The sequence below is a fragment of the Triticum dicoccoides genome, chromosome 1B (genome assembly GCF_002162155.2).
Source record: "Triticum dicoccoides isolate Atlit2015 ecotype Zavitan chromosome 1B, WEW_v2.0, whole genome shotgun sequence".
Classification (NCBI taxonomy): Eukaryota; Viridiplantae; Streptophyta; class Magnoliopsida; order Poales; family Poaceae; genus Triticum; species Triticum dicoccoides.
The window spans coordinates 374507088-374579176 of record NC_041381.1 but is presented as its reverse complement, the minus strand read 5'-3'; the positions used below and the strand labels follow the sequence as shown (position 1 = coordinate 374579176).

The window sequence follows — 72089 nt, the reverse complement described above, 5'->3', positions numbered from 1 at the left end:
GTGCTGCGTTCCATGGGTTCGGCTCGAGTCGGTTGTCCGATGCGTTTCGCAGACGGTACGTTCCACCAGTCAGTACTTGATCGATTATGAAGGGACCCTCCCATTTGGGCTTTAGTTTGTCCTTTTTCTTGTCCGGCAGGCGTAGAACTAGTTCGCCAACGTTATAAGTTTTGGCCCGTACTTCTTTGCTTTGATATCGTCGAGCCTGTTGTTGATAGAATGCGGAACGGGCTTTGGCCATGTCGCGCTCCTCCTCCAATATGTCCAAGTTGTCCTGCCGATCGAGCTCGGCTTCTCTTTCTTCGTACATGCGCACGCGAGGTGAGTCATGAATTATGTCACAGGGCAGGACTGCCTCTGCGCCGTATACCATAAAAAATGGTGTGAATCCGATAGTGCGATTCGGAGTGGTCCGCAGCCCCCAGAGTACAGAGTCGAGCTCCTCTACCCAGTGCGTGTTAGATTCCTTGAGGGATCGCACTAGTCTGGGTTTGATGCCACTCATGATGAGACCGTTGGCTCGCTTGACTTGACCGTTAGTTTGTGGGTGATAGACTGAAGCGTAGTCGAGCTTGATGCCCATGTTTTTGCACCAGAGTTTAACTTCGTCGGCCGTGAAGTTTGTGCCGTTGTCAGTTATGATGCTGTGGGGGACGCTGTAACGGTGTACAACCCCGGATATGAAGTCTATCACCGGTCCGGATTCGGCTGTCTTTACAGGCTTGGCCTCTATCCATTTGGTGAATTTGTCCACCATGACCAGTAGATATTTTTTCTTGTGGGTTCCTCCTTTAAGGGGTCCAACCATGTCAAGCCCCCAGACCGCAAAAGGCCAGGTGATGGGTATGGTTTGTAGGGCGGTAGGCAGGATGTGGCTTTGATTAGCGAATAACTGGCAACCGACGCATCGCTGCACTAAGTCCTGAGCGTCTGTCCGGGCCGTCGGCCAATAAAATCCGGTACGAAAGGCCTTGCTTACGAGGGGCCGGGCTACGGCGTGGTGCCCGCCTAGTCCGGCATGAATTTCAGCCAGAAGATTTCGCCCTTCTTCTTCGGAGATACACCTTTGAAGGACTCCAGTTGTGCTCTTCTTATAAAGCTCTCCCTCGTGGACTTTGTAGGCTTTAGATCGCCGCACTATGCAGCGAGCCTTGTTTTGGTCCTCGGGAAGTTCCTGCCTAGTTAGGTAGGCTAGGAATGGTTCTGTCCACTGGGCAATGACTACCATTATTGTGTGGGTTGACGGTGTTGCTTCGTTGGCAGAGCCACCAACTGTGTCAGAATGTTCGGTGAGGGGTAGTGTGGCTGTGTCTGAGCTGTTGTTTCCGGACTCTCCCTCCCATGTTACGGATGGCTTGAAAAGCCTCTCTAGGAAGGTGTTGGGAGGGACGGCATCGCGCTTTGCGCCGATGCGTGCCAATACGTCTGCTGCCTGGTTGTTCTCCCGAGCTATATGATGAAATTCGAGCCCCTCAAACCGGGCTGACATCTTTAAGACGGCGTTGCGATAAGCTGCCATTTTCGGATCCTTGGCGTCAAAGTCTCCATTTATTTGGGATACCGCGAGGTTTGAATCCCCATGGACCTCTAGGCGCTGAATGCCCATGGAGACTGCCATCCGGAGACCATGTAGAAGGGCCTCGTATTCGGCTGCGTTGTTGCAGTCCGTGTACATTATCTGGAGTACGTATTGGACAGTATCTCCTGTAGGGGACGTCAGCACGACGCCAGCCCCCAGGCCAGCCAACATTTTCGAGCCGTCGAAGTGCATGATCCAGTTGGAATATGTGCCGTACTCTTTAGGGAGCTCGGCTTCGGTCCATTCGGCGATGAAGTCAGCCAAAACCTGCGATTTGATAGCTCGCCGTGGCTTGTAAGTTATATCGAACGGGAGGAGCTCAATAGCCCATTTTGCAATCCGGCCTGTTGCGTTGCGGTTGTTTATAATATCATTAAGAGGTACTTCGGATGCCACTGTTATTGAACACTCTTGGAAATAGTGTCGCAGCTTCCGGGATGCCATGAACACCGCGTATGCTATCTTTTGATAATGCGGGTACCGTGACTTGCATGGTGTTAGGACAGTGGACACGTAGTAAACTGGTTTTTGGAGAGGAAACTTGTGTCCGTCCGTTTCTCGTTCGACGACGAGCACCGCGCTTACAACTTGATGGGTTGCCGCGATGTATAATAGCATTGGTTCGCCCGTATTGGGCGCGGCCAGGACCAGATTTGTTGCCAGTATGGCTTTGATTTCTTCGAGTCCGGCCGTGGCGGCATCCGTCCACTCGAAGTGTTCGGTGCGCCGCAGGAGGCGATAAAGGGGTAATGCCTTTTCTCCTAAGTGGGAGATAAAGCAGCTTAGAGCCGCCACGCATCCGGTCAATTTTTGTATTTGCTTGAGGTCTTTTGGGATATCCAATTGCGACAATACTCGGATCTTGGCTGGGTTTGCCTCAATTCCTCTACCGGATACAATGAAGCCCGAGAGCTTTCCGGCTGGCACGCTGAAAACGCATTTTTCTGGGTTGAGCTTAATGTCATATGCTCGAAGATTGTCGAATGTGAGCCTCAAGTCGTCTACTAAAGTTTCGACATGTTTGGATTTGATGACCACGTCATCTACGTATGCTTCAACTGTTTTGCCGATCTGGTTGGCTAGACATGTCTGAATCATGCGCTGATATGTTGCGCCGGCGTTTTTGAGCCCGAAGGGCATCGTGTTGAAGCAGAATGGGTCGTATGGGGTGATGAATGCTGTTGCGGCTTGGTCTGACTCTGCCATCTTGATTTGGTGGTAGCCAGAGTATGCATCGAGGAAACACAATGAATCGTGTCCTGCAGTGGCGCCAATGATTTGATCAATTCGGGGGAGGGGGAAGGGATCCTTTGGGCAGGCTTTATTTAGGTCTTTGAAATCAACACATAGGCGCCAGGATTTGTCCTTCTTTGGTACCATCACCAGGTTTGCTAGCCAGTCCAGATGTTTTATATCTCTGATGAATCCGGCTTCCAGTAATTTTGCTAGCTCCTCTCCCATGGCTTGTCTCTTGGGTTCGGAGAAATGCCAAAGAGTCTGTTTAACGGGCTTGAACCCTTTTAGGATGTTCAGGCTGTGCTCGGCCAGCCTGCGTGGGATTCCTGGCATGTCTGAAGGGTGCCAGGAAAAAATGTCCCAATTTTCCCGTAGGAATTCTCTGAGTGCAGCGTCTACATCGGGTTTTAGCTGTGCCCCGATGGAGGCCGTTTTCGTGGCATCCGTTGGATGGACTTGGAACTTGACTATTTCGTCTGCTGGCTTGAAGGAGGTGGACTTGGATCTTTTGTCGAGTATCACATCGTCCCTGTCCACCGTGGAGCGCAACACAGTTAGTTCTTCAGCCGCCAGGGCTTCGGATAATGCCTCAAGGGCCAGTGCGGCCGTCTTGTTTTCGGCACGGAGCGCTGTGTCCGGATCACTAGCAAGAGTGATGATTCCGTTGGGTCCGGGCATTTTGAGCTTCATGTACTCGTAATGGGGTATAGCTTGAAAAATTGTGAATGCTTCTCGCTCTAACAGAGCGTGGTATCCGCTGCTGAACGGGGCCACTTGAAATGTGACCTCCTCGGGTCTGTAATTATCCGGCGTGCCGAACACCACGTCCAGTGTGATTTTCCCTGTACAACATGCTTCCCGACTGGGCATTATTCCTCTAAAGTTTGTGTTGCTTCGCTCAATGCGACTCCGGTCTATTTCCATTTTTCGTAGTGTTTCCTCATAGATGAGGTTCAATCCGCTGCCGCCGTCCATGAGTACCTTTGTAAGCCGGAAGCCGTCCACTATCGGACTGAGGACCAATGCAGCTGGTGCTCGGGCTGACCGCAATTTAGGTTCGTCACTGGCATTGAAAGTAATATCTGTGTCACTCCATGGATTTATTGTTGCTACCTGGTAGACTTCAGCAAGGCTGCAGAGCATTCGCTTCCTTGCATTGTTCGATGCGAAGGTCTCGAAGACTGTTGACACCGTACTGGCGTTTCTGGGGTGGTGCTCTGTGGATTCTGGAGTTAGAAGCTCCTCGCCGCTCCTGGCCACCTGCCGGAGTATCCAACATGCTCTAAGGCTGTGAGTTGGTGCGACTTCCCCTGAACTATGAATTTTACAGGGTCCATTGAGCCATCCCTCCAGCACGGTCCCATACCCTATAGAGGGTTTTTGTTTTTTGCTGTTTGGCTTAGATGCCTGGCGATAATGTGCCCTTTTGTTTCGGACTGGGATTGTATTCAGGGTAGGATTGTCCCAAAATTTTGTTTCGGTTTTCCGAACGTTTTCTGTCGCACAGTACTTTTGTACTATGGGTGTCAAGTCGGTGAAGCGTGTAATTTCGTGACGACTTATGGCGTTGAGGATTCCAATGTCCATACAGTTGTTACAGAAGAATGAAATTGCATCCTTCTCACGGCAGTCCTTTATCCTGTTAATAACCAGGAGGAATCTGGCCCAGTAGTGGTGTACTGTTTCCCCGTGCTCTTGCCGTATTTGGGATAAATCCCTTATAGTTGGGTGGGCGGGTGGATTTAAACCCGAAACCTCGCCCGATCTAATACTCGGGGGCCAAGAAATTTCCAAATCCGGAAGCTTGTTTTCTTGGACATTGTTCGATGAATCGAGCCTGCTGCCTGACTTCAGGTTCAGGGCTTGGGTGACATCCTCCCCTCCGCAGATATCCGGCTTGGAGGGGTCGGGAATCCGGACACATTTGGTCCTTAGGATGGGCGAAGATTCGCCGCGTTGTTCTTCACCACTTCAACATGGTGGGTGACCTGGGGAGAGTCAATCTCTCTCTGATCGGGTTTAAGCCCCATCTGGCTGTAATCTGTAGTGACTCCCAGGGCGGTGATGCGATCCAAGAGCTCGTTTAGAGAAGAGAGCTCCATCGGAACTAACTGCTCGGCGAGTTCCGAGCTGATCTGGAGATTGCTTTCGATGACCCGAGAGGTCATCGCCGGCGCGGCGGCCGAACAGGCGGTCATCAAAAACCTGCCTAGCCGGATAGTTTGGCCGACAGCCAAAGCTTCTTTAGCAACAACACCGTCTTTAAAGACGGGGTGCGGCATCCTTCCTGTTGGTGACGACACAGAGGAACTCTCAATGAAAGCACCAATGTCGGTGTCAAAACCAGCGGATCTCAGGTAGGGGGTCCCGAACTGTGCGTCTAGGCGGATGGTAACAGGAGACAAGGGACACGATGTTTTTACCCAGGTTCGGGCCCTCTCGGTGGAGGTAAAACCCTACTCCTGCTTGATTGATATTGATGATATGGGTATTACAAGAGTTGATCTACCACGAGATCAGAGAGGCTAAACCCTAGAATCTAGCCTATGGTATGATTGTTATCTGTCCTACGGACTAAAACCCTCTGGTTTATATAGACACCGGAGAGGGCTAGGGTTACACAGAGTCGGTTACAATGGGAGGAGATCTTCATATCGTATCGCCAAGCTTGCCTTCCACGCCAAGGAAAGTCCCTATCTGGACATGGGACGAAGTCTTCAATCTTGTATCTTCATAGTCCGGGAGTCCGGCCAAAGGTCATAGTCCGGCCATCCGGACACCCCCTAATCCAGGACTCCCTCAGCCGCGCTCAGTGTTGCCACCTTCTCCTTGTGCCAACTAGCCTGGGTCCAGGAGGTGGCTAATTCCTACGCGACCGACACCACCGCCCAAGACCTACTGTCCCACCTCGCCATCCACAGCCCGGACAAGGAGGGCTTAGAGCTGCACAAGGGGCTGATCCGCCGTGGCGACCGACTCTAGATTGGCAGCAACACCGCCCTCCACACCAAGCTCATCAGTGCGTTCCATGGCAGTGCCGTGGGAGGGCGCTCTGGCATCATCGCCGTGCACCAGCGCGTCAAGAAGCTATTCCTCTGGCCCGGGCAAAAGCGCAATGTGGATGATACGTTAAGCAATGCCTTGTGTGCCAGCAAGCAAAGCACGAGCACTGCCGGCCGGCCGGAATGTTGGCACCGATGCCCACACCAACGGAGCCATGGCAAGATTTTACGATGGATTTCGTCGAAGGCTTGCCCAAGTCTGAGGGGTACAACTCCATCATGGTGGTGGTGAAAGTGCAACTATCCCTAGGTGGTTTTGGTAATTCATAACAACATATAGCTCACTGAGCTAATGCTATTCCAAGACTATTATTTCAGGAAAGCTCAATGAATGGCATGGCATGGATGATGAAAGTGGATCCCTCAAAATACTAATGACAAAGGATTGGCTCAAGCTCAAAAGCTCAAGACTCTTCATTTTACATTTTAGTGGTCCAAGATCACATTGAGTCTATAGGAAAAGCCAATACTATCAAGGAGGGATGAGGTGTTGCTTAATGAGCCTCTTGCTTCATGTGCTTAGTGATATGCTCCAAAACCCTCAGCTACTTTCTCACATCCACAAATGACCTAAACCTAAAGCCAAGATCGGTCACACAGATTCTTCCTATCCGGCGCCACTGAGTTCTAATGTCATAGCCACTGCCATAAACCCTAGGCAAATCGGTTCTACCGATAGGGATCTCGGTCTCACTGAGATGGGATTGTAATCTCTCTGTTTCCCTTCGTAACATTTCGGTCTAACCGAAGTGAGTGATTGGTCCCACCGAGATTGCAATGTAAACTCTCTATTTCCCTTTTGTAACATTTCGGTCTCACCGAAAAGAGCAAATCGGTCCCACCGAGTTTACCTGACCAACTCTCTGGAAAGCTTATTACCAAAATTGGTCTCACCGAGTTTGTGTAATTGGTCTTACCGAGATTATGTTATGCCCTAACCCTAACCGAATCGGTCTTACCGAGTTGCTTGTCAGTCCCACCGAAAATCCTAACGGTCACTAGGTTTGCTAAATCGGTCTGACCGAGTCTGTTGAATCGGTCCCACCGAGTTTGATAAATTGTGTGTAACGGTTAGATTTCGTGTGGAGGCTATATATACCCCTCCACCTCCTCTTCATTCGTGGGGAGAGCCATCAGAACAAACCTACACTTCCAACTTACCATTTCTGAGAGAGAACCACCTACTCATGTGTTGAGGCCAAGATATTCCATTCCTACCATATGAATCTTGATCTCTAGCCTTCCCCAAGTTGCTTTCCACTCAAATCTTCTTTCCACCAGATCAAAACCTATGAGAGAGAGTTGAGTGTTGGGGAGACTATCATTTGAAGCACAAGAGCAAGGAGTTCATCATCAACGCACCATTTGTTACTTCTTGGAGAGTGGTGTCTCCTAGATTGGCTAGGTGTCACTCGGGAGCCTTGTCGGGGAAACTGATCCACGAACACCTATGGGACCAGCGGACCGAGCCCCTTTCGGTTCGGCGGGGGGCGGAGATCGCACGAAGAGCGGATAGAGGCGAAGCACACGAGCAGTTTACCTAGCTTCAGAGCTCTTCGGAGAGATAACACTCCTACTGCTGCATGTCTGAGTGTATTAAGTTCTTGCTCGGGAGCGCTGAGTGCTACAGTACACACTAGCTGCTAACGAGACCGAGCGTGAGTGTTTTTCTGCCTTCCAACCCCCCTCTACGTTGCGCATGGGCCTCCTTTTATATGCTAAAGGGGTCTCCGACAGGTGGCAACGTAGACAAGGGTAAAAATGCAAAAGGAATTGCGGTTGGTACAACTACCTGTACAGTGTATCATACCTAACCCTGACGGCAGGGGACAAAGGCATTAAATGCCCATCTACGTCACCCAAATAGTGCAAAAAGGGACCGTCAGGGACGCCACCGCTTGCCACGATGGCAATCTTGTCAGCGTCGCTTGCCACCGCGCACCGCTGGCCGCACAGCCTCTTGCCACGCGTGCCTGGAAAGGTCCCAGGGCGACACGTTGGTGGATGTGCTGGAGCGCGGGTACAGAGTGGTGGTTTGCCGCGGCAAGCGCCTTGCCGCGGTCGTTGTCTTGTCGCGTCCAGAAGCTTGTCGCTCACCGGGCCTCGCCGGGACGCGTGGCGCGTCGCGGCAAGTTCCTTGAGATGCCTTGGTTGGCCTTCCCGGCAAGCTCCTCTTGCCGGGGCCTTGTCTCCTTGGCTTGAATACTTTGTTCTTGAATGGCTCCAAAGGAACCACGGAGGACCTTGGCGGTCACCCCGCAAGCCTTGCCGCGGGGTGCTGCAACTGCCTGTGCACAAGTTCGGGATACTAGGGTACCCCTACTCTAGTACACCGACAGGAGCCCCCGGGCTTGGGCCACACACGGTGCCGAGCGCTATTGGGCCAGGCCCAAAACAGGGCACGGGCACGCGCGGCCTGGGTTACGCCGTATCTCACTCTGTATCCACCGTGCCCTCCTCGAATGGCACGCATCGAATGCGGCGTCGTGGGAGAGATCGTGGGTGGTTTCTTTATTCAGAAAGACGGAACATCCGCCCCCTCCCTCTTTATAAGCAGGGGAAACAGGGGCAGTTCGCCCATCTCGCCGGTTGCTATTCCAATCTCAAAAACCTCCGCCGCTCCCCCCTTCTTCCCAAAGCTGAAAGAGAGCAGCGCTCCGCCCCCCATAGCCACCGGCACCACCAACGTCGTCGATCTCTCTCACCACCTCCGCCATGGCTCCGAAAGCCGGGAAGGTTGTGAAGTCGGCCGAGGCGCAGCGGCTCGCGGCGCTGCGAAAGGAGCGGGCAACCTTCCCCCCTCAGCTCGCTGCGAAGGAGATGAGCGAGTATTACTACCTCTTCTGGTCGACGGAGACGCGAGCGCATCCGCGCACGAAGGTACTCTCAGCTGCCGCTTCGGAACTGGCTCCGAATGGATATCCCTTCTTCGCGTTGTTCTTCTACTGCAGGCTCTGCCCGCCTTTCTCTGAGTTTTTCTGTGACATTATGAACACCTACGGGTTCTGCCTCCTTGACTTCACCCCCAACGTCGTTCTGACCATGGCAGTTTTCGCACATCTCTGCGAAAACTTTGTCGGAGTCTATCCAAATGTAGCTCTTTTTCGCCACTTCTTTATGCCCCGAGTTGAGAGAGGGGAGCCTTTATCCGGCGGAATCGCCTGGATCTCGAGAACTGGCAAGAAGAAAGCTTATCTGGAGGGAGAGCTCCGCAGCAAGTGGGATGAATGGAGAGCAGACTGGTGCTGGATTGTCGAGGAGAACCCGCAGCCATTTACCACCTAGCGCCAAGCACCAGTAGCGCGCGGCAACGATTGGAGCAACGTGGCCCCGGAAGACGATAGGCTGAAGATTGCCATCACCCGGATCCTACGCCTCAGGCTTGCCGGGCTCACCGTAGGCGCCGTTGGCGCAGATTTTCTTCGCCGCCGCATCGCCCCCCTGCAGGAGAGGAGGAGACCCGCCTGGGAGTTCCAGAATGCGGCGGATATCAAGGCTGCGCCCGGGCCTCAACTTCAACTTCACTATCCTGGAACTGGACGCGATGCTCCTGGAACTATTCAAGCACGATCCTCAACATCCCGAAGTGTTCAGGTTGCCGAGGGGTGTCGTTCCGCTGTGCAACAACTCCTCGCTCGACCGCATCCGTGCAATGATGCCGCTGTGTGATTCGCATGGAATTGTCCCAACTTGGCAAGAGCCTACAGACGATGTCGTGCAGGAGTTCTTTGACGGCTTGATAGAAGTGCCGGTCCGCTCTGATGAACAGAAGAGCCTTACTCGCGAGACCACCGATGCGGAGATGCAGCGCATCGCCACTAGGCTGGAAGAGGTGGCGGCAGCCGCTGCTGCGGGCGAGTTTGGATTCACCGTGGAGGAGGCAGAGGGAGCAGAGGCGGCAAGCCTTGCCGAGCGAGAGGAGCTTGCCGGCGAGGGAGAGCTTGTCGGGCCTGAAGCTGAGTCGAGCGAGCCCGCCGAGGGCGCGAGCGACTCGTTGAAGATCGACTCCTCCTCCTTCTCACTTTCAGACAGCTCACCGCAAGCGGAGCCCCCAGCTCCACCAAGAAGGCGTCTCCGCAAGGCCGGGGACGTAGCGGGGCGGCAGACGGGTCAACAGCCGCCGCGCCGCGCGACACGCTCCACCGTGGCAAGCACTATTGTCGCGGGAGCACCTCACGCCGCTGCGGCAACTAGAGCGGGGCCCTCCCGGACCACCGCTTCTGCTCCCGCCAAGCGGCTAAGGGAACCTACTCCTCCGCCTTGTCGCGCCGAAGGTGGGCCGGACTTCGACCTTTCCGCGCTCAGCTCCGACGAGGAAGAGGAAGAGTAAGATTCTTTGCTGTACTTGTAGTTCTTCAATTCTTGTTGTTTTGTCTTGTATCTGATTTGCTTTACTCCGAACCCATTCCTTTTCAGGACCTCTGGCCCAGAGAGCGGCGAAGAGAGCCAAGGTCCCGGTGATTGTCATCGAGGACGAACCCACCGCGATAGCAGGGGGTGTGTCCGAGACCACCTTGCCGGACCCGGCAACTATTCCCCAAAGCAGCCCCCAGCGCAGCCCCCAGCGTAAGTATATGGTTTACTTCCTGCTGTTAGGCACGCATGGGTGCTCTTTCTTTGCTGACATCTGACTATTGGTTTGCGTAGGAGCAGAGCAGTCTCACCAGGAGTGCCCGGAAGCCGCTCCCGACATGCCATCTGCTTCGACTACACCGCCAAGGGAGGATTCCCCGGCAAGGGAGCGTTCTTCGGCAAGAGAGAATTTTCCGGTAAGGGAGAAGTCTCCGGCAAGGGACAGTTCTCCCGCAAGGGACAGCACCAGCGACCCCCCGGTGGCGGAGACCACGACTGTAGATCCTAGTACAAGTAATCCTCTTGCTTGAAAACTTCCCTTGGGTTCTTCTTCTTCTGATTTTCTTTTTGAATATTTGCTTGACTTTTCTCCCTTTCCGGTCGTCAGGTCCATCTGCCACGGAGCCGATGGAAACTGAGGTTGCCGGCAAGGAGAACGCGCGCGGCAATACCGACGACGCCGCTGTCACCGAAGAAGAAGCCGGCGCTGATGATCCCGCCGGCGGAGAGGCCGCCAAAGCTGCCGCCGCAGAAGCTGGAGAGGGGTCCGGCGATCGCACTGATGGCCCCGAGGCCGCAGGAGCGTCAGGCGCTACGCCGACCGTCGATCCCTCCGCCGCTGCTGCAGCGTCAGGCTCCGAAGAGCCCCAGCCCGACACCTATTTGAAGGTCGGCGATGGCGTCTTCATCAAGCTCCCCTGGGCGTCGAGCTCTAGGGCGCCGATCGAAGGAGAAATCTTTGATGAAGAGTTGCTCGTCTCCGCTGGGTTGACGCTGGTCGACGCGCCGAGCAGGAGCAGTAGCGAGCCTGAGGAGGAGCAGTTGCTGCGGAAGCTGTTATCGCTCTACCGCGCCCGACAGGCCAAGCTGGTATCCCGAGAAGCGCTTGTCGCGAATGCGGGAGTGGACATCGAGAAGCGCGTGGAGGAGCTCCGGGGCCTCAACCAGGAAGCTCTCCGGTCCCTGGCAGAGGAGCGGGAGCAACTCACCGATGAGCGGAAAGCCTTCCTCCTCGAGAAGGCTGAAGTTGAAGAGCAACAGCGGCTTGCTGCCGAGAAGCTGTCTGCGCAGGAAGGCGAGTTGGTGCAGCAGAAGGTTAACCTTGACAGCCACGAGGAGGAGCTTGCCGCGCGCGAGCAAACATTCGGCGGGGCTCTCAAGGAAGCAGAGGATGCTGCCGCAGCTGCTGAGGCCGCCAAGAAGGAGCTGGAGACGAAGGTGGCGCAGCTGGAGGCCGATCTCAAGGTGAGCGGCGAGGAGCTTGCTGCGCTCAAGCGTGAGCGCGAGAAGGACGCCTACATCCTTGGCGAGCTGCAGGGTCGTCTCGCCGAGAGGAGCAAGGAGCTTAGCGCCGCCAAGGACTCCAACGCAGATCTTGAGTTGAAGCTGACTACTTTGACCAAGACGCTGGACGGTGCCAGGGAGCAGGAGGTGGCCTTGAAGGAGAAGATCAAGGCCGACGAGGCGCTGCTGGCGAGTGCTGCTGCCGCCCAGAACACTTTTAGGGAGAATGTGGAGGACTGGACCGAGGGTCTCGTGGATGTTGCCACAGCCATCGACAGGGAGCTGGCGCAGCTGGGGATGGAGGATCTCGGGTATTCCTCCGATGAGCACCTCCAACCCAGCGCCAAGCTCAGCTTGTTCTTCAAAGGCATGGCGACGGCCCTCCAGCGACTCCGGGAGAAGATCCCAAAGCAGTTGGCCGACGAGTCACGCAAGATCTGCGCGGGAGCTCTTCAAAAGGTGCTGGTGAAGGTGGCCTTCCGCAACCCAGACCTCAACCTCACCAATGTCCTCAGGACCTTGCCGCCGGATGCTGATCTGGAAGCGCTCAAGACCCTTGTCGCACCCATTGTGGACAAGGTGAGCGGGATCAAGAGGGTTGAGGGCGATCGCGTAGATTAGGCCGCCCGTTTTCTCTTTTTCTTGTCGCTGCTGGTCATGTTATGAGAACAATCTGTTAGAGCTGCGACAAGCTATCTTGTAATATGACTCTATTTTGGGTAGCGATTGCTATGTTATTTCCTTTACTTGATTCCTTCCTTTGTATGTTTTTGCCCTACGCTTTTAGGGAACTTGTCGGCGCAGGCACCTTAGCCGCGAGCGCTGAGTGCGGGACGTCAGCAGCCTGCTGGCGGTGCCGCTACCGACAAGAAACCTTGTCGCAACTAGTCGCAGCTCACTTAAGTTGTTGAGCGGACTCGAAACAAAGTAAGGGCGCAACTAGCTACGAGTTGGTTCCTCCGCGCACAGGTTTTCCATACAAAGCACGGTCGTTCAAGGAAGATAACTTAAAAATTTTAAAACTGATTGCTCAAACTTTAGCAACTTAGCTTTTCTGTCGTTTGCTTCCCGGTAAGGCGAAACTTCCTCGAACGACGCTTGGTCCAAAGATGTCAGGGAAACTGATCCACGAACACTTATGGGACCGGTGGACCGAGCCCCTTTCGGTTCAGCGGGGGGCGGAGATCGCACGAAGAGCGGATCGAGGCGAAGCACATGAGCAGTTTACCCAGCTTTGGAGCTCTCCGGAGAGATAACACTCCTACTGCTGCTTGTCTGAGTGTATTGAGTTCTTGCTTGGGAGCGCTGAGTGCTACAGTACACACTAGCTGCTAACGAGACCGAGCGAGAGTGTTTTTCTGCCTTCCACCCCCCCTCTACGTTGCGCATGGGCCTCCTTTTATATGCTAAAGGGGTCTCCGACAGGTGGCAACGTAGACAAGGGTAAAAATGGAAAAGGAATTGCGGTTGGTACAACTACCTGTACAGTGTATCATACCTAACCCTGACGGCAGGGGACAAAGGCATTAAATGCCCGTCTATGTCGCCCAAATAGTGCAAAAAGGGACCGTCAGGGACGCCACCGCTTGCCATGATGGCAATCTTGTCAGCGTCGCTTGCCACCGCGCACCGCTGGCCGCATAGCCTCTTGCCACGCGTGCATGGAAAGGTCCCAGGGCAACACGTTGGTGGATGTGCTGGAGCGCGGGTACAGAGTGGTAGTTTGCCGCGGCAAGCGCCTTGCCGCGGTCGTTGTCTTGTCGCATCCGAAAGCTTGTCGCTCACCGGGCCTCGCCGGGACGCGTGGCGCGTCGCGGCAAGTTCCTTGAGATGCCTTGGTTGGCCTTCCCGGCAAGCTCCTCTTGCCGGGGCCTTGTCTCCTTGGCTTGAATACTTTGTTCTTGAATGGCTCCAAAGGAACCACGGAGGACCTTGGCGGTCACCCGGCAAGCCTTGCCACGGGGTGCTGCAACTGCCCGTGCACAAGTTCGGGATACTAGGGTACCCCTACTCTAGTACACCGACAAGCCTCCGACAAGATTGTGGAGTTGAACCAAGGAGTTTGTAAGGGCAAGGAGATCGCCTACTTCGTGAAGATCTACCGCTAGTGAGGCAAGTCCTTCATGGACGACGACCATGGTGGGATAGACAAGGTTGCTTCTTCGTGGACCCTTCGTGGGTTGAGCCCTCCGTGGACTCGCGCAACCGTTACCCTTCGTGGGTTGAAGTCTCCATCAACGTGGATGTACGACAGCACCACCTATCGGAACCACGCCAAAAACATCCGTGTCTCCAATTGCGTTTAAATCCTCCAAACCCTTCCCTTTACTTTCCTGCAAGTTGCATGCTTTAATTTCCGCTGCATATATACTCTTTGCATGCTTGCTTGAATTGCGTGATGATTTCTTGACTTGTCCTAAGATAGCTAAAATCTGCCTAACTCTAAAATTGGGAAAAGGTTAAGTTTTTAATTGGTCAAGTAGTCTAATCAGCCCCCCTCTAGACATACTTCAAGGTCCTACAAGTGGTATCAGAGCCTTGGTCTCCATTTGCTTTGATTTCCATAGCTTTTGGTGGTCATAGCCTTGGTTTCACAACCTAGGAGAGTATGGCGTCTAGCGAGGGAAATTATCACCATAGAGGTCCTTACTTTGATGGTACTAATTTTGCTAGTTGGAAGCATAAGATGAAAATGCATATTCTCGGACATAACCCCGCCGTTTGGGCAGTTATTTGTATTGGCTTGCAAGGTGAATTCTTTGATGGGAGAGAGCCGAACCGTGAAGCTAATGCGGAAGAATTGAAGATGCTGCAATACAACGCTCAAGCTTGTGATATCATCTTCAACGGATTGTGCCCCGAATAATTCAACAAAATCAGCCATCTTGAGAATGCAAAGGAAATTTGGGATACTTTGATTGATATGCATGAAGGTACTGAATCCTTCAAGGAATCCAAGTTGGATGTGCTCCAAAGTCAGCTTGACAAGTTCAAAATGAAGGATGGTGAAGGTGTCGCTGAAATGTACTCTAGGATTGCACTTATCACAAATGAGATTGACGGCTTAGGGAGTGAAGAGATGACTGACAGATTCATCATCAAGAAGATCCTAAGAGCATTTGATGGAAAGTATGATACCGTGTGCACATTGATCCAAATGATGCCAAACTACAAAGATCTCAAGCCAACGGAAGTCACTGGAAGAATTGTTGCTCATGAGATGTCACTTAAGGATAAGGAGGAACTTCACAACAAGTCAAGTGGTGCTTACAAAGCCTCAAGTGAAGCCCCCACATCATCAAGTGAGAAACAAACCTTCAATGAAGAATTGAGCTTAATGCTGAAGAACTTCAACAAGTTCTACAAGAGTAGAAGCAAAGAAAGAAGCTCCAAGTCAAGGTCTTACAATGACAAAAGATCTTCTAGTCGAGAGCAAAATTGCTACAATTGTGGGAGACCCGGACACTATTCCAATGAGTGTACGACACCGTACAAAAGAAGAGAAGATTCTCCAAAAAGAAGAAGCAAAAGAGAAGAATCACCACCAAGAGAGAGGAGGAGTAGAGATGATCGTTATGAACGAAGACCCTCACGGAGAAGCAAGGATTCGGAAAGGAAGGACAAGTTATCAAGGAGCTACACAAAACAAAGACATCAAGCTCATGTTGGTGAATGGTATCCGGCTCCGACTCCGACAATCACTCCGAGAGAAGCTATCACTCCGACTCCGAATATACTCAAAATGAAGGTGTTGCCGGTCTAGCACTTGTGTCAACCAACTCCTACGACATATTTGATTCACCAAATGAAGGAATTGGAAGATGCTTCATGGCCAAAGGTCCAAAGGTAACTCATCCTGAGTATGTTGATTTCAATAGTGATGAAGATGACTTGCTTGTGGATGATGATTTACTTGTTGACAACACTAGTGATGAATACTATGATGAAAAGTCAATTAATCATGCTAATCAAGATAAAACGAATGACAATGATAAGGAGAAGATTGAGCTTCTAACTAAAGAACTAAACACTCTTAAGTTGGCTCATGAAACTATCTTCGATGATCATCGAGAACTTTTAAGGGCTCATGAGAAGTTACGCTTTGAAAAGCTCAATCTTGAGCAAGAGCATGAGTTCTTAAAAGCAATCAATGATGATCTCTGTAAGAAAAGTTCTTCTTACATTGCCAAGCGTTTACTCTTATCTACTTACATGCCTCAAGTCAAGTCTAGTAACAAGTACAAGAAAGATCCTTCCTCTAGTAGTAACAATAATAATGTCAAATCCAATATTGTTGCTTCTAGTACTTCTCTTGATTCCACTAATGACTCTCTTGGTCAAGTTACACTTGAGCAAGAAAATAGCTTATTGAAGGGAATTATAGAGAAAGGTGTCTACAAGAGCCTTGCCGGGAGTAAGCAATTCGAGGAAATTGTATGCAAGCAAGGAAGGCACCGGAAGAATCAAGGTGTTGGTTTTGAACGAAAGTTCAATGCCAATGGAGTTGAGTGGGAAGAAGATCAATACCCCAAGACGAAGTTTATTCCTCAACAAGTGAAGTATGATCCTACTTCCTTCAAGGGAACACAAGCACAAGATGATCTTCCACCACAAGACCACAAGAACAAAGGCAAGGACAAGCTTCAAGAAGAGATTGATGCATTTGAAGAAGCACCTAAGGTCTCAGTCAAGTGGATTCCCAAGACTACGTCAAGTTCTACTTCATCAAGTACAACTACAACTCCAAGGATTCCCATCAAGATGATGTGGATCTCGAAGAAGAAGAGCTAGAGAGTTCTTGAGGGTGACTCCGCCAACATTCTTCACTCATATCATTTTAGCAAGAACAAGTGCAATCAACTTCCACATCTTGCACTAGTTCAACGAGTCACAAACCCTCATGTTGGTAAGGCAAGGGACAAGGTAACCTAATGATTTCATGGACATCATCTTGTGTGTGCATCACTCTATGCCTATGGATATTCTTGTTTGTTCCTTGTGGGACTAACCCATGTAGGCAAGTTGAAAGTGCAACTCACTCCAAAGGATTGCTCCAAATGATCTACATCAACATTGAGCATCCACATCTTTAACACCTACATGAAGTCATCATCGACAAAACCCAAGGTTAGTTCATCCCTCTAAAAGGGGATCTCACATCTAGGGGGAGCTTAACTCTAAGAATTGAGTCAAAGCAACTCTAATGGTGTGAACACATCAATGCATTATGTAAAAGTGGTAACCCCACTTGAGCTTAAACGATGAGTATGACCTATGATCAAATGTTTATCATTTGACTCCTAAGTCAATATGCTCATATATAGATGACCTAGTCATCGCCAATTGTTTGATAGATGCTAGAATTGGTTGTGCATGCTTTGCCACATATTTCATTTGCCATCTTATTGTGTGAGCATGTTGGTGCATATTTTACTCATTCAAGGACATCCACTTGTTGTTTTGATTGTTTGGTTCTTTTTCTTTTTGGCCAAGTGGATGGACAAGAATGCCTAAGAACCTTCTCTAGCTATCTATGCTTTTCTTGTCTCAAACTCTATTCATGCTACATCACAAAATTTGATCAAGTCAGATTGGAACCACTCTGTGTGAGGAGCACTCGGAGTCCCCGATTCGTCATAGACTTAAACTTCCAAAACTTCTTTGTGATTCTTGGTCTGACTGATTCCTCCATTTCGGTCCTACTGAGATCACTAAGTCGATCTAGGTTTTCAATCTCGGTGCAACCGATTTGAACTTTTCGGTCACACCGAGTTGCAATAACTGTACACAGCTATGCATCTCGGTGCCACCAAGTTGTTCCACTCGGTCACATCGACATGGTCGGGCTATATATAGTCACGGGCAAAATTTTTGGAAATTTCTCCGAACCTCTTCGCCCGCGCAATAGCTCGCTCTGCCTCCAGGGTCTCAGGATCGTCTCCTCATCGCCAGCCGCCTCCTGTCGCTGGTCTCCGCCGTCGTCAATGGATTTCAACCCCGCCGTTGCCGCCGTAGTGAGTTCCTCGCCAAGCTAGGGTATGGACTCGATCACAGTGCTATCCTCGTCCGATTCCTAGCACATTGTGTTCTTATTGATTCTTGCCACGATTGAAACACTCCTATCCAGTCAATGCAATCCTAGATTAGATGAGATTTGAAAATTTAGGGTTAGGTTTCCGCCGAAACCATCTCGGACCCACCGAGTTGAAAAACTCGGTCCCACTGATTTGGCTTATGTCATTGCACTAGTAACTCTCGGTCTGACCGAGAATTGCTAATCAGTGAGACCGATTTTAGGACTTTGTGAAACCCTAGCAGTCTCGGTGCCACCGAACTGTGACTCGGTCCAGCCGAGTTCATCAGTTTAGGTTCCAAAACTGCTTCGATATCACCGAGTTTGAAAATCGGTTGATCCGAAATGCTTTCTGTGGAAAACTAAAATTGAATTTTTGAGTCATTCTTTTGCAAAACTCTCTGCATTTTGTGATGCTTATCCACTCTACCTCATTTATAACTCTTCTCAGGGTCAGCGGTCAGTGCTTGCAGCATGTCAGACCAAAGTGACAGTCAGAACAGGTCAGAAGAGCAGATGCACATGAGTGAGGGCACTAGTCCCTCCAGCACTTTAGATGAAGGCAGCAGGAGCACCCCAAGCAACCTGCCTAAAGCTGCCACCAGACAAAGGAAGAAGAGAACCTCAGATTTTGAGGATGAAGATTATAGAGCAGAAGAGGATGAGGCTACCTCCAAGAAGGTAGTGCTAAAAAAGGAGTATGCCTCAGCAAAGAACAGAAAGCCTGGACTCAATAGGAAGGTTCCTGCCAAGAGGACACCTATGCTAAAGGTCAGAGGATCTACTCAAGTGCTTGCAACATCTGAACCCAAAGAGGCACCTGCAAAGAGAGTCACCACTTCCAAACCCAAGAAAGTTCCCACTGGAGAAACTATGAGGTTTACCATTGAATCAGAGGATGAAGCTGCTCAGGATAAGAAGAAGAAGAGAGACAGAACCACTACTGCCCAGGTTCTTGGAAAGCCCTCAATGAGGAGAGACTCTGAAGAGGAAGAAGAGGTTGCTGCACCAGCACCCAAGGAACCAAAGCTTATGGGTGATGCTATTAGATCAGGGGCTGCAACATCTAAGCCCAAGGAAGCACCCAAAGCTGCCCCCAAGGCCAAGCTTGCACCAAAGAGGAATACCAGGAGTAGTCCAGCTGCTGAGAAGAACAAGGCCCCAGTGCCTGAGGTTGCTGAGGAGGAACATGAAGAAGGACAAGTTCTGAGGAAGCTCAAGCCCAAGATACCAGACCACAATGATGCCCATCCTGTGGCTGAGGACATGAACATTAGAAGAGACTCAGGGTTGAGGCTATGGAGGATGACAGATCCATATGCCACAAGGAGAAGGACTGCTGTTGATTACAGGTTCCATACAAAGGAACAGCAGGACTTCTATGAGACAATTTTGTTGGATAAGAAGCCCATAGTGTGTGATATGAGGTGGGTCGACTGGACCTACATGAAAGAAAATGAAGAGCACTATCCTGGAGTGCAAGACAGTTTTGTTGCTTGTGGAGTTGCAGATTTTGTTGGGCAAAAGCTCACCAACTGGAATGATGAACTCATTATGCAATTCTACTCCACAGCACACTTCTATCCAGATGGGAGGATAGTGTGGATGTCTGAAGGTACAAGGTACCAGTCAACTGTTGAGGAGTGGGCAAAACTGATAAATGCCCCAAAAGAGAGTGAAGATGACTTGGATGTCTATGCCAAGAAGAAGATGGACCACAATTCCATGGCACACATGTACAAGGAGATCCCAGACAAAGCCATTGAGACACATAAGTTTGGGTTAGTCCACTTCCTTCTGTCAGGGCTGCCATTAACTGCATCCTAAGGCACACTCTGTTGCCTAAGTCTGGTGACCACAACATGATTAGAGGGCATGCAATCAACATGTTGCATTTGTTTGATGTGCCACAGAAATTCAAGGTCATGAGTCTTATGGTTGAAACCATTAAGAGGACTACAGCAGACCAGAAGAGGAGTTGTGGATATGCCCCTCAAATTCAGGAGTTGATTAACTCAAAGATGGGCACAGGCAAGTATCTATTGGGTAAGGAACATTTTCCTCTCTATCCAGACTTTGAGGACAATCAGGTTGTCATGAATGAGAATGAACCATCGTCAGTACAAGCTCAAGAGAAGAAGGAGAACGCAAGGAAGGAGAAGGCTGCCAAGATGCCAACTCAAGAGGAGGCATCTGAGTATTTCTTGAAGAACAAGCAGGAGCATCTTGGTTACTTGATAGCATCATCTCTGAGGATTGAGAAGGGATTGGCCACCCTCACTCAAAATCAGGAGAGCTTGGAAAGAATCATGGAACTCAAATTCCATGATCTAGATGTCAAAGTAACTGAGATTCAGTCAGTTGTGGAGCAGCTACAGGATGACATGCAGGAGAGGCAGGGCAAGACTACCACTAATGTATTTGCCAGAGTGCCTAGAGCTCAGAGGTCAGCTACAATGCCTGTGACAGACACCAGACCCACATCATCTGCACCAGCTACAGCTCCTACAGCTCTAGTGCAACCAGCTCCAGCATCAACTCCAGCTCCATCTACTTCAACTGAAGCCTTCGTTCTTGGCGTTATCCGGACACCACCACCTGAAGATCAAGCCTGAGAGTCGATCTAGCACTATGCATTTTCTATGAACTTTTTGGTAACTTGTTGCCAAAGGGGGAGAAAAATGTATAGATCACAGGCTTCAAGAGAGAGAGTGTTGTTTTTTCTCTCTTGCTTTGATTTGGTGGTTAAACTTATTTGCTTTTGAGTGCTTGAGATACTATGCTGTTTTTGTGAGACATTGATGATCATGTGTTTGATCATAAGCTACACTTATGCATGTTTGATGATATTATCTTATCAATCCTATGTGATCATTCACTTTGCTTGGTGATGAGTGCATGTATTCAATCTTTATCATTTTGAGCGCTCCACCAAGATGTATGTGACATGGAAGAGTAACCCATGAGCCTAATTCCTTGTGCATTTGCAGTCCAAAGCAAATCTTAAACTATGCACAAATTTAGGGGGAGCTCTTGCTTATCACATACTTCTCAAAGCGACGATGTTTTTTCTAATCTTATTATCATTTGTCGAAGCTTTGATCTATATGTTGTCATCAATTACCAAAAAGAGGGAGATTGAAAGTGCAACTATCCCTAGGTGGTTTTGGTAATTCATAACAACATATAGCTCATTGAGATAATGCTATTCCAAGACTATTATTTCAGGACAGCTCAATGAATGGCATGGCATGGATGATGAAAGTGGATCCCTCAAAATACTAATGACAAAGGATTGGCTCAAGCTCAAAAGCTCAAGACTCTTCATTTTACATTTTAGTGGTCCAAGATCACATTGAGTCTATAGGAAAAGCCAATACTATCAAGGAGGGATGAGGTGTTGCTTAATGAGCCTCTTGCTTCATGTGCTTAGTGATATGCTCCAAAACCCTCGGCTACTTTCTCACATCCACAAATGACCTAAACCTAAAGCCAAGATCGGTCACACCGATTCTTCCTATTCGGCTCCACCGAGTTCTAATGTCATAGCCACTGCCATAAACCCTAGGCAAATCGGTTCTACCGATAGGGATCTCGATCTCACCGAGATGGGATTGTAATCTCTCTGTTTCCCTTCGTAACGTTTCGGTCTAACCGAAGTGAGCGATCGGTCCCACCGAGATTGCAATGTAAACTCTCTATTTCCCTTTTGTAACATTTCGGTCTCACCGAAAAGAGCAAATCGGTCCCACCGAGTTTACCTGACCAACTCTCTGAAAGCTTATTACCAAAATCGGTCTCACCGAGTTTGTGTAATCGGTCTTACCGAGATTACGTTATGCCCTAACCCTAACTGAATCGGTCTTACCGAGTTGCTTGTCAGTCCCACCGAAAATCCTAACGGTCACTAGGTTTGCTAAATCGGTCTGACCGAGTCTGTTGAATCGGTCCCATCGAGTTTGGTAAATTGTGTGTAACGGTTAGATTTTGTGTGGAGGCTATATATACCCCTCCACCTCCTCTTCATTCGTGGGGAGAGCCATCAGAACAAACCTACACTTCCAACTTACCATTTCTGAGAGAGAACCACATACTCATGTGTTGAGGCCAAGATATTCCATTCCTACCATATGAATCTTGATCTCTAGCCTTCCCCAAGTTGCTTTCCACTCAAATATTCTTTCCACCAGATCCAAAACCTATGAGAGAGAGTTGAGTGTTGGGGAGACTATCATTTGAAGAACAAGAGCAAGGAGTTCATCATCAACGCACCATTTGTTACTTCTTGGAGAGTGGTGTCTCCTAGATTGGCTAGGTGTCACTTGGGAGCCTCCGACAAGATTGTGGAGTTGAACCAAGGAGTTTGTAAGGGTAAGGAGATCGCCTACTTCGTGAAGATCTACCGCTAGTGAGGCAAGTCCTTCGTGGGAGACGGCCATGGTGGGATAGACAAGGTTGCTTCTTCGTGCACCCTTCGTGGGTGGAGCCCTCCGTGGACTCGCGCAACCGTTACCTTCGTGGGTTGAAGTCTCCATCAACGTGGATGTATGATAACACCACCTATCGGAACCACGCCAAAAACATCCATGTCTCCAATTGCGTTTGAATCCTCCAAACCCTTCCCTTTACTTTCTTGCAAGTTGCATGCTTTAATTTCCGCTGCCTATATACTCTTTGCATGCTTGCTTGAATTGCGTGATGATTGCTTGACTTGTCCTAAGATAGCTAAAATCTGCCTAACTCTAAAATTGGGAAAAGGTTAAGTTTTTAATTGGTCAAGTAGTCTAATCACCCCCCTCTAGACATACTTCAAGGTCCTACAGGTGGTCGATCGCCTCACCAAGTTCGCACACTTCATCTCGCTTCGTCACCCTTTCAACACCACCAAGGTTGCGCACGCCTTCTAGGACAATGTGGTCAAGCTCCACGGCGTGCCCAATTCAATCGTCACCGGTCGGGATCGCGTCTTCACCAGCGCGCTCTGGCTTGAACTGTTCACAACCGCAGGCACCAAGCCGATGTACTCTACGGCGTACCGCCCACAGACGGACGGACAGAGCGAGTGGGTGACCCAGTGCATGGAGATGTACCTGCGCTGTGCGATCCACGACGACCCTCGCCATTGGCGCCATTGGCTTCCGACGACCGAGTTCTGGTACAATTCCTCCTTCCATGCATCCATTAACTGCACCCCATTCAAGGCACTCTACGGTGTCGAACCGAACCTGGGTGGCACCGTGCTCTGGGACGACAAGACTGCCCCTGTCATCGACACGGAGCAATCGGACTGGGGTGCGCACGCCACACGACTCTAGGAGCAACTCCTCCTAGCTCAACGCCACTTCAAGAAGAAGGCCGACCGCCATAGCATGGAGCGCAGCTTCGAGGTGGGCGATGATGTGCTGCTCAAGCTTCAGCCATACGCCCAATTCTCCATCGTCAATCGTCCATGTTCCAAGCTCGCGTTCAAGTTTTACGAGCCGTTCAAGGTGGACGACAAGATCGGCTCGCTCGCCTACAAGTTAACACTTCCACCAGACAGCCGCATCCACAACTTCGTCCATGTCTCCCAACTGAAGTCGTACACGCCAAACTACACGCTTGTCTTCACCGAGCTGCCCCGACCGCTGGACTTGTTCCTCGTCGAGACGACGCCCGAAGAAATCCTGGAGAGGCACATGGTTAAGCACGGCGACACGGCCCTGGTACAACTGCACGTTCGATGGTCATCGTCTTCGCCAACAACGATAACTTGGGAGGATTACGACACACTCCGGCATCGTTTTCCGACCACACCAATCTACCAAGGGGCGGCAGGAGGTCCTTCTGAAGGAGAGGGAAATGTCACACCTGCACATCAGGCAAAGTCAGTAGTGGGGCACAGGGCGGGTCGCGTGAGCTATATGACAGGCCCTGCGTGGGCGAGTGAGGCATGCGCTGTGTGTGTACTTTCTGAACCTAACCTTTCCTCTGCTGCAAGTAAATCTCTCCTTCCTCGCTCCTACAACGTGCTTGGTTGTGGGTAATTAGAGCTAGGAAATGAAAATTGAAAGGGTACCAGACTTCAAATCTATTGTTTGCTTACGGGGGTTGAGTGTTCATAAGGGAATAGTCATGGGACTTGAGACTCCAACTCCCACCATTTTATTAACACGCGGGAAGGGAGGGGGTGGAAGTTGGAAAGGAGTTGTTTTAGTGAGTCAATCTTAACCCTATATCATAACTTACGTTAGTTTCCCTTGTCTGTTCACTTATCAATTCCCACGAACCAAATACGGGAATACAGTTTCTCCTCAAACACTCACACATAATTTCCATCATGCATCAAACACGGGATTGGAAATAAAACGACTCATCCCATTATAATCTCAATACAACTTCCTACATTAAACTCTCATTTCCCTTCCTATTTTTTTGACAAACGTGTCCCTAGTGCGATCCCAATCGAGTCTCGGGTTCGTCACACCACCGTTTAAAATTTGCTAAAAACGGATAGGTTTCGGAGCTGTAAATGGTAGCAAACGAAAATATTCGATAGCTTGCAGGTCAGTCTCTATGCGGACGACGCGATCATCTTCGCCAACCCAATCAAGGAGGAAGTAACCACCCTGCTAAACCTGATGCACTCCTTCGGTGAAGCCACAGGGCTTAAGCTAAACCAGGCGAAATCTTCAGTGATCCCGATGAACTGCGATGAGCTGCTGCTGCCTGAAATTTTGCAGGGTTTTGGGGGATCGATTGCAAGCTTCCCCACAACCTACCTGGGGTTGCCCCTCTCCCCCAAGAGGCTGCGATTAGTGCACTTCCAGTTCCTAATCGACCGCATCAAGTCGTGTCTCGCGGGATGGAAGGGCAAGTTTATGTCGCTAGCAGGTCGACGCGTCCTGGTGCGGGCGATGCTCTCTGCGTTGCCTACTTTCGCCATGACTGTGCTCAAGGTGCCCAAGAAGATACTCAAGGAGATTGACAAGACGCGCCATCGGTTTCTATGGGCGCAAGACGAGGCTCTGACGTGAGGAAAGTGCAAGGTGGCGTGGAAACTGGTGTGCACCCCAACGGAGAAGGGTGGCTTAGGGCTGCCAGACTTGCTCCGGCTCGGCACGGCCCTCAGGTTGCGCTGGCTATGGGCGTCTTGGCAGCACCCGATGAGGCCCTGGACGGCTTCCCCCCTGCCTTGCAATGACGCAGACCGAAAGCTGTTCACTGCCGCCACAAAGATCATCGTCGGTGACGGCTAGAGGGCCGGGTTCTGGACATGCCCCTGGATTGACACCGCGCCGCAGAATGCCACCTTCCCGAACTTGTTCAAGTACTCCAGGCGCAAAAACAGATCGGTCGCCGCTGCTCTAGCTAACGAGCAGTGGATCACCGATCTCAGGCACGGCAACACGGCCTCCATTGCGGTCGACGTCCTGGCGCTCTGGCGGCGGCTTCAACAAGCTCACATCAGCCTGGACAGCCAGGTTGCGGATCGGGCAATCTGGACTGCGGGAGGAGGGGACTCGTACACGACAAGAGCAGCGTACAAAATGTTCTTCAAGAACTCGGCGAGCATGGGCCACGGCACAGTCGTTTGGAAAGGATGGGCGCCGGGAACTGTCAAGATCTTTACTTGGCTGATGCACAATGACATGCTATGGTGCAATGACAGGCTGCAAAGGAGGGGGTGGCCAAACGGTTATTTCTGTAGTTTGTGCCTTAGAAGCCTTGAATCATCTCTGCGCCTGATCTGGGGATGTCCCTTCGCTAGGACGATCTGGAGCTCCGTGGCAACATGGAGGGGCTGCGAATCGCTAGGCTCCCGCAGGCGGCCAGCCCATGGCTCTCTGCAACATTGCTTGGCAATGATCAACCGCGTGCCGGTAAACCAGAGACGAGGCATCAAGACAATGGCGATGCTGGTCGCTTGACACATCTGGAAGGAGCTAAACGCTTTCGTTTTCAGAGGAAAAACGTCAAGGACCGATGATGTGATTAGAGCCATAAAGCAAGACATGGCATCTTGGAGATCAGCTGGAGCCACATGCCTAGAGCCCCCGTTCGGGGATGCAATAGCGAGATAGCAAGTTTCAGCTACCTCTTTTTTCTGTTTTTTCGCTTGCTCCGGTGAGCTTTTCCTTCTTTTTTACCATGATCACTTGATCCATGCCTGTTTCCCTATACTTTCTCCTAAATCAATGAAGCCGGCCTAAACCGGGTCTTTCAAAAAAAAAATCGATAGCCACTTTTTACCTTCCACGAAACAAACCCGATCAGAACTTCACTAAGTCGAGGGTAATATGGACTTTTCTCTCTTCTCATCCTCCTCGTTCAGCTTCGAGTGTCTCTTCCAGTTTCAGCTTCGAGAAAGCTCGTCGCCGCTCGCCGCCACGCCGGGAAGGAATCGCCCCAAAAAGCCCGCGCACACCGGTGGGTCAGCGCACGAGGAGCGGGAGCAGCCACCACTCGCCGGCGATGGAGAGGGTCGTGGTGGTCTCCGAGGACGCCGCAGCCTCGGTCTCCTCCGCCCCGTCCTCCTCCTTCGCGGAAACCAGGGTCATCTGTCGCGTGTGCGTCCTCACCGGCCCCCGCTCCCTCCCTACGTTCTTCTCTCCTCTGGCTTGTCTAATCCTGATGATTGATATTCGCGCGTTTGGTGTTTGTGCAGATGTCAGAAGCAGTTCGCGCAGTACACTTGTCCACGCTGCAACTCCCGCTACTGTTCACTTACGTGCTACAAGGTGTGTCCTTCTCCCCCTTCCTTGTCTCTCTCTGCGCGTTATCTCCCTGAAAGTTTGTGGAACCGTGCTGGGGGTTTTACGCCCTCCGATTTGGTTATGCCCACGCGGTGTTCGTGGAATTGCCGCACTGGAGATGTGAACTTGGGCGGCAATGGCGTTAAATAAATTTCTGTTGCTTTTCATATTATATGTAGCGGTTTCGTTGCAGACCAGGTTAAAACGAAATAGTTAGCTTTTGCATGTTTATCTAGGAATTTCCTTTTTACGTCAGTCTGATGTGAATTTCTGAAAAAGGTGCATAAGTGCCACAGGGGTGGCACAAACACATGTCAACTCTGAATGTTTTTGATGACAAGTTTAGTGACGTGAGGATGGCAACTTTAGTTGTCAAGCATGTAGTTTGAGGGAAAATCTTTGCTTTTGTTTTTAGGAAAAATACTTGGATTTTGGTACTGTGGAAGATTGGTACTCCTTCCATAAAGAAATATAAGAGCGTTTAGATCAATGCTCTTATATTTCTTTACGGAGAGAGTATTTGACTGCATGTTATGCATCCAATTTAAGCAAGATGGTTCTGGGGGGTTAAACTGCGTTGTTGTGCTCACTGGTGAATGCCGTAACTTTTATTACCGCGATTTTTCCCTCAATGAGCTGTGGAATTGTGTGTCTTCTTCTGTATGAGTGTAGGTACCATGGAAGGTTGGTATTTGACTATTTTCATTGTTTGCAGTTAGCTTTGACCAAAGGGTCTTATTGCTCGGTATTTCTTGTAATATTTCGTTTCATTCTTGTTTAATAGGGGCATAGTGTGCAATGCACTGAGTCGTTTATGCGTGAGAATGTTACGGAGGAGCTTAAGCAGATTCAGCCTGAAGATGAATCAAAAAGGAAGATGCTCGATATACTCAGACGGTTCCACTTGGAAGAAGAAATGGAGTCTGATGGTGAAGATGGTATGCTGCTTTAATAAGATTTTGTTGTTATATGCACATATGCTTGAGAACCATAGAACGTAGTGTATCCCTTGGTTTACGCACATGCGCTCCAGTTTGCAGTCTTCTGCACTTTAGATGTGTATGCCGTTCTTATTGAGGCCTTCATATCTGTCAAACTATTGCTTCGATGTGTCTGATTATCACCATATTCATATTGAGCTTTCTTGAAGTATTGTTTTAGGAATCATCTTCTGGTTTGTCAGTCCTGCAAAAGAATTATTTCTTTTGCATACCATTTCCTCTCAAAATGTTAGTAATTGGCATGAAGGCTTATACTGTAGAAGGCACTATAAAAGCGGATCCCTGTGTTTTCAGTTAAGAATTCTAACTTGCAGTTTTATTGCTTTGAGATGCTCAGCTGAGTTCTTTTTATTCTTTTATCGTCTATATGTATCACAAGTAGCAAACTAGATGATAGCTAACAAACAAGATAGTTGACATATGGTATGATTTCTTTGGTGCTTATATCTAGTTGTGATAGTTTCCATTGTGAAAATATTGCTCACAGGTTGCAATTGCCAGCAATTGTATCCAATTGCAGAAAAGTGGTTGAAATTAAGGTTATTGGGCAAAAAGTGAACTAAGATGACCAAAACTTGGTCCATGACTCCTTTTGATGTATAAATTAGAATTTAGTTTGACACAGTTAGTTGGAACCGCCTTTTGTGAATTCATTGTATGCGTCTTTCGGGTGATTATTGATAGACACTGAACTATCTTGTAGATAATTTATCTGGTATTTTTTTTATGCCATCAGTGATTTCACTTTTGCAATGCTAAACATTTTTTTTACCATGCAGAGTCAATGCTGTCAGAGGAGCTTATTCAGAAAGCCATCTCTGGTATGCTACATTTACTCCTGACCTTTATAATTGTGATAAATCAGTAGCATCTTGTAACAGTATGATAGGTTCTTTAAACAAACTTGTTCATCTTGCAGTTTTATTATGTGATGTTTAAGTGTAGCTTAGATGTTGATGGCATTAGCCAATCATTTTGCAGCACCTCCCTTTGCCTGCACATTTGTATTTAATTAAGCCTTTGCCTTTCTACATTGGATGTTTGATTGAACCAGCAAATTTTCCCATTGTCCGTCAGGTTCTGCATTGAGTTCTTATTTGTTCTTTCTACTAAATAGGTGACGAAATCAAGCTTGAGGACCTCTCTGATGATGAAATCAAACGATTTCGTCAAGCTCTGGCCTCTGGTGAACTCAGCAAGATGATTGAGCCATGGACACCATGGTGGAAAAATCCTTCTGCTAAATCGATCTCTCTTAGTCATGATGGGAGCCAGCTTATTAGACAAATAAGTACAGATGATACTACTTTATCAGATCCAATGACTGCGTCAGAGTCTATCATCAATGAAATACCAGAAGGGCCAGAATCTCCTCTCCCATCACTCAAACAGCTAACCAGGGCAGAGCCATCTCCTCTGCTCACTGTTCACTTGGTTGATATTCTCTACAGTTACTGCTTTACACTTCGCCTCTACAATGGTGATTGGCAGTCTGATCCTTTGGGTGCTTCAACTGTTGCCTTGTCTATGTCGAAAGTCATGGGGGACGTCTCTAAACCTGAGTCAGTATCTGAAGCGCTCACAACATGCATAGAGGAGACATGCTCCCCAGCTTACAGGCACACCGGAGGTTTCAGGTTTGCTATTGGACTTGTGGATGATATCGTCACAATCCTCTCCTTAGGAGGCAATGCAGTGGTTTGTGCATTGTGTGACTTCCACAGGCTCATCCAAGCTGGTGAGAGCATCCTCAAGGAAGACAAAATGGGCGAGACGGAAAAGGCACAGAGCTTCAAAAAGCTCCATGCCGCGGGTAGGAAGCTGTTCTTCATGACATGCTGGGCTCATGAGCAGCCAAGTGAGGCCTGGCCATCGTTGGCTCGCATCGTTGAGGTGCAGAAAGTGGCTTTTGAGGAGCTTGACAGTGGAAGCGGACTGAGGAAGGCAGGTAGAAAGAACAACCCACAGTCCAAGGTTCTTATCGAGGAGGTGTAAGCATATCAACGCAGTACTGCTGGAATAACCGCACTTTGTTTTCTCGCCACCCTTTTGGTATCTCCCAGCTGTATCATTTGATCCTTGTGCCCTTCTTCATCTTCAAGTGCAGTGGCTTAAATGTATAAACTGTCATCTTTGGAAGATGTGATAGTTACATTTCTGAAGTTCTCATATTAAAGCGACCTGGTTAATCACATTTCCGAGCAAATATTGCTCATATCAACATGCTATCTGTGGCGCTAATTTTCAGTTTCAGTAAAATAAATAACAGTTTCGTAGTAGAGTATTGTACTAGAAGTATTTTCTGAGCATCTGAGTATCCTTTTTCTCAGGACTAGCTAATTGCATATTTTATTGGTTCAACTCTTACGTCAATGGCTCACGTACTATGTCTGCCCTCATAATCCCAATCCAATCTCATCACCTACGTCAATGGCTCATCGGGTCAAAATCCCCTTCCATTGCCATTAACACACACTTTTCATTTTCAAACACATAATTATGGAGTTGTGTACATGGAGATTCGGCGAAGGAAAAAAAATCCATACATGAAGGGTCATCAATATCTGCATGACCCAAAATTTAGAGTTAGGAACCTAATCATTGTCTAACAAAAGCAAAATTGGAGAAAATATGAACTCACGATTGGACCTGAAGATACGGTAGAAACTCCCTGAACGAAAAAACAGATATGGTAGAAACCATTTGCAAAAAAAGTATACCTTTGGAACAATTCATGAGGCAGCAAGGTTCCAATAGTAGGTTAACAGGCGGAAAATGCAAATGGAGGCCGAGCATCACGCATGGCTTTATCCTGTCCGTTCATGTGCGCTAGGGATCCGTGCTTGTCCGGTATTCTCGGTTCATGTCCCCTTGTATCGGTGGCAGGCGCATGTATTCAGGAAGAAAGGTGGAGTATTGGGCATGGAATCTTGCTAGCTCAATAGCTCCCTGTCCACTGTCCTACCCTACTCGAAGCAGGCTAGTAATGTGCCAGTGCAGCAAGCGCAAAACCTGTACCTTGACCGGCTCCAGCTGCACATAAAGCAGAAATCCGGCGTTGCTTGACTGTCCACCAGTTCTACCGTGCAGACGTGGAGGTTTGTTGGATTATCATTAGCCAGCCTTAGTTAAGCTCACAAGCATCATTTGGATCTCTTCATCTTGTAGTACGTACAAAGTTTGCCACCATCTCAGATCACTGCTGGAAAAGGCTTTTGTTTGAACGCAAAAAATAGAAGAGGCTTTTGTTTACTCGTTAACATTTTTCCCATTTCATATCATAGATTGTCGCAGTTGGCAAATGAATAAAATGCTCTCACTAGCCAATTTTGAGCATAATGAAACTGTTTACAATGTAAACATTTCTTTTAAGACTCGTTAGGACCAAACATGTGGCACACCTTACATTAGACAGTCAACTTATCTCCTCTAATGCAATCAGAAGATAGATAGGTGTACATGGTTCACATCGGCATCACATCCTGATAAAAATAGAGTTACACGATTTGAGGCTACATGAAGTAGCACTTGTACACAAGTGCTGCAACAACACGAACAGGGAAAAGCTCTTCACGCAGCAAGATCCTTGGTTGCCAGGGGCATGAGCTGCAGCAGCACAACTTGTACATAACCAAGCTAGCTATCAATAACAGCATCTGTTAACCGACAAATAATGCAGCAGTCACAATGCCAAACAATTAAAGCCAATAAGATACGTAAGCACCTAAACCATTAGCTTGCAGCTAAATAAGCTGAAACAGAACAAAACAATCTTGCTTCCTGGTGTGTCAAACCAACACAAAGACAACACCAAAAAACAGTACTAAACAATCCTTCAATCCAAAAATTCAACTCAGACCAACCATTTACTTCCATATTCTCTCATTGACAAAATCCGGAGGTCAGTAAACAATCTGGTTTTCCCCAAGTACACCAGCGACTAAACTCCAACCCCCAAACACTAAACCATTTTTTCTTTCACTAGAAGCACACCACATATCAGTTTTTGTACCAAAGATTATTCATAACCAGAACCAAGCTGCTTGCTACTTCCTTGATCTAAAAAAGCTGCTTGCTACAAGTGTAGAGGAAATCAAACAACAGTTCAACCGACCAATACAATAAATTGCCCATAAAAACAGTAAAAAATCCAGGAATGTACAACACAACCATCGACGAAATCCAAGCCCATTATAAGTAATCCCCCTTGTCACATGCATCAGCTCTCTGCTAACCTGGAGCCAAACAACTAGAACAACTCTGTTTACAAATCCAAATCAACCCAAACAGCATGAACTCTAAATCATAATGTATGTGTCTGATCTGAACTCTAATTTATCCTAAATTCAGTGGCACATAGTTCATCGGGATTTCAAAATCCAGGACCAAAAAAATATTCACTAGACTTAGCTATGGTCAGAGACTAACCCAAATAGCTAAGAGGAAAATTAGTAAGAGGCGCTATAGTTCAGATTATTCACTTGGAAAGCACGCCCTCTCAACCAAAACGAACTGCCGCCGGTAGCTTTGATGCACACGTGCACCCCGGCGAAACCAGCCAGATCAGCAGTACCAAAGGAATAAAAGGAACAAAATCAAAAAATAACCAAAAACGTGCAAATCTGGAACAAATGAACAACTAGGAGAAAAGCACAAGTACAGGTCGTGATCCAGCCTCACCGACGGAAACAATGAAGAAAATGATTTCTCACGGCCAGATCCGTGGACGAGGACCGCATCCTCGGAAGATCTCGTGTTGCCCAAACTCGAACTGATCTGGCCGCCGGAGTGGAAGATGACGCCGGATCCGGGTGGTTTGGCACTTTGGCCGCCGTAGTGGAAGAGGACAAGCGCTCCAGCCGTCGCCTCGGTCACAGGCGCAGCGTTGGAGCGGAGGTTGGGTGTGGCGGCGCCATGAGCAGACGAGAGGTGGCCGGTGCAACGGGAATAATGGAAGAGAGAGAGAGAGAGAGAGAGAGAGGAGGGAGCTCGTAGCAGACATGCTTCACGTGGCACGGCGAGGATAAGGAGAGGGAGAGAAGCAGGCCGATGGGCCAAACATGTACGCCCATAGGTGTATCCTGGACCGTATTTGGATGCATAGGCTGACACGAGCCGACACAAACCTGCCAACCAGCCTGGCGGGATTCCAGATCCCAAGCCCATTCCAATGGCCAGGATACCGGCCTGCCTGATGCTCGGCCTCTGAAAGCTCGCACTGGTTAACAGGTCCCTAGTACTAGCAAGATGCTCTCTCTCTGATCTTCAATACCATGTTCTCCTCCGAGATCAATTCGATGTAATTCTTATGGTGTGTTTGTTCGGATCCGATGAACTGTGGATTTGTGATCAGATTGTTCATTGAATATATTTGAATCTTTTGAAGTTTCTTTGATGTGTAGTTGAGTAGCTATGTATGCTTTTCGAGTTATTTGTCTTCTCTAGCCAAGATAGATGGATAATTCTTCAGAGGGAGTGGCGCATATTAGTAGGTTCAATCTTACGGTGTTTTATATCCCGGTGACAGAAAGGGACAAGACACATATTTGTATTGTTGCCTGGAAGGTAAAATGATGGGGTTTAATCTTATTGCTAGATTTTTTTTCCTGTCTACATTATGTCATCTTGCTTATTTCATTGCTCTATTTTCCATTAAACTTAATACCTTAAGATGCATATTGGATAGTGGTTTTGGGATGGAGTAATAATATTAGATGCAATTGGATAACGGTCTACTTATCACAGATGTAATGCCTATACAAGATCACGCCATGAATGATCATAATTATGAATAATGTTTTTATATCAGTTGCCCAACAATAATTTGTCTATCATGCCATTACCTGCTTTTGAGAGAGATGCCACTAGTGAACCTATGGCCCCTGGATCCATTCTCTATTTATACTTGCATTTACACAATTGCTCTTTTATTTACTTTCATTATTTTGTTGTTCCACTATATCATTATCCACCCACTATTTTCTTTTAATCTTGTAACTAGCAAGATGAGCCGATTGACAACCCCCTTGCCAAGTTGGATGCAAGCTTTTATTTTATTTGTGTGCATGTGCTGCTTATCATTTTAGCTTGTTAAGACCTACTGGTTTGATTAAACCATGGTTCTTAACTGAGTGAAATACTTTCTGTTGTTGTGCTATATCACCATCCCTCTTCGGGAAAATCCAACAACTCCTACGGGAGTAGCAGTCTCCTTGTCCAAGTAAACTTCCTAGTTCTATATGATATGAAGGAACCCTGATGTGTGGATGAGCTAATAAGATATACAATTCTCTTTGTATACTAGAGGATACTTCGCACGTTGTTGCGGGAGTTGGTTGATGAAAATTTGAGTTGATAACATGTGAACCAAAATTTAAAATAGATATGACTTATTATATTTGACTATGTATAGTTGTATAATATTTATTGAAATAGGGAAGAATAACTGAATGAAAACATTTCCCCATGCATGCACTGATACACGTTGGTGCTATACAAACGGTTTTTAACCCCTTTCTGTGACGACATTTGGAACCGTCGCCAAGTGAGTGTGGGCGATAGGGGATCCTTCCCACACGACCCAGAAACCGTCGGGGATAAGCCCTCCTGGCACACAAGCTGGCTCGTGTGCGATCGGGCGAGGCATCGAAACCCAATTGTTTCCGTTCATATGTACATCCCACACGGTAAATCCCAGAAGAACATTTCCATTCATATGTATATCACACACAGTCAATCCAAGGAGTACGTTTCCGTTCTTATGTACATCCCACACAGTGAATCCAGGGAAAACATTTCTGTTTGTATGTACTTCCCACACAGTCAATCCAGGGAAAGTGTTTCTGTTCGATGTACATCCCACACAGTCAATCCAGGAAAAATGTTTCTGTTCATATGTACATCCCAAACAATTAGGCCGCTATAGTCGTGTGAAAAAGGTGGACATCAACATTTAATCTGCCGATATGTTTGTGATAGATACGTTATCGCACATGGTTCAAGAATGTAAAATGTGTGCGGTGCCTCTACTAATGCCAATATGTACATTTTCGTAACTGTGTGCGATTGGTATTCCTATCACACACGCGCACTGGTTTGAAACGTTTGCCGTATTACCATGAATCCCACACGCATATCAGATCAAACCGTGTGCGTCCGAAGGGCATCGCAAACGTTTCACGTAAAAAACTGTCTGTTTTCTTTTTTCATCGCACACGATGTTTTCTTTCTAACCGTGTGCACATTATTTTATTTGCTCCTGTACAATTTTTTTGGCTGTAATTTATTATTTGAATTGGAAATTTTGAAATATGAAACGTGCAATTCAAATTCTCAGCACAATGGTTCAACAACGAATCCACAAATAAAATTGTCAGTGCAATATGTTCAGTAATTACAGGATTAGACATCAATTAACTATGATGAACCACAATATTTATAGGCGGTAAAGGTGAAGAGACAAGTGTATATCATTTTGACTGCCGATGTTGTTGAAGAAGCGGAATGCCCATAATGTGCCTTCCTGCATGCCATAGGCACGAACAACTTTTGTCCAACCCCTTGTGACGATCGCCCGCTCATCCTTCACCGCCTTCAGGAAGACTTCTAGAGCATTATCATGGTAGCATGGATTATATAAATAACCTTAGTTGCCTCCACTCCAGTCATATAGTTTGCAAGGTAATCATCAGTAAATAGCTTCGGAAACCACTGAAAAGAGAAAAATATCATATCATGAGGTCTAATAGAGTAATTTGTTGTGGGCAGGAGGAAAGGCAACAGATTACTTACCGTCCTAAAGTTCACTGATGTCTTGGACAAAGTGTAAATAAAGAACTTAATTCCCATCACCCGTTTCTTTTGCCTAACAATCTTTCTTAGTTTCCTCACTTGACGCTTGTTCATGAATATCTCATTACCCCATACGCAAAAGGGATCGAAGCGTGGATCAGTACCGCCCATATACGTACCTACAAGCAACCAGTAAATTTTAGAAGCTAAATGAGGTTGCACAAATGATGTAAAATACAATTACCTAAATTTTAGTATGCCAGGTCGCGATGCCGTGGTCAAGGCTAGGAGGTGAGCGGCCCGAGGTCCGGTAAGAGCTCATGAGACGCGATGCTCACGAGGTCCCCCTTGGCGTGCAAGCAGCTGCCCAAAGAATCGAAAAGGGAAGTGGGACTGCCAAAATGGAACTGCGAGGCGGGGTGTGCGGGGAGCGAAGCTGGTGCCGCGGTGAACCGGGATTTATCTTTTAGTATCTTAGTCCGTCAGGAAGATGATGCTTGCTCCTGCGCCAGCGGCGGTACCATTGGGCTTGGCCTGCAGCGACCACCTTCCTGCCCCGCTCGCCTGGGTGCTCTACGTCCTCGGGACCCGGCCCTCGAGCGAGCTCAGCCGCCGCTGGTATGCCAGGTCGCGATGCCGTGGTCAAGGCCAGGGGGTGAGGGCTGGAGAGCCAGTAGGAACTCCCGAGACGCGATGCTCGGGAGGCCCCCCTTTAACACGCAAGCGACTCGCGAGGCCAAATGGTGGTCGTCCAAGCCGACCCGTGGCCCACTGCCAAACGAATCTGCAGGTTAGATGACAGGAAATACTGGGAACCCCTGCGGAGTGGGACTACAGCCCAGGGCATATGACAGAGGCACCGAGGACCTGGCGAGGTGGTGTGCGCGAGGCGGGTCACAAACCAGAGCTCGAACCCCGGGTTTATCAGCATTGCAGGGACGGACCCGAGCACAAGCGTCGAGCCGACATAAGTTGTTATGCAGCGATGTGGGAGAGGTGCAAGCCAGCGAACACATGGGGGGCCACGAGGCGGCTAAGGCTCGCGGTCGTAAGGTGACGATCATAGGTAAACTCACAGAAATGGTTAGATAGTCCTGGTGAGTGCAAAACGATACATGCCGCAGGGCCGGACCCACATGGCCTGGGGATGATGCAGCCCAAGGGGCGCCCCCAGACTGAGTGAATTAGAGAGATGTCACCTGGTACCGTCGCTGAAGACGTGTTGAAGTAGCCAAAAAACGCGAGCTACTGGAGTCGTTCCTTACGAGCCGCTCTGGTGCCGAGCCTTGGGAGGCTCAGAGGGCCCGGGAGGCTCCTCAAGGTGCTCCTCCATCTCCGCTAGGATCGCCTGATGCCTGGCCTCGCAAGCCGTCAGGGCGTCTCTCATGCAGCGCTGGAACACCACAGCCATGCCCGGCAGGCCGAAGGGCATGCGAATGTAGCTGTGAGGTGGACCCTCGCACTGGCCGACACGAGTCGGCGAGATGAGCTGCCAAGACGCGGATCTGTTGAGCCCGGGGATGTCGATGTAGACGCGGAACTCCTTACCCTCGCTAGGGCAATGAGCTGCGCCGCGCCGCAGGCGACTATCGCCTTGCAGAAGCCTTGCTTCTTGAATCTCCTCGATTGCCTTGCCGATGAACTCCTGAACGCCTGGTGCCTCACGCTTGATGCCTTCTCCTAGGAAGCGTGCTCTGAAGAGCGCCTCCACATGGTGCTCGAGCGCATCCCTCATGACCCTGGCTAGGTCTGAGGCCCTCCCGAGGAGAGCCCCCGAGCCCAGCCTGAGAGGGGCACCGGGCGCCCTTTCCTATGCGATGGGTGAAGGTGCCGCGTCCGGAGACACGAGGCTCAGAGTGATGTCCTCGAGTGATGCTCCTTCACGAGACCCCTGTCCCAGTTGTGGCTTCTTCGTCTTGGGGGCGACCTCAGGAGGGAGGGCGCCATCCTCGTCTTCAGGGTTCTCGACTGTTGTAGCCTGGAAGGCGCGCTCGAGGGAGCACACTGCATCCTTCTCTTGGCACGCGACCATGATAGCGCCGCCGCTTACTTGCATCTTGAGGATGTTGTAGCCGTGGTGCGTAGCTGCCATGAACTTGGCCAGTGCCGGGTACCCTAGGATGGCGTTGTAGGGCAGGCGGATGTCGGCGACATCAAAGTCGATGAGTTCAGTGTGGTAGTTGTTACACTCGCCGAAGGTGACAGGGAGGCGAACCTGCCCTATCGGGTGTGTGGAACCATCGGTCACTCCTGAAAATGGCTTGGTTGGGTGAAGCTGGTAGTATGGCACTTGGAGCCTGTCGAACGTCTGAATAGACAGAATATTGAGCCCTGCTCCACCATTGATGAGAGTCTTGTTGATGACCACGTTGCTGATGATGGGGGAGCAGAGCATAGGGAGTGCGCCAATAGTGTCCGCGCACTTGAGCTGGTCCGAGGAGTTGAAGGTGATGGCACACTTGGACCACCTGAGAGGGCGAGTTGCTTCGGGCTTGGGGAGCGCTGCAGTCACCTCGTGCGCGAACTGCTTGAAGAAGCAGTGGGAAGCCGGGGCCTGTGAGCTGCCCAAGATGCAGGCGATGGCTCGAGGCTCCTGGAAGCCCCCAGCTGCCTCGTCCTGGTGGTGATCTTCATTCCTTCTTGGCGGTGGAGGAAGAGGAGGCAGAGCTGTGTTACCCTTAGGGCGCTCCTCACGAGGCTGCTCCCTCCAGGCGCCCTCGCGAGGCTGGCCCTGCCAGCGGTCCTCACGAGTCTGGTCGCGCCACTCCTGACAATGGTCGCGTCCGTCCCAGCGTCCTCCGCCTCGGCCACCTCCATGACGGTAGCCTCGATTGTTGCACTCGGGGCATCGATCGAGGTGCCCGTCATGGAGGGCCTTGAGCTCTCGGCAGTCGTTGGTGTTGTGGTTGTGAACGTTGTGGAAGACGCAGAACAACCGGTTGCTCTTGGATGACTCGAGGTGGTCGCAGCCGCGCTTCGTCTCTGGCTCAGCCGCAAGCATGGCCGGCCCCTTGCGCTTCACGTACTTGGTCTTGGCCTTCTTGTCTTCTGGATCAGCATCGGGGAGCTCGAGGAGGGAGAGGCATCCCTCCTCAGCCCTCGCGCACTTGTTCGCCATGTTGAACATCTCTAGAGATGTGCAGAGATCCTCGTGGATGGCGAGTTCCTCCTTCATCTTGACATCGCGGACGCCATCGGTGAATGCTGAAATGATGGCCTCGTCCGACACCTTGGGGATCTTGAGGCGAACGTTGTTGAAGCGCTGGATATGAAGGAAATATGCCCTAGAGGCAATAATAAAGTTATTATTTATTTCCTTATAATCATGATAAATGTTTATTATTCATGCTAGAATTGTATTTACCGGAAACATAATACATGTGTGAATACATAGACAAACGTAGTGTCACTAGTATGCCTCTACTTGACTAGCTCGTTAATCAAAGATGGTTATGTTTCCTAACCATGAACAATGAGTTGTTATTTGATTAACGAGGTCACATCATTAGCAAAATGATCTGATTGACATGACCCAATCCATTAGCTTAGCACCCGATCGTTTAGTATGTTGCTATTGCTTTCTTCATGACTTATACATGTTCCTATGACTATGAGATTATGCAACTCCCGTTTACCGGAGGAACACTTTGGGTACTACCAAACGTCACAACGTAACTGGGTGATTATAAAGGAGTACTACAGGTGTCTCCAATGGTCGATGTTGGGTTGGCGTATTTCGAGATTAGGATTTGTCACTCCGATTGTCGGAGAGGTATCTCTGGGCCCTCTCGGTAATACACATCACATAAGCCTTGCAAGCATTACAACTAATATGTTAGTTGTGAGATGATGTATTATGGAACGAGTAAAGAGACTTGCCGGTAACGAGATTGAACTAGGTATTGGATACCGACGATCGAATCTCGGGCAAGTAACATACCGATGACAAAGGGAACAACGTATGTTGTTATGCAGTCTGACCGATAAAGATCTTCGTAGAATATGTAGGAGCCAATATGGGCATCCAGGTCCCTCTATTGGTTATTGACCAGAGACGTGTCTCGGTCATGTCTACATTGTTCTCGAACCCGTAGGGTCCGCACGCTTAAGGTTACGATGACAGTTATATTATGAGTTTATGCATTTTGATGTACCGAAGGTTGTTCGGAGTCCCGGATGTGATCACGGACATGACAAGGAGTCTTGAAATGGTCGAGACATAAAGATTGATATATTGGAAGCCTATGTTTGGACATCGGAAGTGTTCCGGGTGAAATCGGGATTTTACCGGGTTACCGGGAGGTTACCGGAACCCCCCGGGAGCCATATGGGCCATCATGGGCCTTAGTGGAAAGGAGAAAGGGGCAGCCCAAGGGGGCTGCGCACCTCCCCCCTTCCCCTAGTCCTATTAGGACTAGGAGAGGTGGCCGGCCACCCCTCTCCCTCTTTCCCCCTTGGGAATCCTAGTTGGAATAGGATTGGGGGGGGAGTCCTACTCCCGGTAGGAGTAGGACTCCTCCTGCGCCTCTCTCTCTTGGCCGGCGCCCCCTCCCCCCTTGGCTCCTTTATATACTGAGGTAGAGGCACCCCAAAGACACACAAGTTGACACAAGTTGATCCACGTGATCTATTCCTTAGCCGTGTGCGGTGCCCCCTGCCACCATATTCCTCGATAATACTGTAGCGGAGTTTAGGCGAAGCCCTGCTGCTGTAGTTCATCAAGATCGTCACCACGCTGTCGTGCTGACGAAACTCTTCCCCGACACTTTGCTGGATCGGAGTCCGGGGATCGTCATCGAGCTGAACGTGTGCTTGAACTCGGAGGTGCCGTAGTTTCGGTACTTGATCGGTTGGATCGTGAAGACGTACGACTACTTCCTCTACGTCGTGTCATCGCTTCCGCAGTCGGTCTGCATTGGGTACGTAGACAATACTCTCCCCTCGTTGCTATGCATCACATGATCCTGTGTGTGCGTAGGAAATTTTTTGAAATTACTACGAAACCCATCAGTGGCATCCGAGCGAGGTTATTTATGTTGATGTAATATGCACGAGTAGAACACAAGTGAGTTGTGGACGATACAAGTCATACTGCCTACCAGCATGTCATACTTTGGTTCGGCGGTATTGTTGGACGAGACGACCCGGACCAACCTTACGCGTACGCTTACGCGAGACCGGTTCCCTCGACGTGCTTTGCACAGAGATGGCTTGCGGGCAACTGTCTCTCCAACTTTAGTTGAACCAAGTATGGCTACGCCCGGTCCTTGCGAAGGTTAAAACGGAGTCTATTTGACAAACTATCGTTGTGGTTTTGATGCGTAGGTGAGATTGGTTCTTACTTAAGCCCGTAGCAGCCACGTAAAACATGCAACAACAAAGTAGAGGACGTCTAACTTGTTTTGCAGGGCATGTTGTGATGTGATATGGTCAAAGCATGATGCTGAATTTTATTGTATGAGATGATCATGTTTTGTAACCGAGTTATCGGCAACTGGCAGGAGCCATATGGTTGTCGCTTTATTGTATGCAATGCAATCGCGATGTAATGCTTTACTTTATTACTAAACGGTAGTGATAGTCGTGGAAGCATAAGATTGGCGAGACGACAACGATGCTACGATGGAGATCAAGGTGTCGCGCCGGTGACGATGGTGATCATGACGGTGCTTCGGAGATGGAGATCACAAGCACAAGATGATGATGACCATATCATATCACTTATATTGATTGCATGTGATGTTTATCTTTTTATGCATCTTATCTTGCTTTGATTGACGGTAGCATTATAAGATGATCTCTCACTAAATTATCAAGAAGTGTTCTCCCTGAGTATGCACCGTTGTCAAAGTTCGTCGTGCCCAGACACCACGTGATGATCGGGTGTGATAAGCTCTACGTCCATCTACAACGGGTGCAAGCCAGTTTTGCACACGCAGAATACTCAGGTTAAACTTGACGAGCCTAGCATATGCAGATATGGCCTCGGAACACGGAGACCGAAAGGTCGAGCGTGAATCATATAGTATATATGATCAACATAACGATGTTCACCATTGAAAACTACTCCATCTCACGTGATGATCGGTCATGGTTTAGTTGATTTGGATCACGTAATCACTTAGAGGATTAGAGGGATGTCTATCTAAGTGGGAGTTCTTAAATAATATGATTAATTGAACTTAAATTTATCATGAACTTAGTACCTGATAGTATCTTGCTTGTTTATGTTGATTGTAGATAGATGGCTCGTGCTGTTGTTCCGTTGAATTTTAATGCGTTCCTTGAGAAAGCAAAGTTGAAAGATGATGGTAGCAATTACACGGACTGGGTCCGTAACTTGAGGATTATCCTCATTGCTGCACAGAAAAATTACGTCCTGGAAGCACCGCTGGGTGCCAGGCCTGCTGCTGGAGCAACACCAGATGTTATGAACGTCTGGCAGAGCAAAGCTGATGACTACTCGATAGTTCAGTGTGCCATGCTTTACGGCTTAGAATCGGGACTTCAACGACGTTTTGAACGTCATGGAGCATATGAGATGTTCGAGGAGTTGAAGTTAATATTTCAAGCAAATGCCCGAATTGAGAGATATGAAGTCTCCAATAAGTTCTATAGCTGCAAGATGGAGGAGAACAGTTCTGTCAGTGAGCATATACTCAAAATGTCTGGGTATAATAATCACTTGATTCAATTGGGAGTTAATCTTCCGGATGATTGCGTTATTGACAGAATTCTCCAATCACTACCACCAAGCTACAAGAGCTTCGTGATGAACTATAATATGCAAGGGATGAACAAGACTATTCCCGAGCTCTTCGCAATGCTGAAAGCTGTGGAGGTAGAAATCAAGAAGGAGCATCAAGTGTTGATGGTTAACAAAACCACTAGTTTCAAGAAAAAGGGCAAAGGGAAGAAAAAGGGGAACTTCAAGAAGAACAGCAAGCAAGTTGCTGCTCAAGAGAAGAAACCCAAGTCTGGACCTAAGCCTGAAACAGAGTGCTTCTACTGCAAGCAGACTGGTCACTGGAAGCGGAACTGCCCCAAGTATTTGGCGGATAAGAAGGATGGCAAGGTGAACAAAGGTATATGTGATATACATGTTATTGATGTGTACCTTACTAGAGCTCGCAGTAGCACCTGGGTATTTGATACTGGTTCTGTTGCTAATATTTGCAACTCGAAACAGGGACTACAGAATAAGCGGGCACTGGCAAAGGACGAGGTGACGATGCGCGTGGGAAATGGTTCCAAAGTCGATGTGATCGCAGTCGGCACGCTACCTCTACATCTACCTTCGGGATTAATATTAGACCTAAGTAATTGTTATTTGGTGCCAGCGTTGAGCATGAACATTATATCTGGATCTTGTTTAATGCGAGACGGTTATTCATTTAAATCAGAGAATAATGGTTGTTCTATTTATATGAGTAATATCTTTTATGGTCATGCACCCTTGAAGAGTGGTCTATTCTTATTGAATCTCGATAGTAGTAATACACATGTTCATAATGTTGAAGCCAAAAGATGCAGAGTTGATAACGAAAGTGCAACTTATTTGTGGCACTGTCGTTTAGGTCATATCGGTATAAAGCGCATGAAGAAACTCCATGCTGATGGACTTTTGGAACCACTTGATTATGAATCACTTGGTACTTGCGAACCGTGCCTCATGGGCAAGATGACTAAAACACCGTTCTCCGGTACTATGGAGAGAGCAACAGATTTGTTGGAAATCATACATACCGATGTATGTGGCCCGATGAATATTGAGGCTCGTGGCGGATATAGTTATTTTCTCACCTTCACAGATGATTTAAGCAGATATGGGTATATCTACTTAATGAAACATAAGTCTGAAACATTTGAAAAGTTCAAAGAATTTCAGAGTGAAGTTGAAAATCATCGTAACAAGAAAATAAAGTTTCTACGATCTGATCGTGGAGGAGAATATTTGAGTTACGAGTTTGGTGTATATTTGAAAAACTATGGAATAGTTTCGCAACTCACGCCACCCGGAACACCACAGCGTAATGGTGTGTCCGAACGTCGTAATCGTACTTTACTAGATATGGTGCGATCTATGATGTCTCTTACTGATTTACCGCTATCATTTTGGGGATATGCTTTAGAGACGGCCGCATTCACGTTAAATAGGGCACCATCAAAATCCGTTGAGACGACGCCTTATGAACTGTGGTTTGGAAAGAAACCAAAGTTGTCGTTTCTTAAAGTTTGGGGTTGCGATGCTTATGTGAAAAAGCTTGAACCTGATAAGCTCGAACCCAAATCGGAGAAATGTGTCTTCATAGGATACCCAAAGGAAACTGTTGGGTACACCTTCTATCACAGATCCGAAGGCAAGACATTCGTTGCTAAGAATGGATCATTTCTAGAGAAGGAGTTTCTCTCGAAAGAAGTGAGTGGGAGGAAAGTAGAACTTGACGAGGTAACTGTACCTGCTCCCTTACTGGAAAGTAGTTCATCACAGAAAACTGTTTCAGTGACACCTACACCAGTTAGTGAGGAAGCCAATGATAATGATCATGAAACTTCAGATCAAGATACTACTGAACCTCGTAGATCAACCAGGGTAAGATCCGCACCCGAGTGGTACGGTAATCCTGTTCTGGAGGTCATGCTACTAGATCATGATGAACCTACGAACTATGAAGAAGCGATGGTGAGCCCAGATTCCGCAAAGTGGCTTGAAGCCATGAAATCTGAGATGGGATCCATGTATGAGAACAAAGTGTGGACTTTGGTTGACTTGCCCGATAATCGGCAAGCAATTGAGAATAAATGGATCTTCAAGAAGAAGACTGACGCTGATGGTAATGTTACTGTCTACAAAGCTCGACTTGTCGCAAAAGGTTTTCGGCAAGTTCAAGGGATTGACTACGATGAGACCTTCTCACCCGTAGCGATGCTTAAGTCTGTCCGAATCATGTTAGCAATTGCCGCATTTTATGATTATGAAATTTGGCAGATGGATGTCAAAACTGCATTCCTGAATGGATTTCTGGAAGAAGAGTTGTATATGATGCAACCAGAAGGTTTTGTCGATCCAAAGGAAGCTAACAAAGTGTGCAAGCTCCAGCGATCCATTTATGGACTGGTGCAAGCCTCTCGGAGTTGGAATAAACGTTTTGATAGTGTGATCAAAGCATTTGGTTTTATACAGACTTTCGGAGAAGCCTGTATTTACAAGAAAGTGAGTGGGAGCTCTGTAGCATTTCTGATATTATATGTGGATGACATATTACTAATTGGAAATGATATAGAATTTCTGGATAGCATAAAGGGATACTTGAATAAAAGTTTTTCAATGAAAGACCTCGGTGAAGCTGCTTACATATTAGGCATTAAGATCTATAGAGATAGATCAAGACGCTTAATTGGACTTTCACAAAGCACATACCTTGACAAAATTTTGAAGAAATTCAAAATGGATCAAGCAAAGAAAGGATTCTTGCCTGTATTACAAGGTGTGAAGTTGAGTAAAACTCAATGCCCGACCACTGCAGAAGATAGAGAGAATATGAAAGATGTTCCCTATGCATCAGCCATAGGCTCTATCATGTATGCAATGCTGTGTACCAGACCTGATGTGTGCCTTGCTATAAGTTTAGCAGGGAGGTACCAAAGTAATCCAGGAGTGGATCACTGGACAGCGGTCAAGAACATCCTGAAATACCTGAAAAGGACTAAGGATATGTTTCTCGTATATGGAGGTGACAAAGAGCTCACCGTAAAAGGTTACGTTGATGCAAGCTTTGACACTGATCCGGACGATTCTAAATCGCAAACCGGATACGTGTTTACATTAAACGGTGGAGCTGTCAGTTGGTGCAGTTCTAAACAAAGCGTTGTAGCGGGATCTACATGTGAAGCGGAATACATAGCTGCTTCGGAAGCAGCAAACGAAGGAGTCTGGATGAAGGAGTTCATATCCGATCTAGGTGTCATACCTAGTGCATCGGGTCCAATGAAAATCTTTTGTGACAATACTGGTGCAATTGCCTTGGCAAAGGAATCCAGATTTCACAAAAGGACCAAACACATCAAGAGACGCTTCAACTCCATCCGGGATCTAGTCCATGTGGGAGACATAGAGATTTGCAAGATACATACGGATCTGAATGTTGCAGACCCATTGACTAAGCCTCTTCCACGAGCAAAACATGATCAGCACCAAGGCTCCATGGGTGTTAGAATCATTACAGTGTAATCTAGATTATTGACTCTAGTGCAAGTGGGAGACTGAAGGAAATATGCCCTAGAGGCAATAATAAAGTTATTATTTATTTCCTTATAATCATGATAAATGTTTATTATTCATGCTAGAATTGTATTTACCGGAAACATAATACATGTGTGAATACATAGACAAACGTAGTGTCACTAGTATGCCTCTACTTGACTAGCTCGTTAATCAAAGATGGTTATGTTTCCTAACCATGAACAATGAGTTGTTATTTGATTAACGAGGTCACATCATTAGCAGAATGATCTGATTGACATGACCCAATCCATTAGCTTAGCACCCGATCGTTTAGTATGTTGCTATTGCTTTCTTCATGACTTATACATGTTCCTATGACTATGAGATTATGCAACTCCCGTTTACCGGAGGAACACTTTGGGTACTACCAAACGTCACAACGTAACTGGGTGATTATAAAGGAGTACTACAGGTGTCTCCAATGGTCGATGTTGGGTTGGCGTATTTCGAGATTAGGATTTGTCACTCCGATTGTCGGAGAGGTATCTCTAGGCCCTCTCGGTAATACACATCACATAAGCCTTGCAAGCATTACAACTAATATGTTAGTTGTGAGATGATGTATTACGGAACGAGTAAAGAGACTTGCCGGTAACGAGATTGAACTAGGTATTGGATACCGACGATCGAATCTCGGGCAAGTAACATACCGATGACAAAGGGAACAACGCATGTTGTTATGCGGTCTGACTGATAAAGATCTTCGTAGAATATGTAGGAGCCAATATGGGCATCCAGGTCCTGCTATTGGTTATTGACCAGAGACGTGTCTCGGTCATGTCTACATTGTTCTCGAACCCGTAGGGTCCGCACGCTTAAGGTTACGATGACAGTTATATTATGAGTTTATGCATTTTGATGTACCGAAGGTTGTTCGGAGTCCCGGATGTGATCACGGACATGACGAGGAGTCTCGAAATGGTCGAGACATAAAGATTGATATATTGGAAGCCTATGTTTGGACATCGGAAGTGTTCCGGGTGAAATCGGGATTTTACCGGGTTACCGGGAGGTTACCGGAACCCCCCGGGAGCCATATGGGCCATCATGGGCCTTAGTGGAAAGGAGAAAGGGGCAGCCCAAGGGGGCTGCGCACCTCCCCCCTTCCCCTAGTCCTATTAGGACTAGGAGAGGTGGCCGGCCACCCCTCTCCCTCTTTCCCCCTTGGGAATCCTAGTTGGAATAGGATTGGGGGGGGGGGAGTCCTACTCCCGGTAGGAGTAGGACTCCTCCTGCGCCTCTCTCTCTTGGCCGGCGCCCCCTCCCCCCTTGGCTCCTTTATATACTGAGGTAGAGGCACCCCAAAGACACACAAGTTGACACAAGTTGATCCACGTGATCTATTCCTTAGCCGTGTGCGGTGCCCCCTGCCACCATATTCCTCGATAATACTGTAGCAGAGTTTAGGCGAAGCCCTGCTGCTGTAGTTCATCAAGATCGTCACCACGCCGTCGTGCTGACGAAACTCTTCCCCGACACTTTGATGGATCGGAGTCCGGGGATCGTCATCGAGCTGAACGTGTGCTTGAACTCGGAGGTGCCGTAGTTTCGGTACTTGATCGGTTGGATCGTGAAGATGTACGACTACTTCCTCTACGTCGTGTCATCGCTTCCGCAGTCGGTCTGCGTTGGGTACGTAGACAATACTCTCCCCTCGTTGCTATGCATCACATGATCCTGTGTGTGCGTAGGAAATTTTTTGAAATTACTACGAAACCCATCAGGATATACTTCTGCAGGGTCTCTCCAGGTTGCTGCTGGATGTGACGCAGGTCACCCGCGTCCGGCGGACGGTTGCAAGTGCCCTGGAAGTTGGTGATGAAGCGGCCACGCATCTCCTCCCAGGAAGAAACCGACCCCTAGGGTAGGTTCAGGAGCCAAGAATGTGCGCCATCCTTGAGGGCCATCGGGAACCAGTTTGCCATGATCTTCTCGTCACCGATGGTCGCCTCGATGCTCAGCTCGTAGAGCTGCAGGAACTCGGCGGGTTCGGCGGTGCCATCGTAGCGTGGAGGCAGATCAGGCTTGAAGTTGCTTGGCTAGACGACGTTGCTGAGCTCCTGGGTGAACGCACGGCATCCTGCCGTGGCCACTAGAGGTCGTCGAGGGGGTGGAAACTGGTCTTGGTGCACGTGCACCGCCACCTCCTGCGGCAGTACATGGGCCTGGTGCTTGGATGCTGGAAGCACGCGTGCTTCTCCTTGGGGACGCTACACCACCTGGCAGCTCACGTCCTCCCAAGCCGGTGCAGGGCGAGGCGGGTTGCGCCGTGGTGCCACACGCCTTGGCTCGATGATTACGCCCTGGGTCGAAGGTGGTGGAGGAGCCCCGTGCGCCACGTCGCCCGCTGTAGGTGGTTGCTGAGGCAGCGAGTGAGCCGGATCGGTGGAGCCCCCGTGCGCCACACTGATGAGCTCAGCGATCCGCTCGAGCCACTCCTCGTAGAGGTCACCAACCGGGCAGTATCGAAGGAGCTCCCGCGCCATGAGCAGAGCAGCCTGCGCGTCCGCCTGGCCGTGATGCGCGTGGGATGATGAAGCTGCTAGGGTCAATGACGGAGTAGCGGTGCGCCCGTCGCGATGCACCGACGGGTGCATAGTGATGAAGCCTGTTGCTCGTGGTTGACAGGGCCCATGACGGTGTTGGCTATCAGAGATGGAGCGCAATGGGCGCAACCGTCACCCGCTGGAGCCGTCTGAGTGACGCGGGCAGCGACTGCGGCCCAACGCTCGGCACGAGCTCGGCGTGTGTCGGCCATGGAGGTGTCGGAGTGGCGGTGGATCGATCGATGGAAGAGAAGATCTGATGCACCCCTACCTGCCGCGCCAAATGTCGGATTAAGGGATCCACAAACCCTTGAGAGGTTTGAACTCTAGGGTACGTGTAGAGATCTCAACCTATCCAGCCTGCCTACTCATGATCCTCCTAAGCCTAGTGCGTCAAGCTCAAAGAGACAAAGGGACACAACAATTTATCCTGGTTCGGGCCACCTTGCGGTGTAATACCCTACTCCGGCATTTTGGTGGATTGCCTCAGAGGGCTGAGGATGAACTAGTACAATGGATGAACTGGCCTTAGGAGGCGAGGTGTTCTTAAGCTCGAGGGAGCTGGTGTGGTGTGAGCTAGTTCGACTTGTCTTCTCTCTATGGTGGTGGCTAGTCCTATTTATAGTGGCCTTGGTCCTCTTCCCAAATGTTGGTGGGAAGGTATCCCACAACGGCCGAATTTGAAAGGGGACAAGTAGTACAGCTTATCCTGACAAAAGTAGTCTTCGCCTGCGAAAATCCTCTGGTCGTGACGCTGCGGTGGGCTCGTCGATGACCTCCGTCCTGCCGTCCTGGCAGTCTTGGTCTCGTTGCACCAGAATGGAAACCTTTGGCTGATTCCTCAGGACTCCGTGCCTATTGCTTGCCTCCTTTGCACCGAAGAGGAAACCTGCGCTCTGCGCCCGCTTGGCCTCGGTCGTCATGGCTCACGTCAGCTGATCCTCGTGAGGTAAACCTTGCATAGAACTCTCCGCCCCTCAGGAGCCAACCTGAGGGGTGATGACCCACAAGTGTAGGGGATCTATCGTAGTCCTTTCAATAAGTAAGAGTGTCGAACCCAACGAAGAGCAGAAGGAAATGACAAGCGGTTTTCAGTAAGGTATTCTCTGCAAGCACTGAAATTATCGGTAACAGATAGTTTTGTGATAAGGTAATTCGTAACGAGTAACAAGTAACAAAATTAAATAAGGTGCAGCAAGATGGACCAATCCCGTGGTAGCAAAGGACAAGCCTGGACAAGTTCTTATATAGAGAAAAGCGCTCCCGAGGACACATGGGAATTATCGTCATGCTAGTTTTCATCACGCTCATATGATTCGCGTTCGTTACTTTGATAGTTTGATATGTGGGTGGACCGGTGCTTGGGTACTGCCCTTTCTTGGACAAGCATCCCACTTATGATTAACCACTATTGCAAGCATCCGCAACTACAAAATAAGAATTAAGGTAAACCTAACCATAGCATGAAACATATGGATCCAAATCAGCCCCTTACGAAGCAACACATAAACTAGGGTTTAAGCTTCTGTCACTCTAGCAACCCATCATCTACTTATTACTTCCCAATGCCTTCCTCTAGGCCCAAACAATGATGAAGTGTCATGTAGTCGACGTTCACATAACACCACTAGAGGAGAGACAACATACATCTCATCAAAATATCGAACGAATACCAAATTCACATGACTACTTATATCAAGACTTCTCCCATGTCCTCGGGAACAAACATCTCAGGAACAAACGTAACTACTCACAAATCATATTCATGTTCATAATCAGAGGGGTATTAATATGCATAAAGGATCTGAACATATGATCTTCCACCGAATAAACCAACTAGCATCAACTACAATGAGTAATCAACACTACTAGCAACCCACAGGTACCAATCTGAGTTTTTGGGACAAAGATTGGATACAAGAGATGAACTAGGGTTTGAGAGGAGATGGTGCTGGTGAAGATGTTGATGAAGATTGACCCCCTCCCGACGAGAGGATCGATGGTGATTACAATGGTGATGATTTCCCCCTCCCGGAGGGATGTTTCCCCAGCAGAACAGCTTCGTCGGAGCCCTAGATTGGTTCCGCCAAGGTTCCTCCTCGTGGCGGCGGTGTTTCTCCCGAAACTTATGATTTTGTCTAGGGTAAAAGACTTCATATATCAGAGTATGGCCACCAGAGGACTGCCAGGGGGCCCACGAGGCAGGGGGGCGCGCTCCCCACCCTCGTGGCCAGGGTGTGGCCCCCTCTGGTACTTTCTTCGCTCAGTATTTTTATTAATTCCAAAAATAACTTGGAGTTTCGGGACTTTTGGAGTTGTGCAGAATAGGTCTCTAATATTTGCTCCTTTCCAGCCTAGAATTCCAGCTGCCGGCATTCTCCCTCTGCATGTAAACCTTGTAAAATAAGAGTGAATAGGCATAAGTATTGTGACATAACGTGTAATAACAACCCATAATGCAATAAATATTGATATAAAAGCATGATGCAAAATGGACGTATCAACTCCCCCAAGCTTAGACCTCGCTTGTCCTCAAGCAGAAGCCGAAATCGAAAAGTATGTCCACGTGTTTAGAGAAGAGGTGTCGATAAAATAAAATACGGACATGAGGGCATCATGATCATTCTTATAACAACAACATATAATATATATACATATATATATATATATATATAGTCATATGATTTCTTATGCTCAAGTAATAATCTATCCACAATGTCAAGTATGAATCAGAAACTTCATTGAGAACCAACAAACCATGATCTCGGTCATTGAAGCAATCGCAATTTATCATAATATAGGAAAGAGTCAATATAAGAGCTTTTCAGCAAGTCCACATACTCAACTATCATTTAGTCTTTCACAATTGCTAACACTGACTTAATACTTATGGGTATGGAGTTTCAATTGGACACAGAGAAAGATAGGGGCTTATAGTGTTGCCTCCCAACCTTTTACCTCAAGGGTAATGTCAACAATAATAGTTCATGCTCACTTACATCCAATTGGATATATATATCTGGATCTTTCCAACACAAGGTGCTTACCAAAGGATAAAATATAAAAAGGAAAGGTGAAGATCACCGTGACTCTTGCATAATGTATAAGACAAGAATAAAAGATAGGCCCTTCGCAAAGGGAAGCAGAGGTTGTCATGTGCTTTTATGGTTGGATGCACGAAATCTTAATGCAAAAGAATGTCACTTTATATTGCCACTTGTGATATGGACCTTTATTATGCAGTCTGTCGCTTTTATTGCTTCCATATCACAAGATCGTATAAAGCTTATTTTCTCCACACTAATAAGCCATACATATTTAGAGAGCATTTTTTATTGCATGCAACATGACAACTTACTTGAAGGATCTTACCCAATCCATGGGTAGATATTGTGGACTCTCATGGCAAAACTGGGTTTAAGGATATTCGGAAGCACAAGTAGTATCTCTACTTGGTGCAAAGAATTTGTCTAGCATGAGGGAAAAGGCAAGCTCAACATGTTGGATGATCCATGACAATATACTTTATTTCGGATATAAGAAAACATAACCCATTACGTTGTCTTCCTTGTCCAACATCAACTCTTTAGCATGTCATATTTTAATGAGTGCTCACAATCATAAAAGATGTCCAAGATAGTATATTTATATGTGAGAACCTCTCTTTCTTTATTACTTCCTATTAATTGCAACGATGACCAAAACTATGTTTGCCAACTCTCAACAACTTTTATTCATCATACTCTTTATATGTGAAGTCATTACTCTCCACAAGATCAATATGATCTCTTTTATTTCTTTTTATTCTTTATTTTTCTTTTATACCCTCAAGATCATAGCAAGATAGCAAAGCCCTTGACTCAACACTAATCTTTATTATATATAGCTCACAGACTCGCTACATAGAAGGATCATAAGGCAAAACTCAAAACTAAATCATACCAAAACTTTATTCTACTAGATCAAGATATTACCAAAAGGAACAAACTAAGAAAAAGGGTAAAGATAGGAGTGTGATGGTGAAACGATATCGGGGCACCTCCCCAAGCTTAGTAGTTGCCAAGGGGAGTGCCCATACCCATGTGATTATGTATCTTTCTTCGGAGGTGGTGGTGTGATATTCTTGGCGATGATGCCCCTCAGGATACGATTCTCCTCCTCGAGCTTATTGACTTGCTGCTTGAGATCCATTATTTCCTTACGGAGCTTACCTGTGACGGCTAAAGCTCCTTTCACCCATGGATGTTGCATAGCTGCTGGAGAACAAGTGACACCCTTTTTCATATTTTCATAAGAAAGAAATCTAACATTGGAAGGGATGACCGAGTTTGGAATAGCTGAGCTCTGTAGTTCCCCCATCGTGAATTTGGCTCGGAAGCAAGAAGTAACTTCTTGATCCTCCTCCATGGCATCTATCCTTTTCAAGTCAGCCTCCATCTCCTCCTCCGTTGATGGCCCAAAGTGATAGGCATCACTGTTTGCTCCTGGACCCGGTGTCGGATGAGACACGCAACTCTCCCCGACTGACTCTTGAGAAGATATCTTGCTCTAAATCTATTGCAGAAATAGCTTGAAACAAAAACAGAGGATATTTGCGTGATACGGTGGTCAAAACCTTCGGGAGATTATATAATGAATTTTTACCGACCAAAAGAAGTATCGTGCAAGAAAACGGAGTCCGGAGATCTCATGAGGTGCCCACGAGGCAGGGGCGCGTGCCCAGGGGGGTAGGGCGCACCCTCCACCCTCGTGGATGCCTCGTGTCCTTCCCGGACTACTTCTTGTTTTCCTATTTTCTTAAATATGCCAAAACGGAGAAAAAATGCTATTAGAACTGTTTTGGAGTCGGTTTACTTACCGTACCACATACCTATTCCTTTTCGGAGTCTAAAACATTCTGGAAAGTGTCCCTTATGTATTCCTCCGGGGTTACGGTTTCAATAACATTAGTCTCAACATTTATTGGATTACCTGAGATATAATGTTTGATTCTTTGACCGTTTACCATCTTCGGACGTGTGCCTTCAAAGTTGTTGATTTTTATAGCACCGGAACGATAGACCTCCTTGATAACGTAAGGCCCTTCCCATTTAGAGAGAAGGTTTCCTGCAAAAAATCTTAAACGAGAGTTGAAGAGCATGTTGGGGAACGTTGCAGAAAATTAAAATTTTACCTACGGTTTCACCAAGATCCATCTATGAGTTCATCTAAGCAACGAGTCAAGGGGAAGAGTTTGCATCTACATACCACTTGTAGATCGAGTGCGGAAGCGTTCAAGGGGATGGTGATGATGGAGTCGTACTCGTCGTGATTCGGATCACCGATGACCAAGTGCTGAACGGACAACACCTCCGCGTTCAACACACGTACGGGACGGACGACATCTCCTCCATCTTGATCCAGCAAGGAGGAAGGAGAGGTTGAGGAAGGCAGATCCAACGGCAGCACGACGGCGTGGTGTAGTTGGTGCAGAAGTACTCCGACAGGGTTTCGCCAAGCACGTACGGAGGAGGAGAGGTGTTGGGGAGGGGAGGGGCTGCGCCTTGAGTTGTGGTGCGGCTGCCCTCCCCTCACCCCTCTATTTATAGGAGGAGAGGGGCAAGGGGGTCGGCCCTCTAGGGGAAACCCTAGAGGGGGGCGGCGGCCAAAGGGAGAGGGAAAAGGGGTGGCTTGCCCCCCAAGCTAGAGGGGCGCCCCCTTTAGGGTTTCCCCTCCCCTTGCCCTAGCCGCATGGGCCTAGGTGGGGAGGCGCGCCCAGCCCACTAGGGGATGGCTCCCTCTCCCACACAGCCCATGTGCCCCCCCCGGGAGGGGTGGCCCCACCCGATGGACCCCCGGAACCCTTCCGGTGGCCCCGGTACAATACCGGTACGCCACCGAAACTTTCCGGTGTCCGTTTAACAACTTCCCATATATAAATCTTTACCTCCGGACCTTTCCGGAACTCCTCGTGACGTCCGGGATCTCATCCGGGACTCCGAACAACATTTAGTAGTCACATACAAGTCTTCCTAATAACCCTAGCATCACCGAACCTTAAGTGTGTAGACCCTACGGGTTCGGGAGACACGTAGACATGACCGAGACGGCTCTCGGGCAATAACCAACAGCGGGATCTGGATACCCATGTTGGCTCCCACATGCTCCTCGATGATGTCATCGGATGAACCACGATGTCGAGGATTCAATCAACCCCGTATGCAATTCCCTTTGTCAATCGGTACGTTACATGCCCGAGACTCGATCGTCGGTATCCCAATACCTCGTTCAGTCTCGTTACTGGCAAGTCACTTTACTCGTACCGTAATGCATGATCCCGTGACCAAACACTTGGTCACATTGAGCTCATTATGATGATGCATTACCGAGTGGGCCCAGAGATACCTCTCCGTCATACGGAGTGACAAATCCCAGTCTCGATCCGTGTCAACCCAACAGAGACTTTCGGAGATACCTGTAGTGCACCTTTATAGTCACCCAGTTACGTTGTGACGTTTGGTACACCCAAAGCACTCCTACGGTATCCGGGAGTTACACGATCTCATGGTCTAAGGAAGAGATACTTGACATTGGAAAAGCTCTAGCAAACGAACTAACCGACCTTTGTGCTATGCTTAGGATTGGGTCTTGTCCATCACATCATTCTCCTAATGATGTGATCCCGTTATCAACGACATCCAATGTCCATAGCCAGGAAACCATGACTATCTGTTGATCACAACGAGCTAGTCAACTAGAGGCTCACTAGGGACATATTGTGGTCTATGTATTCACACGTGTATTACAATTTCCGGATAATACAATTATAGCATGAATAAAAGACTATTATCATGAACAAAGAAATATAATAATAACACTTTTATTATTGCCTCTAGGGCATATTTCCAACAGTCTCCCACTTGCACTAGAGTCAATAATCTAGTTACATTGTGATGAATCGAACACCCATAGAGTTCTGGTGTTGATCATGTTTCGCTCGCGAGAGAGGTTTAGTCAATGGATCTGCGACATTCAGATCCGTATGTACTTTGCAAATTTCTATGTCTCCATCTTGAACATTTTCACGGATGGAGTTGAAACGACGCTTGATGTGCCTGGTCTTCTTGTGAAATCTGGGCTCCTTCGCAAGGGCAATAGCTCCAGTATTGTCACAGAAAAGTTTGATCGGCCCCGACGCATTGGGTATGACTCCTAGGTCGGTGATGAACTCCTTCACCCAAATAGCTTCATGCGCTGCCTCCGAGGCTGCCATGTACTCCGCTTCACATGTAGATCCCGCCACGACGCTCTGCTTGCAGCTGCACCAGCTTACTGCTCCACCATTCAACATATACATGTATCCGGTTTGTGACTTAGAGTCATCCAGATCTGTATCGAAGCTAGCGTCGACGTAACCCTTTACGACAAGCTCTTCGTCACCTCCATAAATGAGAAACATGTCCTTCGTCCTTTTTAAGTACTTCAGGATATTCTTGACCGCTGTCCAGTGTTCCATGCCGGGATTACTTTGGTACCTTCCTACCAAACTTACGGCAAGGTTTACATCAGGTCTGGTACACAGCATGGCATACATAATAGATCCTATGGCTGAAGCATAGGGGATGACACTCATCTCTTCTTTATCTTTTGCCGTGGTCGGGCATTGAGACGAGCTCAATCTCACACCTTGCAATACAGGAAAGAACCCCTTCTTGGACTGATCCATTTTGAACTTCTTCAAAATTTTATCAAGGTATGTGCTTTGTGAAAGACCTATGAGGCGTCTCGATCTATTTCTATAGATCTTGATGCCTAATATATAAGCAGCTTCTCCAAGGTCCTTCATTGAAAAACACTTATTCAAGTAGGCCTTAATGCTGTCCAAGAATTCTATATCATTTCCCATCAAAAGTATGTCATCTACATATAATATGAGAAATGCTATAGAGCTCCCACTCACTTTCTTGTAAACGCAGGCTTCTCCATAAGTCTACATAAACCCAAACACTTTGATCATCTCATCAAAGGGAATGTTCCAACTCCGAGATGCTTGCACCAGCCCATAAATGGATCGCTGGAGCTTGCATACTTTGTTAGCATTCTTAGGATCGACAAAACCCTCCGGCTGCATCATATACAGTTCTTCCTTAAGATGCCCGTTAAGGAATGCCGTTTTGACGTCCATCTGCCATATCTCATAATCATAGTATGCGGCAATTGTTAACATGATTCGGACAGACTTAAGCTTCGCTACGGGAGAGAAAGTCTCATCGTAGTCAATCCCTTGAACTTGCCGATAACCCTTAGCGACAAGTCGAGCTTTATAGATGGTGACATTACCATCCGCGTCCGTCTTCTTCTTAAAGATCCATTTGTTTTCTATCGCTTGCCGATCATTGGGCAAGTCAGTCAAAGTCCATACTTTGTTTTCATACATGGATTCTATCTCGGATTTCATGGCTTCTAGCCATTTGTTGGAATCTGGGCCCGCCATCGCTTCTTCATAGTTCGAAGGTTCACCGTTGTCTAACAACATGATTTCCAGGACAGGGTTGCCGTACCACTCTGGTGCGGAACGTGTCCTTGTGGACTTACGAAGTTCAGTAGCAACTTGATCCGAAGTACCTTGATCATCATCATTATTTTCCTCTTCAGTTGGTGTAGGCATCACAGGAACATTTTCTTGAGCTGCACTACTTTTCCGTTCAAGAGGTAGTACTTCATCGAGTTCTACTTTCCTCCCACTTACTTCTTTCGAGAGAAACTCTTTTTCCAGAAAGGATTCGTTCTTGGCAACAAAGATCTTGCCCTCGGATCTTAAGTAGAAGGTATACCCAATGGTTTCTTTAGGGTATCCTATGAAGACGCATTTTTCCGACTTGGGTTCGAGCTTTTCAGGTTGAAGTTTCTTGACATAAGCATCACATCCCCAAACTTTTAGAAACGACAACTTAGGTTTCTTCCCAAACCACAATTCATACGGTGTCGTCTCAAAGGATTTAGACGGTGCCCTATTTAAAGTGAATGTAGCTGTCTCTAGAGCGTATCCCCAAAATGATAGCGGTAAATCGGTAAGAGACATCATAGACCGCACCATATCCAATAGAGTGCGATTACGATGTTCGGACACACCGTTACGCTGAGGTGTTCCAGGCGGCGTGAGTTGAGAAACGATTCCACATTTCCTTAAGTGTGTACCAAATTCGTGACTTAAGTATTCTCCTCCACAATCTGATCGTAAGAATTTTATCTTTCGGTCACGTTGATTCTCTACTTCATTCTGAAATTCCTTGAACTTTTCAAAGGTCTCAGACTTGTGTTTCATCAAGTAGACATACCCATATCTACTCAAGTCATCTGTGAGAGTGAGAACATAACGATATCCTCCGCGAGCCTCAACACTCATTGGACCGCACACATCGGTATGTATGATTTCCAACAAGTTGGTTGCTCGCTCCATTGTTCCGGAGAACGGAGTCTTGGTCATCTTGCCCATGAGGCATGGTTCGCATGTGTCAAATGATTCATAATCAAGAGACTCTAAAAGTCCATCAGCATGGAGCTTCTTCATGCGCTTGACACCAATGTGACCAAGGCGGCAGTGCCACAAGTATGTGGGACTATCGTTATCAACTTTACATCTTTTGGTATTCACGCTATGAATATGTGTAACACTACGTTCGAGATTCATTAAGAATAAACCATTGACCATCGGAGCATGACCATAGAACATATCTCTCATATAAATAGAACAACCATTATTCTCGGACTTAAATGAGTAGCCATCTCGTATTAAACGAGATCCAGATACAATGTTCATGCTCAAACTTGGCACAAAATAACAATTATTAAGGTTTATAACTAATCTCGTAGGTAAATGTAGAGGTAGCGTGCCGACGGCAATCACATCGACTCTGGAACCATTCCCGACGTGCATCGTCACCTCGTCCTTTGCCAGTCTCCGCTTATTCCGCAGCTCCTGCTGTGAGTTACAAATATGAGCAACGACACCGGTATCAAATACCCAGGAGTTACTACGAGTACTGGTAAGGTACACATCAATTACATGTATATCGAATATACCTTTAGTGTTGCCGGCCTTCTTATCCGCTAAGTATTTGGGGCAGTTCCGCTTCCAGTGACCCTTCCCCTTGCAATAAAAGCACTCAGTCTCAGGCTTGGGTCCATTCTTTGACTTCTTCCCGGCAACTGGCTTACCGGGCGCGGCAACCTCTTTGCCGTCCTTCTTGAAGTTCTTCTTACCCTTGCCCTTCTTGAACTTAGTGGTCTTATTGACCATCAACACTTGATGTTCTTTCTTGATTTCAACCTCTGCTGACTTCAGCATAGAAAATACTTCAGGAATGGTCTTTACCATCCCCTGCATATTGTAGTTCATCACAAAGCTCTTGTAGCTTGGTGGGAGCGACTGAAGGATTCTGTCAATGACCGCCTCATCCGGGAGGTTAATGTCCAGCTGGGACAAGCGGTTGTGCAACCCAGACATTTTGAGTATGTGCTCACTGACAGAACTATTTTCCTCCATCTTACAACTGTAGAACTTGTCGGAGACTTCATATCTCTCGACCCGGGTGTGAGCTTGGAAAACTAGTTTCAGCTCTTCGAACATCTCATATGCTCCGTGATGCTCAAAACGCTTTTGGAGCCCCGGTTCTAAGCTGTAAAGCATGCCGCACTGAACGAGGGAGTAATCATCAGCACGAGACTGCCAAGCATTCATAATGTCTTGGTTCTCTGGGACGGGAGCGTCACCTAGCGGTCCTTCTAGGACATATTGTTTCCTAGCAGCTATGAGGATGATCCTCAGGTTCCGGACCCAGTCCGTATAGTTGCCGCCATCATCTTTCAGCTTGGTTTTCTCTAGGAACGCGTTGAAGTTCATGTTGACATGAGCGTTGGCCATTTGATCTACAAGACATATTTGCAAAAGGTTTTAGACTAAGTTCATGATAATTAAGTTCATCTAATCAAATTATTGAACTCCCACTCAGATTAGACATCCCTCTGGTCATCTAAGTGTTACACGATCCGAGTCGACTAGGCCGTGTCCGATCATCACGTGAGACGGACTAGTCATCGTCGGTGAACATTCTCATGTTGATCGTATCTTCCATACGACTCGTGTTCGACCTTTCGGTCTCCGTGTTCCGAGGCCATGTCTGTACATGCTAGGCTCGTCAAGTTAACCCTAAGTGTTTTGCATGTGTAAAACTGTCTTACACCCGTTGTATGTGAACGTAAGGATCTATCACACCCGATCATCACGTGGTGCTTCGAAACGACGAACTGTAGCAACGGTGCACAGTTAGGGGAGAACACTTCTTGAAATTTTTAAGGGATCATCTTATTTACTACCGTCGTCCTAAGTAAACAAGATGCATAAACATAATAAACATCACATGCAATTATATAAAGTAGTGACATGATATGGCCAATATCATATAGCTCCTTTGATCTTCATCTTCGGGGCTCCATGATCATCTTGTCACCGGCATGACACCATGATCTCCATCATCATGATCTCCATCATCGTGTCTTCATGAAGTTGTCACGCCAACGACTACTTCTACTTCTATGACTAACGCGTTTAGCAATAAAGTAAAGTAGTTTACATGGCGTTCTTCAATGACACGCAGGTCATACAAAAATAAAGACAACTCCTATGGCTCCTGCCAGTTGTCATACTCATCGACATGCAAGTCATGATTGCTATTACAAGAACATGATCTCATACATCACAATATATCATTCATCATTCATCGCAACTTCTGGCCATATCACATCACATGACAATTGCTGCAAAAACAAGTTAGACGTCCTCTAATTGTTGTTGCATCTTTTACGTGGCTGCAATTGGGTTCTAGCAAGAACGTTTTCTTACCTACGAATAACCACAACGTGATCTTGTCAACTTCTATTTACCCTTCATAAGGACCCTTTTCATCGAATCCACTTCAACTAAAGTGGGAGAGACAGACACCCGCCAGCCACCTTATGCAACTAGTGCATGTTAGTCGGTGGAACCGGTCTCACGTAAGCGTACGTGTAAGGTTGGTCCGGGCCGCTTCATCCCACAATACCGCTGAAGCAAGATAAGACTAGTAGCGGCAAGCAAGTTGACAAGATCTACGCCCACAACAAAATTGTGTTCTACTCATGCAAAGAGAACTACGCATAGACCTAGCTCATGATGCCACTGTTGGGGAACGTTGTAGAAAATTAAAATTTTTCCTACGGTTTCACCAAGATCCATCTATGAGTTCATCTAAGCAACGAGTCAAGGGGAAGAGTTTGCATCTACATACCACTTGTAGATCGAGTGCGGAATCGTTCAAGGGGATGGTGATGATGGAGTCGTACTCATCGTGATTCGGATCACCGATGACCAAGTGCTGAACGGACAACACCTCCGCGTTCAACACACGTACGGGACGGACGACGTCTCCTCCGTCTTGATCCAGCAAGGAGGAAGGAGAGGTTGAGGAAGGCAGCTCCAACGGCAGCACGACGGCGTGGTGTAGTTGGTGCAGAAGTACTCCGACAGGGCTTCGCCAAGCACGTACGGAGGAGGAGAGGTGTTGGGGAGGGGAGGGGCTGCGCCTTGAGTTGTGGTGCGGCTGCCCTCCCCTCACCCCTCTATTTATAGGAGGAGAGGGGCAAGGGGGCCGTCCCTCTAGGGGAAACCCTAGAGGGGGGCGGCGGCCAAAGGGAGAGGGAAAAGGGGTGGCTTGCCCCCCAAGCTAGGGGGCGCCCCCTTTAGGGTTTCCCCTCCCCTTGCCCTAGCCGCATGGGCCTAGGTGGGGAGGCGCGCCCAGCCCACTAGGGGCTGGCTCCCTCTCCCACACAGCCCATGTGGCCCCCTCGGGAGGGGTGGCCCCACCCGGTGGACCCCCGGAACCCTTCCGGTGGCCCCGGTACAATACCGGTACGCCACCGAAACTTTCCGGTGTCCGTTTAACAACTTCCCATATATAAATCTTTACCTCCGGACCCTTCCGGAACTCCTCGTGACGTCCGGGATCTCATCCGGGACTCCGAACAACATTCGGTAGTCACACACAAGTCTTCCTAATAACCCTAGCATCACCGAACCTTAAGTGTGTAGACCCTACGGGTTCGGGAGACACGTAGACATGACCGAGACGGCTCTCGGGCAATAACCAACAGCGGGATCTGGATACCCATGTTGGCTCCCACATGCTCCTCGATGATGTCATCGGATGAACCACGATGTCGAGGATTCAATCAACCCCGTATGCAATTCCCTTTGTCAATCGGTACGTTACATGCCCGAGACTCGATCGTCGGTATCCCAATACCTCGTTCAGTCTCGTTACCGGCAAGTCACTTTACTCGTACCGTAATGCATGATCCCGTGACCAAACACTTGGTCACATTGAGCTCATTATGATGATGCATTACCGAGTGGGCCCAGAGATACCTCTCCGTCATACGGAGTGACAAATCCCAGTCTCGATCCGTGTCAACCCAATAGAGACTTTCGGAGATACCTGTAGTGCACCTTTATAGTCACCCAGTTACGTTGTGACGTTTGGTACACCCAAAGCACTCCTACGGTATCCGGGAGTTACACGATCTCATGGTCTAAGGAAGAGATACTTGACATTGGAAAAGCTCTAGCAAACGAACTAACCGACCTTTGTGCTATGCTTAGGATTGGGTCTTGTCCATCACATCATTCTCCTAATGATGTGATCCCGTTATCAACGACATCCAATGTCCATAGCCAGGAAACCATGACTATCTGTTGATCACAACGAGCTAGTCAACTAGAGGCTCACTAGGGACATATTGTGGTCTATGTATTCACACGTGTATTAAGATTTCCGGATAATACAGTTATAGCATGAATAAAAGACTATTATCATGAACAAAGAAATATAATAATAACACTTTCATTATTGCCTCTAGGGCATATTTCCAACAGAGCAACACATAATCACCTACATTAAACTCACGCTTTTGTATCCTTTTGTCATGCCATCTTTTAACTTTTTCTTTAAATAGTTTGGCATTCACATAGGCTTGAGTTCTCCATTCATCAAGTGAGCTTATATCAAATAACCTCTTCTCACCGACAAGTTTGAAATCATAATTGAGCTATTTAATGGCCCAATATGCCTTATGTTCTAGTTTGAGAGGTAAGTGACATGCTTTTTCCATAAACCATTTTATATGGAGACATACCCATAGGATTTTTATATGTAATTCTATAAGCCCATAATGCATCATCAAGTTTCTTGGACCAATTCTTTCTAGATCTATTAACAATCTTTTGGAAAATCAATTTAATCTCTTTGTTACTCAGTTCTACTTGGCCACTAGATTGTGGGTGATATGGAGACGCAATTCTATGATTAACATCATACTTAGAAAGAATTTTACGGAAAGCACGATGAATAAAATGTGAACCAGCATCAGTCATTAGGTATTTAGGGACTCCAAACCACGGAAAAATAACTTCCTTAAGCATCTTAATAGAGGTGTTATGATCAACACTGCTAGTTGGAATAGCTTCTACCCACTTAGTAACGTAATCAACAACAACTAAAATATGTGTATACCCATTAGAGGAAGGAAACGGTCCCATATAATCAAAGCCCCAAACATCAAATGGCTCTATAACAAGAGAATAATTCATAGGCATTTCTTGACGTCTACTAATCTTACCAATTCTTTGACATTCATCACAAGACAAGACAAACTTACGGGCATCTTTGAAGAGAGTAGGCCAATAAAAACCGGATTGCAATACCTTATGTGCAGTTCTATCTCCAGCGTGGTGTCCTCCATATGCCTCGGAGTGACACTTGCGTAGGATCTGTTCCTGTTCATGCTCAGGTACACAACGTCTAATAACACCATCTACTCCTTCTTTATAAAGGTGTGGGTCATCCTAGAAGTAATGTCTTAAATCATAGAAAAACTTTTTCTTTTGCTGGTATGTGAAACTAGGTGGTATAAATTTGGCAACAATGTAATTAGCACAATAAGCATACCATGGAGCAGTACGAGAAGCATTTATGACAGCTAATTGTTCATCAGGAAAGCTATCATCGATAGGTAGTGGGTCATCAAGAACATTCTCTAACCTAGAAAAGTTGTCTGCAACGGGGTTCTCAGCTCCCCTTCTATCAATGATATGCAAATCAAATTCTTGTAGTAGGAGAACCCATCTAATAAGTCTAGGTTAAGCATCTTTCTTTTCCATAAGATATTTAATAGCAGCATGATCAGTGTGAACACTTACTTTAGAGTCAACAATATAAGGTCTAAACTTATCACAAGCAAATACAACTGCTAAAAATTCTTTTTTAGTAGTAGCATAATTTCTCTGGGCACTGTCTAGAGTTTTACTAGCATATTGAATAACATTTAGTTTCTTATCAACTCTTTGTCCTAGAACAACACCTACGACTTAATCACTAGCATCGCACATAATTTCAAAGGGTAAATTCCAATCAGGTGGCTGAACAATAGGTGCAGAAACCAAAGCTTTCTTAAGTATTTCAAATGCTTCTACACAATCATCATCGAAGACAAAAGGAATATCTTTTTGTAAGAGATTAGTCAGAGGCCTAGAAATTTTTAGAGAAGTCCTTAATGAACCTCCTATAAAAACTGGCATGACCAAGGAAACTTCTTATACCTTTAATGTCCTTAGGACACGACATCTTTTCAATAGCATCAACTTTAGCTTTATCAACTTCAATACCTCTTTCAGAAATTTTATGCCCCAAGACAATACCTTCATTAACCATAAAGTGACACTTTTCCCAATTCAAGACAAGACTAGTATCTTCGCATCTCTACAAAACTCGATCAAGGTTGCTCAAGCAATCATCAAAAGAAGATCCATAAACGGAGAAATCATCCATGAAAACCTTAACAATCTTTTCACAAAAGTCAGAGAATAGTTGTGTATTAAAGTAGCCACCTTAAGTTAACCATTAAGTAACAAAACTCACATCTGTCATGGATACACTCACCCAATCCACGTCTACTAGCATAGCATAGCAATATAAGCAACATAGAAGTAACTCCCAAAGGTTTGATAATAAACAGGACAATAGGTACTACCTCATCTACTTCCCAAAACCCACATATTAAACAGATCCTAACCATGCAATTGTTTGAGGATTGATCTAATGCAATAAAACTGGGTAGTAAAGAGGTATGATCAAAGTGTTACTTGCCTTGCTGATGATCCGTGAAATCTAGAGACTCGTAGTAGCACGCTGCGCACTCCGGGTACTCTATCGCAAACAAACAAGCATACAATAAGCACTCAACTAGAAGCACATGTAAACTCAAATAAGAGATTTAACCAGAAATTTCTACTTAAGAACTCCGGTTTGCAAAAAGAATCAAATCAAACGAAACAACGAAACTCAAACTGCGAAAGAAACAAGCTTCATTTACTAATCTGGACTTAAGTCAAATTTTACAGTAGCTAAAACTTGTTTGAGTTGGTTAAACAGAAAGAGGGTTTCGAGACGAAACTCTAGGCGCTTGAATCGCCTGATTCCGATAAACGAGTGAAAAGATAAACTAAAATGAAAATCAGGGCAGAAATCGCGAAAAAACCCTGGAAAAAGAAAAACTAACGAACAGGCTAACGAATGAACGTTCGCTGTCTGCGTCTAAACGGTGAAAATCGTTCGTTAAAACGAACAAACAAACAGGCGTTCACTAAATAACTAAACCGAAAAAAACAATCTATTAAAAAAATAAACCGGGGTTTCTAAAAAACTGATGGTTTTCTCACGAAAACCGTGGCGGTGGCGGCGGCTACCTCCGGCCGGTCCAGCGAGGTCCGGTGGGGTCAGCGAGGGGCTCCGACGGGGTGGGGCGGCGGCAGCGGCGGCGGACGATGGGGTTCGACGGCGGCGCGGGCAGCAGCAGCGGCTGCCTAGGGTTAGGGTTTGGGGCGGCGTGACGCGGGCTTCGATGGGCTGGGGGGCTCGGGGCGGCGCTATATAAGAGGCCGGCTGGGCGGAGTCCTGGCCGGTTACGGCCCGGATTCGGTTTGTTTTTTTAAATAATTCCGCGCAAAAAAACAAATAAAAGAAATACTAAACGGACTCCAAAAATCCTGAAATAAATTTTCCTCGTCCTCTAAAAATATAGCGGACAAAAGTGAACATTTATTTGGGCCTATAATGCAATTTTGAAAAATGCATATTTTTCCTAATTCAAATAAAATAGCGATAAAACTCTGAATAAAAATCTTATTTGATTTTAGTATTAAATCTCCAATATTTCTTTATTTTGGGAAAGTCATTTTTTCCCTCTCTCTTATTTTTATAAAAGAAATATACAAAGAGAAAATAATTAAAATCAATTGATCCTCTTTTCAAAATTTGAGAAAAACTCAAATATGAAAATAACGAAATCCCCAACTCTCTCCGTGGGTCCTTGAGTTGCGTAGAATTTCTAGGATCAAACCAAAATGCAATAAAATATGATATGTAATGATGATCTAATGTATAACATTCCAAATTGAAAATTTGGGATGTTACAAACCTACCCCCCTTAAGATGAATCTCGCCCTCGAGATTTGGGTTGGCTAGAAAATAGGTGAGGGTGATCCTTCTGTAGGTCTTCCTCTCGCTCCTAGGTGGCTTCATCCTCGGTATGGTGGCTCCACTGAACTTTGCAGAACTTGATAACCTTGTTGCGCGTGACTCGGCTCGCAAATTCGAGAATCTTGACTGGTTTCTCCTCATAGGTCAAATCGCTATCCAATCCAGTGGCACTGTATCTCTCAGAGGGATATCAGCCATCTCTGCGTGGCACTTCTTCAACTGGGAAACGTGGAACACATCATGAACTCTTGACAATCCTTCGGGCAATTCCAATTTGTAAGCAACTTCTCCCATACGCTCCAAAACCTTGTATGGTCCCACAACTCCAAAACGCTTAACTCCTCGAAGTGGGGACACACGAAGATAAACTCTGTCTCCGACTTTGTAAACTGTCTCCTTGCGTTTAGAATCCGCATAGCTCTTCTGTCTGGACTGGGCTACCTCGAGCCTATCATGAATCAGCTTAACCTTCTCTTCAGACTCTTTAATCAAATCTGGTCCAAACAACTGATGGTCTCCAACTTCGTCCCACAACAACAGTGTCCTGCACCTCCTTCCGTACAAAGCTTCAAAAGGGGCCATCTTCAGACTGGCTTGATAACTGTTGTTGTAAGAGAACTCTGCATAAGGTAAATTGTCGTCCCAACTAGATCCATAATCTAGTGCACAAGCTATCAACATGTCCTCTGGAATCTGATTGACTCTCTCAGTCTGTCCATCTGTCTGTGGATGAAAGGCTGTACTGAACTCTATCCTGGTACCCAAAGTTTCGTGCAACTGATTCCAGAACTTTGAGGTAAACTGGGTCCCTCTATCTGATACAATGGTCCTCAGAACTCCATGCAGACATACAATCCTGGTCATGTATATTTTTGCCAACTTAGCACTGGTGTAAGCGGTCTTCACTGGGATGAAATGGGCTACCTTCGTCAAACGATCGACTACAACCCATATCGAGTCATAGCCTGAGCGAGTCCTGGGCAATCCCATGATAAAATCCATGCCTAGCTTATCCCACTTCCATTCGGGTATTGGCAATGTTGTAGCAATCCTGCTGGCTTCTGATGCTCTGCCTTTACTCTCTGACATACATCACAAACTGCTACATACTCTACAATATCCTTCTTCATTCCGGTCCACCAGAAACTGTCCTTCAAATCCAGATACATCTTGGTATTTCCTGGGTGAATCGAATACGGCGAGTCATGGGCCTCCTGCAGATTCAACTTCCTGATCTCCGGGTCATTAGGCACATATACGCGGTCCTCAAACCATACGGTATCATGCTCATCCTCATGAAATCCCTTAGCTTTTCCTTTGCTCATCTGCTCCTTTATCTCAGCAAACTCCTTGTCGGTCTTCTGAGCTTCTCTGATCTTATCCATCAAAGTAGACTGAATCTCTAATGCTGCTACGTAGCCTCTCGGGACTATCTCCAAACATAGCTCACGAAGATCCTCGGCTAACTCCTTGGGTAATTCTCCAATCAAGAGGGTGTTGACATGACTCTTGTGGCTCAACGCATCGGCTACTACGTTAGCCTTTCCTGGATGATAATGCAACCTCATATCATAATCCTTAATGAGCTCCAACCATCTCCTTTGCCTGAGATTTAACTCCTTCTGTGTGAAGATATACTTCAAACTCTTGTGATCCGTGTACACCTCACAATGGTTTCCAATGACAAAATGCCTCCATGTCTTCAACGCATGCACTACGGCTGCTAACTCCAAATCATGTGTAGCATAATTCAACTCATGGGGTTTAAGCTATTGTGTGGCATATGAAACAATTCTTCCCTCCTGCATAAGCATTGCTCCAAGTCCTTGACGAGAAGTGTCGCAATATACTTCATAATCCTTGCGCTGATCTGGCAGGATCAACACCGATGATGTAACCAAATGTTTCTTCAACTCCTGGAAACTGGCCTCACATTCCTCAGTCCATTTAAATTTGGTGTCCTTCTTCAACAATTCAGTCATGGGCTTTGCAATCTTCAAGAAATTCTCAATGAACCTCTGGTAGTATCCTGCGAGTCCAAGAAAACTCCGGATCTCTCCAACTGACGTGGGTGCTTCCCAGTTTGTCACAGTGACAACCTTGGTGGGGTCTACTGCTATTCCTTCTCCAGATATAACATGTCTGAGGAATCCAACTTCCTTCAACCAAAACTCACACTTGCTGAACTTGGCATATAACTGATGTTCTCTGAGCTTCCCAAGTACCAAACACAAATGCTTCTTATGCTCCTCTTCATTATTCGAATAGACCAGAATATCATCAATGAACACCACGACGAACTTATCCAGAAACTCCATAAACACCTTGTTCATCATGTTCATAAAATAGGCAGGTGCGTTAGTCAGACCAAATGACATAACGGTATACTCATATAGCTCGTACCTTGTGGTAAAAGCTGTCTTATGTATATCCTGCTCTCGAATCTTCAACTGGTGGTATCCTAATCGCAGATTGATCTTGGAAAATACTTTTGCTCCTTGCAACTGGTCAAACAAATCATTGATCATCAGCAGTGGGTACTTGTTCTTGATTGTCACTTCATTCAACCCTCGATAATCAACAACCATCCTCAACAATCCATCCTTATTCTCCACTAGAAGCACTGGTGACCCCCAAGGTGATGAACTTGGGCAAATATAGCTGAGGGAGTCCTGGACTAGGGGGTGTCCGGATAGCCGAACTATCATCATCGGCCGGACTCCAAGACTATGAAGATACAAGATTGAAGACTTCGTCCCGTGTCCGGATGGGACTTTCCTTGGCGTGGAAGGCAAGCTTGGGGATACGGATATGTAGATCTCCTACCATTGTAACTGACTCTGTGTAACCCTAGCCCTCTCTGGTGTCTATATAAACTGGATGGCTTTAGTCCGTAGGACAGAATAACAACAATCATACCATAGGCTAGCTTCTAGGGTTTAGCCTCCTTGATCTCGTGGTAGATCTACTCTTGTAATACCCACATCATCAATATTAATCAAGCAGGACGTAGGGTTTTACCTCCATCAAGAGGGCCCGAACCTGGGTAAAACATCATGCCCCTTGTCTCCTGTTACCATCCGCCTAGATGCACAGTTCGGGACCCCCTACCCGAGATCCGCCGGTTTTGACACCGACATTGGTGCTTTCATCGAGAGTTCCTCTGTATCGTCACCAATAGGCGCGATGGCTCCTTCTATCATCAACAGCGACGCGGTCCAGGGTGAGACTTTTCTCCCCGGACAGATCTTTGTATTCGGCGGCTTTGCACTGCGGGCCAATTCGTTTGGCCATCTGGATCAGATCGAAAGGTAGGCCCCTAGCCGTCTGGTCAGATTTGGAAGTCTGAACTTCACGACTGACATCCGCGGAGACTTGATCTTCGACGGATTCGAGCCACAGCCGAGCGCGCCGCACTGTCACGATGGGCACGATCTAGCTCTGCTGCCGGACAGTGCCCTGGAGGCCGCACACGAGCCCGCTCCAGCCCTTGATTCAGAGCCGACTGTGCAGATCGAGGATGGGTGGTTAGACACCGCCTCGGGGGCTGCAACCTCTATGGCGATAGAGCCGAATACTGATTTCGTCCCTTCTGAAGCTTGTGACTACCAGGTGCCGGACTCCTTGCCGGACTCCGAACCTCCCGCGCCCCCTTCAATCAAATCCGATTGGGCACCGATCATGGATTTCACCGCTGCGGACATCTTTCAACACTCACCCTTCGGCGACATCCTGAGTTCACTGAAGTATCTCTCGTTGTCAGGAGAGCCCTGGCCGGACTACGGTCAGGACGGTTGGGATGCGGACAACGAAGAAATTCAAAGCCCACCCACCACCCACTTTGTAGCCACTATCGACGATTTAACCGACATGCTAGACTACGACTCCGAAGACATCGACGGTATGGACGACGATGCCGGAGACGATCAAGAACCAGCACCTACTGGGCACTGGAAAACCACCTCGTCATACGACATATACATGGTGGACACCCCAAAGGATGGGAATGGCGATGGAACAACGGAGGAGGATCCTTCCAAGAAACAGCCTAAACGCCGGTGTCAGCGGCGCCGCTCTAAATCCCGCCACAGCAAGAATGGAGATTCCGGCACCGGAGATAATAACACCCCAGACAGTGCCAACGACAACCCCCTCCAGCAAGATTTAGCACAGGAGGACGGAGAAGCCAGCCCTCACGAGAGAGCGGCAGGCGAAGAGGTAGAGGACAATAATTACATGCCTCCCTCGGGAGACGAGGCAAGCCTCGACGACGACGAATTCGTCGTGCCTGTGGATCCCGTCGAACAAGAGCGTTTTAAACGCAGGCTTATGGACACGGCAAATAGCCTCAAGAAAAAGCAGCAACAGCTCAGAGCTGATCAAGATCTGCTAGCCGACAGATGGACCGAAGTCCTTGCGGCCGAAGAGCACGAACGCCCCTCCAAAAGCTACCCTAAACGCAAGCTGCTACCCCGATTAGAGGAGGAAGCATATAAACCCACATCACCGGCGCACAATACGACCGACCGGCCACCTCGTGGCTGCGACAGAGAGGCCTCCAGGCCCTCCACTAAGGCCGTACCCCGGCATCGCTCGAAAATCACAAAGCCACGGGGAAATGCGCCGGACTTGCGATACATATTGGAGGATAAGGCAAGACAATCAAGATCGATCTACGGATCGCGCGGGCGCCCCACGATGCGCGACGACTACCGTCGCGCCGGATACAGCAACTCCGGCAGGGCCGAACACAGTAGACAAAGCTCGCTTGAGCTACGTCATGATATAGCCCAATACAGAGGCGCCGCACACCCACTATGCTTCACAGATGAAGTAATGGATCATCAAATCCCCGAATGGTTTAAACCCGTGAATATTGAATCCTATGAGGGCACAACAGACCCCGCGGTTTGGATCGAAGACTATCTTCTTCATATCCACATGGCCCGCGGTGACGATCTTCACGCCATCAAATACCTCCCACTCAAGCTTAAAGGACCAGCTCGGCATTGGCTTAACAGCTTGCCAGCAGAATCAATTGGGTGTTGGGAGGACCTGGAAGCCGCATTCCTTGATAACTTCCAGGGCACATATGTGCGACCACCAGACGCTGATGACCTAAGCCATATAATTCAGCAGCCATATGAATCGGCCAGACAATTCTAGACACGGTTCTTAACTAAGAAAAATCAAATTGCCGATTGTCCGGATGCAGAGGCTCTTGCAGCCTTCAAACATAACATCCGCGACGAGTGGCTTGCCCGGCACCTGGGACAGGAAAAGCCGAAATCCATGGCGGCCCTCACATCACTAATGACCCGCTTCTGCGCGGGAGAGGACAGCTGGCTAGCTCGCAGTAACAACCTCAGCAAAAATTCTGACAGTTTGGATACCAAGGACCGCAATGGCAGGTCGCGTCGCAATAAGAACAAACACCGTGTCAACGGCGACAATACTGAGGATACGGCAGTAAATGCCGGATTCAGAGGCTCCAAGCCCGGTCAGCGGAAAAAGCCATTCAAACGAACCACTCCGGGTCCGTCCAATTTGGACCGAATACTCGATCGCTCGTGCCAGATACACGGCACCCCCGAAAAGCCAGCCAATCACACCAACAGGGATTGTTGGGTATTCAAGCAGGCAGGCAAGTTAATTGTCGAAAACAATGACAAGGGGCTGCATAGCGATGACGAGGAAGAGACCCGGCCGCCGAACAATAGAGGACAGAAGGGTTTCCCCCACAAGTGCGGACGGTGAACATGATATACTCAACCCACATACCCAAGAGGAAGCGGAAGCGTGCACTCAGGGACGTATATGCGATGGAGCCAGTCGCCCCGAAGTTCAACCCATGGTCCTCCTGCCCGATCACCTTTGATCGAAGGGACCACCCCACCAGCATCCGCCACGGCGGATTCGCCGCATTGGTCTTAGACCCAATTGTTGATGGATTTCACCTCACCAGAGTCCTGATGGACAGCGGCAGCAGCCTGAACCTGCTTTATCAGGATACAGTGTGCAAAATGGGCATAGACCCCTCAAGGATTAAACCCACAAAGACGACCTTTAAAGGCGTCATACCAGGTGTAGAGGCCAATTGCACAGGCTCAGTTACACTGGAAGTGGTCTTCGGATCCCCGGATAACTTCCGAAGCGAGGAGTTAATCTTCGACATAGTTCCATTCCGCAGCGGCTATCATGCTCTGCTCGGACGTACCGCGTTTGCAAAGTTCAACGCGGTGCCGCACTACGCATACCTCAAGCTCAAGATGCCAGGCCCTAGAGGAGTCATCACGGTCAATGGAAACACTGAACG

At 47.7% G+C, this 72089-nt stretch overlaps 1 protein-coding gene and 1 long non-coding RNA gene across 2 annotated transcripts; one reads left to right on the top strand and one right to left on the bottom strand.

Annotated features, from left to right (window-relative positions):
• Positions 1-26260: 26260 nt before the first annotated feature.
• Positions 26261-29736, top strand: LOC119336253 (zinc finger HIT domain-containing protein 2-like). Its single transcript, XM_037608261.1, has 5 exons — positions 26261-26355; positions 26454-26526; positions 27326-27479; positions 28322-28363; positions 28660-29736. The coding sequence occupies exons 1-5, from the start codon at positions 26261-26263 to the stop codon at positions 29535-29537; spliced, it is 1242 nt and encodes a 413-aa protein (XP_037464158.1). The 3' UTR covers positions 29538-29736.
• A 1108-nt stretch (positions 29737-30844) lies between these two features.
• On the bottom strand, positions 30845-32563 carry LOC119336244. Its single transcript, XR_005162322.1, has 2 exons — positions 32223-32563; positions 30845-31198 (listed from the first exon to the last, which is right to left on the bottom strand). It is a non-coding gene; the product is annotated as an uncharacterized LOC119336244 (long non-coding RNA).
• Positions 32564-72089: the final 39526 nt, after the last annotated feature.

Excerpts from the sequence above, each read along its gene's own strand:
- LOC119336253 (XM_037608261.1), top strand. The coding sequence starts at position 26,261 with ATGGAGAGGGTCGTGGTGGTCTCCGAGGACGCCGCAGCCTCGGTCTCC. Across the intron at positions 26,527-27,325 it reads GTTCACTTACGTGCTACAAG|GGGCATAGTGTGCAATGCAC; the intron begins GTGTGTCCTTCT and ends CTTGTTTAATAG. Across the intron at positions 27,480-28,321 it reads GGAGTCTGATGGTGAAGATG|AGTCAATGCTGTCAGAGGAG; the intron begins GTATGCTGCTTT and ends TTTACCATGCAG.